Source organism: Moschus berezovskii, chromosome 23 (genome assembly GCF_049115385.1).
Source record: "Moschus berezovskii isolate FMDL1 chromosome 23, NW_MosBer_1.0, whole genome shotgun sequence".
Classification (NCBI taxonomy): Eukaryota; Metazoa; Chordata; class Mammalia; order Artiodactyla; family Moschidae; genus Moschus; species Moschus berezovskii.
Window position 1 is genome coordinate 22,236,317 of NC_142482.1, and position 57,870 is coordinate 22,294,186.

The 57,870-nt window shown below is 47.3% G+C and overlaps 1 protein-coding gene across 1 annotated transcript; it reads left to right on the plus strand.

The window, feature by feature from the left end:
* The first annotated feature begins 2,433 nt into the window (after positions 1 to 2,433).
* Positions 2,434 to 56,160, plus strand: PNPLA1 (patatin like domain 1, omega-hydroxyceramide transacylase). The gene is made up of 9 exons (XM_055407110.2): positions 2,434 to 3,276; positions 29,074 to 29,306; positions 31,091 to 31,156; positions 32,220 to 32,429; positions 33,349 to 33,409; positions 44,428 to 44,994; positions 48,412 to 48,490; positions 49,623 to 49,748; positions 53,497 to 56,160. The coding sequence occupies exons 1-9, from the start codon at positions 3,072 to 3,074 to the stop codon at positions 53,675 to 53,677; spliced, it is 1,728 nt and encodes a 575-aa protein (XP_055263085.2). The 5' UTR covers positions 2,434 to 3,071; the 3' UTR covers positions 53,678 to 56,160.
* The last annotated feature ends 1,710 nt before the right edge of the window (positions 56,161 to 57,870 follow it).

Consider the following 57,870-nt stretch of genomic DNA (forward strand, 5'->3'; position numbering starts at 1 on the left):
TGGTGGGGTCCGAGCCTTCTGGAGCCCCCGCAGTCCATGTACAACAGGTGGCTCTGCCTTCTCTTTCACTGCGAAGAGCAAGATGATCAGGAAGAATACTTGTCCAAGGCTGTCTTCCTTCAACATGACACCATGCCCGCCTCCAGCTGCTCATCCTTCTCTGCTGCTCAAAGGCAGGGGTCTCTCTCCCCCTCTCTGGAGCCTTCCCTGCCCCTCCTCCAAAGTTCCAATGTCCTGCTATCATCTCAGACAAGTCATAAACTCACCCTCCACCCAGTTTCCCCAGCTCTGTCCTAGTTTTCCCAAGACTGCCAAAGGCAACCCCACCCCTCCCAGCACCCAGGCTAAAAATGGGCATCAGCCATGACTCATCCTGCCTATCCAACCGGTCCCCAGGTCCTCTGAATCTCTGATGCAATGGCATCATTAACTTATCTTTCTTCAGCCGCCTCTGTAACCTGGCCGCCAACATCCATAGGAGGATGTAGCTCTATCCTCCTTCCTCCTTCCTCATCCTCCACTGCCTTTCCAAGACTCTCCCCCTAGAGAATTCTTCTAGCTCCTCCTACACATTGCAAGTGCATCCCACCTTCTTCTGTTGACCCCATCTTTCTATTCCACCTTGGCTCCCAGCTCCACCTGTTCTAGAAATCTTGGCCCTTACTGCCCTTTGATAATAAGAGACACACCACATGCCAGGCATTTTATAACCATATCTTATGTTTTACAGTTCCCGTACAGTATATGTCCCCATTATTGTCCCCATTTTACAGATGAGGAAAACCGAGGCCTGGAGAGGTTACCACATGTCACACTGCCTATAAATAATAGAACTGGACTTCAACCCACATCTGTCTAATCCTTCATCCTGTGTAACTGCCTGCCATCACACCCCTTCACCCTCTGTAAGGACTGCACTCTGCTTCTTGCCATAGTACACTCCCTCCTCCTGCTAGCATCTTTAAAGCCCCAACCCACAACTCTGAAGGTTCCAGCCCATGCTGCTCACTCTCATCTCTGAGCTTTTCTGGCAGGAGTCTCAGCCCTGCACAGTTCAGTACTTAATTATAGACCGCCTTGTATGGTTCTCTGGTTCTTTCTCATTTGTCTGTCTTGTTCCCAAGGGTAGGTGCCAGTGTTAGGGGACGGGGTTTCCACTCCCTACCACCTCCCAGAGGCAGGGTCTCAATGTGCCAAAAGCCGATTGGATTCCACCCAGCCTCACCCTACTCTTCACCCCAGCCTGTCGGTGGCCTCAGATCTGTGTGTGTGTGAGTCTGCACACATACACACAAGCGCAGACACGGGTGCGCACAGAAAATCTCTGTTGCAGACACATTTAGTCAGGAGTTCCCTTCTCAAATAGAGGTAATCATATACCTGGAACTACCTACCCAAGACAGAAAACCCCTTCCTGACCGAACACTGGGCACTGCTCCCCAGTGTGAAGTTCCACTAGATTAGTAAGGCGAGCAGAGTTGGCGGGAGGTCCCCTGGTGGGTTTTGGGCTTCCCCGGTGGCTCAAATGGTAAAGAATCTACCTGTGGTGTGGGAGACCTGGGTTCGATCCCTGGGTTGGGAAGATGCCCTGGAGAAGGGAATGGCTACCCACACCAGGATTCTGGTCTGGAGAATTCCATGGACAGAGAAGCCTGGCAGGCTACAGTCCATGGGGTTGCAAAGAGTCAGACACGACTCAACGACTTCCACTTCATTTCACTTCACTTTCCCTCATGGGTTCAGTGTGGCTATCACATCCCAGCAGAGTATGGAGCTGGACTGAGCGTTGACCAGAAGACTCTGTGTCTCCATTCCAATTCTGATCCAGCTTCTGTGTGCCCTGGAGGGGCAGAGAAGGGGGACACCTGCCACTTCGCTGTCTTGCAACATCCTTGGGCGGTGACATTTGCTGGGAGTGAGGAAGACTCTCCTTGCCAGCGCCATGTGGCACCGCTCCAGACTGGCATGACCAGGGCTTCCTGGAGCTACCCTTGGTCCGCCCACCACCTGCCTTTCCCTTTGGGCTCCAAATCATCCCTCTGCCCTGACCCAGATGGCCCTCCACCTGGGGTCCCAAGCTGTTCATCCTTGGTGTTACTGACATCTCAAACATGAGAAGTCATGACATGAGATTCATGAATACTGGCATCTCAAACGTCTCATTTCAAAGTGAGGATAGCTTACAGTATGATGCCCTAGCACAGAGTGATGGAGATTCCAGATTGATTTCTTGCAGGACACTTAGGATGCAGCGCAGAGATTCAGGGCTTGGACAGAGCGTGCTAAGAGTTGGTGTGCTGGCAGGGCAGAGGAGAGAAGGTGAGAGATGGAGAGGCGGTGGGTGGGGGCCCTGAAGCCCAGACTCTTTTCCTTTACAATTTTGCTGGTGGCCAGTCCTAACATGTGAATAAACAGATGAGTAAGCAAAGGGGCGCTTATGCAAGAACAAATAAAAATAATTATGTCACACCTCACACACGCCACCCGGAGCCCAGAGCAGGATCCCAGGGAGGGGCGTCACTGTGGGGGCATGGGTGCTGTGAGCCGAGTCTCCCTCAGAAACCAGAGCCAACTTGGCAGCCCTGTCACTGTGGGAAAGGAATACCCTCTCCTGGAGGGAGGCCAGCGTTTACTCCCTTTACAGCTGCGGCGTGCGGGGGAGGGAGGTGCCATCCCATACCCATTCTCGGAGGTTTTGCAACCCGATGAGTGAACCCTTCGGGACTTAGGGCTGAGCAGCACCTCTTCCTGGGTCCGGCCCTGTGTGGTGGCCACCTGTGATCCAAGGGGTACCAAGCAAGTGCAGAGGAGGGCGCTCACAGGGCCAGTACGCAGCCCGCCGGGGCCTTTACCAGGCTTTGGGGCTGCCTCCTGACCGAGCTCAACAGGCCCAGGCAGCTGCTGCCTGAGCCACCGTGGGTGTCCCAGCCGCCTGGGGAGCGAGAGCCACATTCCAGGCTCTGGGCTGTCAGGGAAGCTTGGCTGCAAGTTTCGACAGGAGGGTGGCTGGCGTTCAGGCACATCGGCGCTGAGAGGTTGCTCCCTTCCCTGGGAGGCCCCAGGTTGAGGAGATGGAAGAACAGGTGTTCAAGGGGGACCCGGACACCCCTCATTCCATCTCCTTCTCGGGCAGCGGGTTCCTCTCCTTCTACCAGGCCGGGGCGGTGGATGCCCTTCGGGACCTGGCCCCCCGGATGCTGGAAACAGCCCATCGCTTCGCTGGGACATCGGCAGGTGCGGTGGTGGCAGCCTTGGTCATCTGCGGGATTGAAATGGGTAAGGCTTTTGTTCTGGGTTCCCTGGGGAACCTCTGGAGGGGTTCCACAAAGCAAAGCCTGAAGGATGACTGGGGGATGCTTTGGGGAACAAAGCCAGGTCTTCTGGGTGGTGGGAAGGGAAGATGTATGTTGAGTGGGATAGCATTTGAGGTCAGGGTTTGCTGGGTCCCAGTCTCTGACCCACTGGCTGAGCTTGGAACTCTGTCTCCATCTCCTTCAGCACCCTGATCTGTGACACTGTCTCCCAGGGTCTGGGAGAGGGAAAGGTGGTATCTCTCTGAAACATCCTGTCTTGGGAGTTACACCATGACACAGTACGCTGGGTGAAGAGCTGCTCCAGCCTGGCCTCGTTTAAAAATGCAACTATCCTTGGGAAGGACAAATTGACATCTTCATCATCTTTGTGGGGGTGGATTCATCAGACCAGCTTCCAAGCGGCTGGAAATGAAAGCCCTGGACTTGGAGGGATGGACAGAGGGGTTGGCGGAGGGAAACTGGGAAGGAATATGGGAGGCCTCACTTTGCCTTCTGCCCCACTTGTCCAGGGGGCCCATGGGAAGGATGGGACGACACACAGAGAGGCAGGAGCATCATCCCGCGAAAGGGGAGTGGACTGTTCCGAGCAGCCCACGCGGCAGGCCCAGACCTGGTCCCGGAGCAGACTGACATCCACGTGGGCTGCCTCACCCGGGTGACAGGGAGCGGGGAGGCGGAGCATGTATTCATTTGCTGCACTACCATTCTGTGCGAGCCTGTGTTCCGGGCACTGGGGACAAAGTCCCTGCCCTCACGGAACAGAAATTCTAGACAGAGTGGAGACACAGGATAAGCCTCCAAACAAGTAGTCTCATAATGTCAGATCAGGAAGTGATAAGAACTATGAATAAAATCACAGCAGGAAAGGGTCAGAGAATAAAGTGAGGACTGTTTGAGAAAGGGTGGTCAGGGAGGCCCTTTTGGAGGAGGTGACATTCAAGCAGAAATCCGAATGAAGCGAGAGAGCAAGCCATTTGATGATTGGGAAAAAAGACTGTTCTGGGTGCAGGACCAGCTGGGGAGCCCGTGGCATTGGGGAGTGAGGAGCGGGGTGGGGGGTGAGGCTGCAGGAGCAGGCAGGGGCCAGGTCGCGTGGACCACTCCTGGGGAGTGGGGAGGAAGGCGGGAGGCAAAGGGGACAGGTGGCCGAGAGCGGGGGCGGGGGGTTGGCGCCCGGCGCCGGCGCTTCACGGTGTGGGCCTGGGGCACACGGCTGGATGCTGTGTGCTGCACTTTCTGCGTCTGTCCTGCTGAGAGTCTACTCGCGGCTCATTCTCAGGTTCCGTTAGAGGGTTAATGGCGTGAGCTAGTGAGCTGGTTGGTATGTGTCAAGCCCCGGCTGTGCGGAGTGAGGGGGGAGGGCAGAAACAAGGAGAGCGAAGCTGGGGGCGGGGAGGGAGGGGTGAAATGAAGCGGGGCGGGGGGGTAGCCTGGAGCGTATACACTAACGCATGTAAATAGACAGCCGGTGGGGATTTGCTGTACGACTCAGTTCAGTTCAGTTCAGTCACTCAGTCGTGTCCGACTCTTCATAACACGCCAGGCCTCCCTGTCCATCACCAACTCCCGGAGTACACTCAAACTCATGTCCACAGAGTCGGTGATGCCATCCAGCCATCTCATCCTCTGTCGTCCCCTTCTCCTCCTGCCCCTAATCCTTCCCAGCATTAGGGTCTTTTCCAATGAGTCAGCTCTTCGCATGAGGTGGCCAAAGTATTGGAGTTTCAGCTTCAACATCAGTCCTTCCAATAAACACCCAGGACTGATCTCCTTTAGGATGGACTGGCTGGATCCTTGCAGTCCAAGGGACTCTGACTCAGGGAACTCAAACTGGGGCTCTGTAACAACCTAGAGGGATGGGAATGGGTGGGAGGAAGGATGGAGATTCAAGAGAGAGGGGGCGTATGTACACCAATGGTTAATCGATGTTGATATATGACAAAAACCAATATTGTAAAGCAATCATCAATCCATTAAAAATAAATAAATATAAAAATTATAAAGTTGACAATTATAAATAAATATAAAAAATAAAGTCAAAAGAGCAATAAAAAAAGGGGGGAGGAAAAAAAGAAACAGGGAGAGCAGTAGGAGGCTTTTGTTCGGGGCAGGTGGCGGGGGCGGGCGGTGAGAGCAGTGACAGCGTCTGCCTTAGGGTACACGCTGAAGGAAGGGCCAGGGACGAAGGACCGCTGCAGAGGAAGGAGGGAAGTGAGAAGGGCCTCTTCCTGCCTGGGGAGCTGTGCTGGGTGAGATGTCTTTCTCTCTGTTTTAAAGAATAATTGTAATACCCATTCCCTGAGTACCCCTTCCGTGCAAAATAAATTCTTTTTTCTCATAACTCACAAGTAATCACTTCTTTCTCAATTCAAACAATGCAAAAGTATTTAGAGTATAAAGGGAAAAAGAAGCCTTCACTTACCTCCCCTCTTGTCCCAATCCCACTTCCCCTCCTGGAGCCCATGGAATAACTCTGCTGGGATCCTTCTAGATGTTTTTTTTTTAACGACAAGTCCTCTGTGAATCCTTCAGTCACCCAGTGGACTCTAGGACAGGCCTTCAGAAAGGGGCTGGGGTGAGCATCCCCTACCCCCTGGTCTTGGAGTCACAGACACCCTCCCCTTGGAGATGCCCCCTTTTCTGGATTTCTCTCTCTTTCCAGGCACTCGGGTCACTCGCCAGTTCCATCGCCCCCTCCTCCTCATGTCTTTAGTTCAACTTCTTAAAACGCACCAGCCAGAAGGGTCAGTGGTGTCTCTGTCTTTGGGCATTTGAGGACTTTCAGAATTAATCCAGTTCAATCAATAAACACTGCCCAGATGGTTGGATGGCATCACCGACTCAATGAATATGAGTTTGAGTAAACTCCGGGAGTTGGTGATGGACAGGGAGGCCTGGCCTGCTGCAGTCCACGGGGTCACAGAGTCGGACACGACTGAGCGACTGAACTGAACTGAACTGAAAACTGACTTGGCCAGGCTGTGAGGGATGTGGATGCCAGGGGACAGGGACAGACCCATGAGAAGGACACCTGACGGCGGTGTGGCCGAGGGCTGGTCTGCGTGCCGGCCACGTGCCTGTGATTGGGAGGGAAGTTAGGGGAAGGGTGAGGGGTGTGCTCTTTTCATTCAGCAGCATGTTTATGAGATCGAGCCACCGTCACTCAAGTGTACTTCATTCATTTTAACTGCCATGCAATTCACTATTAACCAGCCCTCCCTCGTATCAGGCACTGTTCTCTTTGGCGTATTAACTCATTCAGTCCTCACAATAACCCTCTGAGGTGAAAACTACTATTATCTCCATTTTACAGAGGAGGAAATTGAGTCACAGAAAGCTTAAATCACTTGCCTGAGGTCATCATGCAAACAGTAGTTGATAAAGCTGGTGTTTTAACCTAGCCTGACCTTTAAGCCACTTTGCTGCTGCTTTTTTTTTTAAATAAATATCTATTTACTTGACTGCACCAAGGTCTTAGTTGTGGCACTCAGGATCTTCATTGTGGCATGAGGGATATTTAGTTGTGGGATCTAGTTCCCTGACCAGGAATCAAACTCCGGGTCCCCTGTATTGGAAGCTCAGAGTCTTAGTCACTGGACCATTAGGGAAATCCCGCCACTCTGCTTCTTGACAAAGCAGTGTCAGGGGGCATGGATACCGGTTGTATGGACACCAGGGTCAGGGAAGCCTCTCTGAGTAGGTGGAATTTGCACAAAGACCTGAAGGAGGGGAGGGAGTGAGCCATGAGAACATCTGGGCAGAACACTCAGCGAAGACAGACGCGTGACTTGTCCCATCCTGTCATCAGTTAGAAGCAGGGCAAGAACCAGGACTCGGGCTCCTGCTTTTCTTTAATCCTCTTCACCTCTTTCCGTATCTATTCCATTAAAACTGTATTGTGATTCATTTAGCCATTCTGTTGATGGACATGGCCAAGTTTTTGTTGTTATAAACAACACTGCAATGAGCATCCTTGCCTGGGTCTCTCAGTCCACATGTAATGTTTCCCTAGGATACATACACATGAACTCTACCGGACTTGGCTAAATTATTCGCCAAAGTGGTTGTACCAATTTAACCACTCAGTTCAGTTCAGTCGCTCAGTCTTGTCCAACTCTTTGCGACCCCATGAACCACAGCACGCCAGCCCTCCCTGACCATCACCAACTCCCAGAGTTAACCAAACTCATGTCCATTGAGTCAGTGACGCCATTCAACTATCTCATCCTCTGTCATCCCCTTCTCCTCCTGCCCTCAATCTTTCCCAGCATCAGGGTCTTTTCCAGTGAATCAGCTCTTTGCATCAGGTGGCCAAAGTATTGCAGTATCAGCTTCAACATCAGTCCTTCCAATGAACACCCAGGACTGATTTCCTTTAGGATGGACTGGTTGGATCTCCTTGCAGTCCAAGGGACTCTCAAGAGTCTTCTCCAACACCACAGTTCAAAAGCATCAATTCTTCTGTGCTCAGCTTTCTTTATAGTCCAACTCTCACATCCATATATTTAACCACTAGCAGTTCCTGATTTCCCCACAATGTTATCATCAACACTTGGGACTATCAGACTGTAGAGTTTTTAAAATTTTTTTGGCCACACCAGGTGGCTGGCGGGATCTCAGTTCCCTGATTAGGGATTAAACCCGGGCCACTGCAGTGGAAGTGCAGAATCCTAACCAGTAGGCCACCAGGGAACTCCCAAGACTGAAGATTTTTAAGTCAATCTGATGAATGTGAAGTTATAGCTCATTTTATTTTGCTTATTTAATCTGCACACCCTGATTACTAGTGCTGTTAAGCATCTCTATGTATTTATCAACCACTTGTGTTTTCTCTTAAAAAACAAAGCATTTTACTTGGCTGTGCTGGGTCTTAGTTCACGGGAGATCTTTAGTTGTGACACGTGGGATCTAGTTCACTGCCCAGGGATCGAACCCAGGACCCTGCTTTGGGAGCATAGAATCTTAGCCACTGGACCACCAGGGAAGTCCCCACTTGTGTTTCCTCTTCTGTAACTTACCTGCTCATGACCCTTTCCCGGTAACCTTTTTCTCTTCAACATGTAGGTGTTCTTTAAACAGGCTGTACATGAATCGTTTGTCAGTTAATGGACATTGTAGCTATCTTACCTCATTCCATAGCTTGCCTTTTTATCTGACAATGTCTTTTGTTACTCAGAAAATTCCAGTTTTGATGCAGTCAGGGATATCAAATCTTTTCCGCCTACAATTTGTGTTTTTTAATATCTTTACTGTGTTACAGTGATTACTTCTATATTTTCTTCCAAGAGTTTGGAAATTTTGCTCTTTCATATTTAAGTTCATCCATCTGAAATTTATTTTGTAGCTCTTTTGAGGTAGAAATAGAAGGTTTTGACTGTGGTAACCAAATACCCCACACTATTTATAGGCAGCCCTTTCCACACTTGTTTGAAATGCTGCCTCGGGTTTATTCAAGTTCCTGGAATCCCTGGAGTCTCTCTCCTCTTCTATTGGTGAATTTGTCTATTTCTGCACTGTATCACAGTATTTTGATCATGATAGTCTTATAACAAGGGGTACAGCATATATGGCAGCCCTCTCCTTCTTTTTCCAATTTCTTCTTCAAATATTGACTCTCTTACTTCATTTGTCTGTGTTGTCATTGCACTAGGTCCTTGGTGCCGTGCCCGGCTTTCCCTCTAGTGCGGTGAGCAGGGGCTACTCTCTCTTGCGGTCTGCAGACTTCTCATGGCGGTGGCCTCTTTAGTTGTGGAGCGTGGGCTCCAGGCGTCCAGGCTTCAGTCAGTGCAGTGCTCGGGCTCAGTAACTGTAGCGCGCAGGCTTAGTTGCTCTGTGGCACGTGGAATCTTCCTAGACCAGGGATCAAAACCGTGTCCCCTGCATTGGCAGACAGATTCTTATCCACTGTCACCACCAGGGAAATCCCTTGACTCTTATTCTTGACTCCCTTTTCCCCCCATGTGAAAGAGCTCTATTAGGATTTTGATTGAAATTAGAGCTTCTCATTTATAATATATTAATAGCCTACCCAGCTCTCTATTTCTTCTGACCTTTTTTGTCCTTCAGCAAAGACTTCTTGTGTCTTTTATGAGATTTAATAGCTTTTGTTGCTATAGGAAACAAGATCTTTTTTCTATGGCCTTTTCTAATCTAATTGCTTTTTGCTGATATAAAGTAATGTTGATGACTTTTGTTTGTTGATATTGTCTTGGGCAACCTTATGAACATCCTCAAATATTTCTAAAAGTTCCTTGGTAGATTATCTTATACTTTATGTGTAACTAATCGTACTATCTGCATACAAATAACAGGCTTGTCTCTTTTAAAAAGACTACTTCAACACACACCCCCCCTCAACCTCTCTCCTCCAGGCCATGTCCATCCTCTTGTTCCCAGCCTGGGCTTTTCTGTCCTCAGATTGTGTTCTGTTCATTGGAAGCGGAGGCAGCAGTGGCTCCATCTTCTGCTAAGGTGTGCCTAGTTCTGCAGTAGGGGCAATTTGGGGGCACCTGAAAATGTTTGCAAAACACTTAACACAAGAGCCTGATTTTCATTAGAATTGCATTAGAGAATGAATGTTCATTCATTTACCCATCTGAGGAGAGATGGTTTCCTTGACAACCAGTGGGGGGGATTCAGGATTTCCAACCTGAGGCTAGAAACTACTCCTCGACCTGTCTCTCCCTGTCAAATTCCAACTTACCTTTCAAGCACTAGCTCAAATGCCAAAGCTATGCATTTTTTTTCTTATCAAAGAATGAGGATTTGGTGAACTTAAACTCCCACCCCCACTTAAGCTGCTACTTGGTACCTTCCTCCCTATAAAAACTTCATGGCAAGCCAATTGTTCATTCATTCATTCAGTGATTGTGTGTGGAGCATATACTGGGCCCTGCAGAAGATACAGAGATATAACACAAGATGAAGCTCCACCCATGCCCTCAAGGAGCTTACAGTTTACTCAAACTCAAAGGCAGTAACCAACTAGTTATAGTACAAGTTCCAACCGTATATTAGAAAATTAAAAGGCAGAAGAGTGCAGAGGGAGAGAGCAAACAGATCCCATAGTGGAAGACCTCATGGAAGGGGCATTCGAGATAGGGCTTGAAAAGTAAAGTGAAGTTGCTCAGTCGAGTCTGACTCTTTTCGACCCCATGGACTGTAGTCTACCAGGCTCTTGCGTCCATGGGATTTTCCAGGCAAGAATACTGGAGTGGGTTGCCATTTCCTTCTCCAGGGGATCTTTCTGATCCAGGGATTGAACCCGGGTCTCCCTTATTGTAGGCAGGTGATTTACCATCTGAGCCACCAGGGAAGTCCAGAGTCTTGAAAGATGAGTAGAAATCTGACATGTAGAGATAGGTTGGGCAGGAGCCTCAGCAGAGCCATGCTCTGCTTGACAACAGGGCAAAGTCACGTGATTGGGACACATAATGCCTTCAGGGGGTGGTGAAGATCTCAGTCCTCTGGTGTCAGGGTTTGAAGTGAGAGTTTCAGAAAGGCAGCTTTTGACTCAGGTCCAACGTGGGAAAGGGCTATTTGGAAGCAGGGGAGCATCTGTCCTTGGAGAGGCCCATGCAGAGGCTGGGGGGCACCTGATTGCCACTGGTGGGTCCCCTTCATTTAGCTCGGTGACTGACAGGACCCGTCAACCTGGGGTCTCCCAACTAACTCCCAGGCTGAAAGTTACAGTAAGAAGTACTTTTCATATTGTGGCCCAGTGTGAACACGAATCTGGAAGAGAAGTGTCATGGCCGGATATCTACCATACTCCGTGCCACACTCTTGGTATTTTTTCCTAGTCGTTAAAAAATTCTTCACTTAGTCAATGATTCTCAATCTTGCACATTTGAATCACCTGGGAGCTTTTAAAACATCCACTGCCCAGGCTTCTCCCCCACACTAATTAAATGAGGATCTCTTGGGGCAGAAGCTGGCACCGGTGTTTATTCAACTCCCGGGTGATCCTGGTGTGCAACCTCAGTTAAACCCCAGCGCACTTGGCAGAAACTAAGATGTACTACCCCTTGAGAGTCTGGGATTGTACAGCCGGGCAGTGGAAATGGGTCAAGCATTTGAGGACTAACAAAATTCCATATTTATTAATGGGGCATGGATTTTCCAGAATAGAGAAAAACAGTGTTACTCCAGAGGCTTCAGACTGGACTAGATTCTGTGAATTCCTCTGGCTGAGCCATAAACGAGGAAGACAGACCTTGTTTCAGGGGCTGGTCCATACCTTAGCCTTTGCCCAAGTTCACATCAAAGCCGATGAAAACCCATGCCTCAGAGCCTCTACTGGCTGTTTTTCTTTTTCTATGGCTTTTTGTATATTTGCAAAGTTGTAGCTCCAACATCACAATCAATCATACAACATTTTAATTATCTGTCAAAGAAACCCCAAACCCCTTAGCTGTTCCCTCTCAATTCCTCCATTCAGTTGCCTGGCAGCCACTAACCTACTTCTTGTCTCTATAGATTTGCCTATTCTGGATATTTAATATAAATAGAGTCTATACAATGCAATATCTGTCCTTTTGTGTCTGGCTTCTTTCACTTAGCGTAGTGTTTTCTAAACTCATCCATTATAGCACATGTCAGTACTTCACTGCTTTTTATTGTTGAATAATATTTCCTTATGTGGATATAACACATTTTTAAAATCCACTTGTCGGGAATGTTTGGGTTGTTTTTAGTTTGAGCTATTATAAATGATGTTGTTATGAACATTCAGGTACATTTCTTAAACTTTCAAATAACCTCTTTTTCTTTTTTGGCCACACTGTTTGGCATGTGGTTAGTTAACAGGGATCAAACCCATGCTGGGAGTGTGGAGTCTTAACCACTGAACTGCCAGGGAAGTCCTTAAATAACTTAAAAAATATACATTTATTTATTATTGGCCATGCTGGGTCTTCGCTGCTGCCTGGGCTTTTCTCCAGTTGTGGCGAGCAGGGGCTACTCTCTAACTGTTGTGCATGGGCTTCTCACTGCCATGGTGGAGCACAGAGAACTAGACTACGACTCAACCAACTAAACTAGCTCCTCAGCTTCTACCGCTCGGTGTTTACTAGTTGCAGCACATGCGCTCAGGAGTTGTGGCTCCCAAGCTCTGGATCGCAGGCCCAACTGTGACGCACAGGCTTAGCTGCTCAGTCGCATGTGAGATCCTCCTGGCCCGGGGATCAAACCTGTGTCTCCTGCACTGGCAGGCAGATCTTTACCACTGAGCCACCAGAGAAGCTCTTAAATAACTTTTTTAAGTGGAAAATTTTCAAGTGTCTTGGAGAGCATAATATAATGCACCCTCAAGAACCCAGCCATCATCTAACTTCAACACTTATCAATATTTACCAGTGGGGCTTCATCTGCATATTCCCAACCCTGCTTTGTTCTGTTTCTTTTAACATCATTTTGAAACTGCATAGAAGTTGCACGTAGCCTCCCTAGAATTTGTTTTCTGTGGGAACATTTCACAACAGGCATCTCTCCAGATAAGGACTGTGAGTCTGAAAAGCCCAGGGAGAGTGAGGCTGGTTGGTCTCCTGGCATAGAATGGTGCTGGGTGGGTACCAGCCTCAGTGGCTGTTCCTCTGCTGGGTAGGGGACAGGGGCAGGGGACTTTTAGCTGCCTTTTAGCTGACCTCATCAGGTGACTTTGTTTTGTCCTCTAGAAGTAATTATTTTCCAAGATCTCTTCCCCTGCCGTCTCACAGTGACAACCCACTAAACACCCAAACCACTAAGTAAAATATTAAAAGGAGGGAGCTGAGGATGAGGGTTGGAATTGAGAGTTCTCCTCTTTGAGTGCATAGCAGTCTCGGGATATGTCCTGTCTCTGTGCTTTGCTCAAGCTGTCTCCTCTCCCAGGGGCGCCGGCCCCTTTCTTGTCTCCCTGTGTCCCGTCTCCCCATCCTCCAAGGCCCACCGCAGACATCACCCCTCTGAGAGTCTCCTCACTCCTGTTGGTCCCTTGGTGCTCCCACGGCTGGCTCTCGGAGGGTGCTCGTCTCAGAGATGGGAATCCCCATGGGAAAGAGCACTTGTCTAGGAAGCAGGCTCTCTGGATTCTGAGAACAAAAGCGTCTACAGTCACATTGTGAGTCTAGTTTGCCACTCACCTTATTTTCACATGGTTTTTCAGAACAGGGTTTAGGAAGCAGGGAGGTAGGCTTCAAACTAGAGCTAGTCTGAACCCAAAGTCTGAACTCTGTCCACCTTCCCTTTTCTCTGGTCCCAGCAATCCACTCAGCAGCAAGTGACCTTGGCCAGGCCACCCTGAGACTTAGCTCAGCTACCGAGCAGTGGGAGGGAATATGCCTGCCGATCCCTCCCCACAGCTGGCTCTGGGATCAGCAGTGGTCCTTGGAAATGAGCTTTGCAAACTCGGATTGACACTGCAGTTGCACTGGTTGGAGGGGCAGACCTTCAACAAAACACAAGAGCATTGCTTTCTCTTTTGGTCTTTGCACCCCAGCCCCGCAAGGCTGGTGTGGTGGCTTCAGGTTAGGACCCAGGTTCCTTCTACCATGTTGGTCACAGTCCAAGAGGGCTCCTCACCACATCTGCATTCCGGCTAGTTGCAGAAGGGAAAGGGGGGCACACCTCTTCCCTCTGAGGGCAGGCCTTGAAAATGATGCACATCTGTCACCTCGCATCCCACGGATCAGAGCTCATTTTCATGACCACACCTGACTGCAAAGGAGCCTGGGAAATTTTGACTCTATTCTGGAATGCCATGTGTCCAGCTAAAAACTGAAGGCTCAACTACTAAGGAAGAAGGGGAGAATGGATATTGGGGACAACTAGCAGTCATTGTCACAGTAGTTATAATTTGATATATGAGACATATGATGATGATGATGGGGAAAGTCTGTCCTTCCTGGGACCAAGATCTGGATTTAATAAACACCAGGTCAAGTCCAGTGTGTTGGATTAGGAGGGGCTCAGCACTGAACTGTCAGCAGGCTGCCCTCCTGGCAGCTGGCATGTGAGTGCCCCCAGTCCTTCTGTGTCCCCTGCCTAGACCTTCTGGTGTCCTATCCAGAGAAAACACCTCTTCCCAACACACCCTCCCATTTTACCCCACTGGATCTCTTTCCAGGATCTCAAGTCCATCCATAAAATCTGTCCACTTGATGGTATCCTGTCTCAATTGTTTCAGACATTGCGTCTCATCCCATCAACTAGTTTGGTTGAGCAATCTGAGATCTTATTGGTCCCGTGGCTCCCACAAACTACTGGTCCAACAAGTACTGCTTGATGGACTCCTGACAATTGCCAGCCTTTGGGAGGCGTGACACTGACTGTGTCTGTAATTTCTGCTTTGGGCTTTACCTAATATGACTTATAATACTAGAATGCCATAGAAGGAAGGTCAGCAACTCCAGCTCCTCAACTTCATGGATGATTGTATTTATACTTTGGAAGTGGTAGTGACTGATTGAAGGTGGACCTCACTCAGGCTAGTGATTTCCAAACTGTGTTCTAAGGAACCCCAGGATTCTGGGGAGGGGGTGGCGGCGAGGTGGGGCTAGGAAGAAAAGAGCAGGGAGAGGATACACACTGAAGCCCTGTGGACTTCCCCCAGCTTCAATGAGTACAACCCTGCTATTTTCCATTCTTCATAAAATTTCATTTAAAGAAAGTGTTCCAGTGATTTTTTTTCTGTGCCTCCCCTGATCCCCAATGATTTTATTTTATTTTTTTAATTTTGAAAGTCACTGCTCTTGTCTAACCTACTTAATGTGCAGACAAAAAGGTGGAGGACCAGTTTCTGGCTGAATGTATGATGATAAGACAGGCCATTTGCCCTGTTGCTCATCCTAGGTCCTAGGGATCCAGCCTTGAACAAAACAGCCCTCTGCCCTCATGAAGCTGGCACTCCCTAGGTGAACTAAAGCCATAAATAACTCCATATAGAAAAACATCAACAGACATGCTCAAAGGAGAAAATAAAGCTGGCAAAGGGTGTGGTGAATGATCAGAGGGTGAGGTTTCAGGTGGGCTGGGCGGGGAGGCTTCTCGGAGGTAGAAGGAAGGGAGGGAGAACCGTGTTTTCTGAGAGAAGAGCCTTCCAGGCTGTGAGATTTGCAGGTGCAACAGACAGGCTTGCATTGTCGGGAAGGAAGGCAAGCTGTCCTTCCGGACAGGATATGGGTTCCAAAAGGAGCCTGCAGAGCCCCTGGGAGGCCCAGGGGAGTAGTTGGGGCCCCACCCTACATGCGAGGGCACAGCAGGACCCGGCTTGGCTCCTGCAGTGGAGACGGGTGTTTTGGTCTGCCTCCCATGCCTGGTGGCTGCTGCCTCAGGCAGCCCCAGCCACCCCTCCTGAGGCCCTGGAGCCACGGGCGGCTGAAGCTATTGCCATTGGCAGGTGACTCGGGTGTAGTTCTGTTAGTGGACCCGCTGGGGCCTCAGGGGCGGGTGCTGGGAGGACAACAGTGCCTCTGTGAGAAACTTGGCTCTGGTGACTTCTTTCCTCAGTCACCCACGTGCCTGTCTTTGTGGCTCAGTCAAGGGACAAGACACGGCAGGGCTGATGGAGAACGCAGCTCCCAGGAATGAGGGGCTAGGCTGGGCTGGTCCTCAGCCCACCAGCGACCTACCGCCTCCTTAGTTTTCCCGTCTGGAACTTGGGGGTGGGAACACATCCCTAGGACGTTATGATGAGAGACAAAAGAAATCCTGAATGTGCTGGGCAAATAGTCATCACAAAATAAGTCTTTGATGAATGAATGTTGAATGAATGGATGAACAAGGGAAAAGAAAATGATCTTGAAGTGGAAAAGCATAGGTCATGCGGCAGTTTTCAAACTTAACTAAAAGAACACCCTAGAGATATTGTTAAATTTATGAAAACAGAGAACTGGACTCCAACCTGGTCTGGTTAATATTTTTTAATACTTTAATTGTGAACTCGTCTGCACAAGGACTTGGTTTTTCTATGGGAATTCCGTGTGGCCTGGCAGTGGAAGGACTGACTGTCTGAGCTGGTTTGCCTTGGCCCTGGCCAGGCACCCAGGGTGATCAGCAACTCAGGACCAGTGTTTATGGTGATTACCCTGTAGACTGTGTCAATTCAAGCTCTATGCCACAGGTAATGCCAGCTTGGGGGCTTTGCACATTTACGGGAGACTTTGTGTTGTTTCACTCAGAGCCCTACACAGAGGCAAGCCATTGCCATGTTTCATTGGCCCAGCAGCTGTCGGATGACCCTGGCTTTAAACAGGGTCTCGGTTCAACTGACCCTCACACAGCCCAGAACCAAAACCCTGTTGCTGCCAGTTTCTGGTCCAATAACCACAGCAACAGCTTTCTCTCACCCGGCACTGGCTTTCAGTTCCTTTTTCATTTCTGTTTTCTTTCTTCCTTGTGACGTCAACCACAGTTCTGTTGTGGTCACTGATGATGAACACAATGCTGTCACTAAAGCTGGAGAGTTTTCTTCTCAGTTCAGCGCTCTATTAGTGGAACTAGAAGCCTCTCCGAAGTTCTTTAAACCACTCTTTCCCCCTCTTGCCAGCAAGCGTGAGTATGTGTGTGTTGTTGCCCAGATACAACCTGAAGTTCAGCCCTGGCTGCTGGGTGCACTTTTCAGAATCAAAATGTCCTCATCAAAAATCATCCCCAGAGTTCTTTATCTGCCTGAGATGGCAGTGTTTTCTGTAACATGAACTCTGCTCTGACTCACACTAATAAATAATACTATTTATCAGGCCCTTGGAATGTGCCAGGTATTATGCCTAAAGCTTTGCATGAATCATTTACTTTTATCTTCTCACCGTCCTATATTTATACCCATTTTACCAAGTGGGAAACAGGTGTTCAGAGAGATTAGCTACCACAATGAGCCAAGACTGGGACTCTCTTCATTCCTACATTTCTTTATCTTCTCTAATGATTTCAGAAGTTGCTTTGCAAGCAACACATCAGCTCTCCTACCAAACTCCATGGGCCAAGCAATCATTTGCACATTGGTTAAGAAAGTGAGATCAAATGACATGATGTATGCAAAAAAAAAAAAAACCTTTTTGTAAAATGTACAGAAATGACATCACTGGGTGGAGGTGGTTGTAACTCCCCCTATAGTGTTGGAATCAGTATCTTTCAATTCACTGAAAGTAATTTGTATTTTACATGTTGAATCTCTCCAACCAAATAGACAAAAAATTATTTTCCCCAAATAACCCTTTGGACTAAAGTAGAAGACAGTTGAATGGAAAATTGGGTAAAATTCTGACTGTGTTGGTTATGCAGTGGAAACATCTATTTGGAAAGCAACTCATGCAGGTGTCCTATATTAATTCAGTCCCCTCAATATTAGCAGATGTTAACTGAGCCCCTGCTGGGTGGCAGGCACTGTGTGTCTAATAGCCTAGGTCAACCTTTGTCCATTATTTTTTTTTACTTTAATAATAATAAACTTGCTATTCTGAAATAATGATAGATATACAGAAAAGTTGCGAAGGTAGTACAGACAGTTCCATATATCCTTCGCCAACGTGTGCGTGCCAAGTCGCTTCAGTCCTTTCCGATGCTCTGCGACCCTAGGGACTGTAGTCCACCAGGCTCCTCTGTCCACGGGATTCTCCAGACAAGAATACTAGAGTGGGTTGCCATGCCCTACTCCAAGGGATTTCCCAACCCAGGGATCAAACCTGCATCTTTTGTGTCTCCTGCATTGGCAGGTAGGTTCTTCACCACTAGCACCACCTGGGAAGCCCCCATCCTTCCCCTAATGTTACCCTCTCATATAACCACAGTCCATTTGCCAACCCTCAGACATTAACGTTGAGACATTACCATCAACTATAGATTGCGCCAGTTTTTCTATTGATGTCCTTTTTCTGTCCCAGGATCCAATCCAGGATCCTACACTACATTTGGTGGATCCATTTTTAGGCCCGCTCACTTAGAGAGTATTAAAATAGCGATGTTTTCTTTGCCTCTCTTTGGGATCAAATTTGGTTTGAGTTCTATTTCCAATTCTACAGGGAAAAAGAGGCAGACAAATGATAAACAAATACCTAGACTGGTTTGACTCGCATTTGAATTGGGAATTGACTCATCAGTCCTGAGGGTAACCCACCTCTATCCTCCTGAGATCACAATGTAAAGAAGACTCTCCTCTTCAGTCACAGCTCAGGCTCCTGTGTCTATGGATATAGGGGCAAGAGTTAGGACCAGGCTTGACAGATCAAATTGCTCTGTGGTTTGCCCCCTTGAAACCCCAAGTCCAGCTGAGTCACTGAAGAATTCCACCTTCCTGGCCGGCAGTCAGGAAGAGTCCCAACAGTCCAATGGAGAAGATACTCTTTGATCGCCTCCTTCAGTTCATTCATTCATTTTTCATCATTCTTTATTTTAAAAAATTGAATGGTTTATGGCTTCCCTGGGTCTTCGTTGCTGTGTCAGTTTCCTCTAGTTGCAGTGAGCAGGGGCTGCTGTCTAGTTGCAGAACAAGGGCTTCTCATTGCGGGGGCTTCTCTTGTTGTGGAACACGGGCTCTAGGTGCAGGCTTCAGTGGTTGCACCACACAAGCTCTATAATGCCGCCTCAGTAGTTGCGGAGCACAGGCTTAGTTGCCCCACAGCACGTGGAATCTTCCTGGACAGGGGACCGAACCCATGTCCCCTGCATTGGCAGGTGGATTCTTATCCACCGGACCACCAGGGGAGTCCTTCACCATTCATTATTGATTTATTCCACATTTATTAAGTCCCCAGAGTGTGCCAGGTACTGAATTAAGTGCTGGGGATATAAGGAGGAGCAAAACAGAAATAAGGGAACATTAGATGGTGCTTTTTGTGGTGATTGCAGCCATGAAATTAAAAGACGCTTACTCCTTGGAAGGAAAGTTATGATCAACCTTGATAATATATTAAAAAGCAGAGACATCACTTTGCCAACAAAGGTCCGTCTAGTCAAGGCTATGGTTTTTCCCGTGGTCATGTATGGATGTGAGAGTTGGACTGTGAAGAAAGCTGATCGCCGAAGAATTGACGCTTTTGAACTGTGGTGTTGGAGAAGACTCTTGAGAGTCCCTTGTACCACAAGGAGATCCAACCAGTCCATTCTAAGGGAGATCGATCCTGGGTGTTCATTGGAAGGACTGATGCTAAAGCTGAAACTGCAATACTTTGGCCACCTCATGCGACGAGTTGACTCACTGGAAAAGACTCTGATGCTGGGAAGGGTTGGGGGCGGGAGGAGAAGGGGACGACTGAGAATGAGATGGCTGGATGGCATCACCGACTCTGTGGACATGAGTTTGAGTGAACTCCGGGAGTTGGTGATGGACAGGGAGGCCTGGCGTGCTGTGATTCATGGGGTCGCGGAAAGTCGGACACGAATGAGCAACTGAACTGAACTGAGATGGTGCTTTCATTTCATTCTTGAATACCTACTAAGTGTTCAGCACTGAGCTAGGCAACAGTGGGGGAGGAGTGTGTTCTTGATACAGGTCCTGTCCTAAAGGAATGTGCCAGCCACAGAAACAGGATGGGCTACTCAAGGCAGCCTGAGACAAATGGTGCAGACGGTAACAGGGGAGAGAGCTAACAGCAGGGGTGATCGGGAAGGGGCCCAGATCTTCAGCTGGGCTTTAGGGTGAAGTCTGCAGAGATAGTCAAAAGTCAGTAAATAAATAGAAGTCTGTGCTTCGGGAAGAAAAGCAGGATTTTGCACTCTGTTTACTGGTGAGAGGAGAGATGGACTTGAGAAAGGACTCAGTCTGCAGATAAGGGAGCATATGTTTGAAGATGTGATCCGAGTTCTGTTGCTCTTCCTGTCTCCCAGGGATATCTGAGCCCTTAGGAGCTATACCTAAACTAAACCCTAGCAAGTTGGATCCCAAGAGCTTCTGTGGAACCAGCCACCCCCGCACACCACCCCCCACCCCCAACCCTCCCGCCTCATTGTGGGAACCGGAGGCTCTGGAGATGAAGGGCATGTCCCTGGTGGAGACAGTGGCTGTGCTGGAAAGAACACTGGCTTTGGGGCCCTCAAGACTTCAGGGCCTAGCTCTGCTGTTTTTCAGCGCGTGACTTTAGCCAAGCTACTGGTTGAGCTTCTATTTCCTAATCTAAAGAGGAGATAACCATAGTACCTACCTCAAAGGGGTGTCATGAAGATTCAATGAAACTATGAAGCCTCAGAGCTTGGCACAGGGTGTGGCACCAAGAGGTACCAAAGAGTGGTCGCCAGTTGTTGTTTGGTCTCTCAGTCATGTCTGACTTTGTGACTCCATGGACTGCAGCACACCAGACTCCTGTCCTTCACTATCTACCTGAGTTCGCTCAAACTCATGTCCATTGAGTCAGTGATGCCATCCAACCATCTCATCCTCTGTCATCCCCTTCTCCTCCTGCCCTCAATCTTTCCCAGTATCGGGTCTTTTCCAATGAGTCAGCTCTTCTCATCGGGTGGCCAAAGTATCAGAGCTTTGGTTTCAGTCCTTCCAATGAATATTCAGGATTGATTTCCTTTAGGATTGACTGGTTTGCTCTCCTTGCAGTCCAAGGAACTCTCAAGAGTCTTCTCCAGCACCACAGTTCAAAATCATCAATTCTTCGACACAACCTTTTTTATGGTTCAACTCTCACATCCGTACATGACTACTGGAAAAATCATAGCTTTGACTATACAGATGTTGGTCGGCTAAGAGATATCTCTGCTTTTTAATATATTGTCTAGGTTTGTCATAGGTTTTCTTTCAATGAGCAAGCATCTTTTAATTTTGTGGCTGCAGTCACCATCTGCAGTGAATTTGGAGCCCATGAAAATAAAATCTGTCACTGTTTCCACTTTTTCCCCATCTATTTCAATGAAGTGATGGGACTGGCTGCCATGATCTTTGTTTTTTGAATGTTGAGTTTTAAGTCAGCTTTTTCACTTTCCTCTTTCACTGTCATCAAGAGGCTGTTTAGTTCCTCTTTGCTTTCTGCCATTAGAGTGGTATCATCTGAATATCTGAGGTTGTTGATATTTCTCCCAGAAATCTTGATTCCAGATTGTGAGTCATCTGATGCACTCTGCATATTTGTTAAATAAGCAGGGTGACAATATACAACCTTGATGTACTCCTTTCCCAGTTTTGAACCAGTCCATTGTCCCATGTCCAGATCTAACTGTTGCTTCTTGATCTGCATACAGGTTTCTCAGGAGTCAGGTAAGGTGGTCTGGTATTCCCATTTCTTTAAGAATTTTCCAGTTTTTTGTGATCCACACAGTCAAAGGCTTTGGCATGGTCAATGAAACAGAAGTAGATGTTTTTCTGGAATCCCCTTGCTTTTTCTATGATTCAACAGATGCTGGCAGTTTGATATCTGGTTCCTCCATAAACAGCAGAGTGGGACTGAATGAACCCTGCAGTTTCATGAGAACCTGAAGACTCACATAACATAATGGTGGTCTATGTAGGTAGGTAAGAGACCCAACTAAGTGAAGTCTTGGATAGCTAGGGCAGTGAATACTGCCAGTCAGCAGAAATGAACTTCAATTATCATGGTTTTGAAAGAGGGAGGTATGGGCATTCCTCTGCAGTGGTGCCTTAATTTGGGCAAATCTCAAATGAGAAGATGCTCTGAGATGATCTTTTCTCTTTATAGCAGAGGTTCACCTGGAAGTCCCCTGACCATACCCGCACACACAAAGACTGGAGGTTGACTAGTTCACAACTCTTGCATTATCCCAGTGTCCCCACAGTAGTGAAGGGAGAGTCTGTAGGGTAGGACGGGCCACAGCTTGGAAGGAGGGCAGTATTTGTTTCTACCTTGGAACAGAATTCCAAATAGACTTCTGGGTCCACCAAAGAAAACAGAAAGAATAGAGCTAGGACACATCCTCTTTGCCTGTTCCATCTCAAGGTAATCAGTAGATACTTCAGTGGAAATTTGTGGAGATCATGCCTGCATTCTGGGCAAGAAGCACACAGGGGCTGTGTGAGGCCCCAGGCCCCGGGAAAAAGCACCACAGGCAACTTGATAGGAATCCACATGATGCACCAGTGGCAGGCACTGCTGTTTCCATGGCAATCTGATATAGGATGATTTGAACTTCTTAATGCCAATTCTTTGGTAAACCCTTAGGGTCAGAAAAAAGGTCTGTGTGTAAAATTGTCATTATCCTTAAGAAGTATTGTGTTTTTTGAGGAGGGGGTGTTGTTTATTTAAGTGCTTACTAGGTCAGAGTTGTTTTGCTCTTGCCTAAAGCCAATAATGCATTCAGAACAGAGAAGGAAAATGTGAGTTTTTTCATAGATTCTAGTTCCAGTTTCTGCTAACATAGACAGTATGACCTAGGGTATATCCATTCTTTATTCATTTCTCCATTTAGCCCGCCAGCCAGCCAGCCAGCCATTCAGCCATATGTATTGAGCTCAGCCTTTGTCCTGCTGGATTTCTTAACTGTAAAATGAGAGAATGAGTCTGGTTTAGCATTTTTGACCTAAGCGCCTAGATCCTTAGGAGTTTCAGGATTGTGCTTTCAGGATCTTTCTTCTCAGGATAGGCTAGGGAGATTGGGCAGGGCCTGAGACCCCACTTGCCTTCAGCCCAGAACAGCCCTGTTTTTAGTTGTTTTACATATTGAGATTTCTTTTCTTTTTTTTTCTCATTAACTTATTTGTTTTTAATTGGGAGTATAGTTGCTTTACCATGTTGTGTTCATTTCTGTTGCACAGCAAAGTGAATCAGCCATACATATACATGTATCCCCCCTTTGGTGTATTTCCTCCCCATATTCGTTTTGAACAAAGACTCCTTGACTGAAAAATCACTGCCTCTGAGGGTCTCCATGGACCTTCCAGTGGCGACTCTGCAGCTTCAGGCCAACTGTTTTTCAATCAGTGCCCCTGCAGTGCAGGATACAGAAATAAGATGGAGAATAAACCCGTCTCCCCCACATCCCCTGCCCTGGGGGCTTGCTGTCTCTGTGAGGATAAACTGAGATTACAGTGTGAAAACCTGCTTGGGTAAACGACTGTTGTTAAGATAATACAAATAATAATTATTACAGTGGAGTCGGGCAGTCAAGATAAACCCACAGGGAAATACAGCCTATAATTCAGCCTACAATTAGGGATCAGGTAAAAGCAGTAGACTCCCAGGGTCTCCACTCAGGGACTCGGGGAATTGCATGGCTTTCCTGGGAACGCGAGTCTGCTCGCCAATGCCTCCCCGGGGTGGGGGTGGGGGGGCTGCTGCGTCCCCTACTTCAGCCCCCACCCCCACACCCTTGCCCACCGCTCCCGCAGCTGCAGGGAGCCTCACGGTGATTGGCTGAGCTGGAAGTTGTTGCTAGGCTACCAGTCCGCGGGAGGCTGGGGCCTCTAGTCCCATCCTCCACCTCAAATTCATCCCGCACAGCCGAGTTAATTCGGGCACCCTGTGAATGGGATCCCCAGCAGTTTAAATTGTCAGCTGCCAAGTGCCCATCTTTCTAGGATTTAACACTCCGCATGAAGGCTATGTGAAGGAGGGGAAGAGAAGCCCTCTGTTTTTATACTCTGGGTCACCTTAAATAGCTGTTTCTTTGAGCCTCAGTGTCCTCCCTTGAATTCTGGGTTTACTCATTTATTCATTATTCATGGATGCATCTGTGTTTATTAAGTGCCTACCTCGTTCCATGCACTATGGGCCAAAGGGATGAATGATGTGGAGACCATCATTGCCCACATGAAGGGGGAAACATTAGGCACTTAAGCAAATAAGTAAGATAAACATGTATCTAATTCTTTCTTTCCTCTTCATGATTTTACTAAGACCCCCTTTCCCCTGCTAAATCTGTAGGGTCCCCCAAGTTGGCAGGGGAAGGAGTGCTACTGCCAGCTGTGCCTAAACTACGTTACCCCAACCCATGCCCTCAGCATGCCCTGAAACTGGGGTACACCCTCTCACCTCCACAGTGCTTGTATTTTGCTCTCTTGAACCCGTAAGTGAGCCTGAGTGCACCCTGATGAAGACGTGGGTTGGAATCATTGTCCATGTTCAGGTGAGAAAGTTGAAAGCCAGAGACATCCGGAAACACTGTCTGTGGTCACATGGAGAATTACTAGCATAACCAGTACTGAGCACTTCTATGTGTGGGCTCTTTAAAAAAAAAAAAAACTGTCTTCCTAAAAAGAATGAAAAAAAGAAAGATCTTCCTCATAACAACCCAGTAAGGTATAATTATTATTATACCCATTTTATAGGTGGCAAAATTGAGGCTGGAAGAAGTTATTTGACTTGCCAAGGTGACTCAGGTAGTGTGTGGCAAAGCGGGAATTTGAACCAAATCTCCCTGGCTCCAAAGCCTAACCTCTTTTTAAGAACTGGACCTGGTCACAGAAAAGAGTCTCTGAGTGGCTAAGTCTTGGAGTGGTTTCCAAATGCTCTTCAAAACCTGCCAGTGCCAGGATCTTGTTTATTTTTTAAGTTTTTGGTTCAAGACACTCATAAAACCTGGTGAATTGGCCATACTTATCAACATGACTGACTCTGTTATCTATCCATCTGTGATGATCTTGCCTTCAAATTTTTATTGGGTAATTAAGTCAAGTAACTCTTTCCTGTAAGCATTTCCACTGCTTGCTCTGTTAGCATTTTATTTTCCTTTGTTCATGTACTGAACAAACACCGAGCACCCACCAAGTATTATGGGAGGCTTGGTGGGTGTAGGTGAGCATGGCCTATCCCTTCCTTGAGGAGTTCCCAACGAAGAGCAAAGTTCCTGAAGGGTCTTCCATGGGCAAAGTGCAGTGGGAGGACCACAGAGACCTGCCCTCAGAGAATCTCCTTGATTTTGGAGACAGACCCACAGTTAGCTTAAAGACAAAGGTGGGAAAGGAGGTGGGAAGGAACAGAAGTGGTTGTGGCAGGTGTGGGCTGGGGGTGGGAGCAGCCCACCTTGAGTTTCCCACAGAGCTGCTTTTAAATCCTATCATGCTGTGGTCCCTGTGGGACACTATGTTTCAGAGCCCAGCAGCCTGCAGCTTGGAAAGAGGCCTTTAAATGGGAGAAGGTGCTGGAAAGAACAGAGATGCATAAAGAAGCCAGCTAAATTTATCCCTCCTCGCAGCACCCAGCAATTGCTATGCTTAACACTTGATTTTCTACCAATAGAGACTAGTTTAACCAGAAGATTAGGTGTTTTTCTCTGAGAAGACAGAGGGAGAAAGAGATGCAGAGAGAGAGCTGAAGAGAAGCAAGGTGAGACAGAGATAACTGCACACTTTGGATGCCATCCTAGCGAGCAGTAGGAAAAAATATTCAACTGGGCACCTGAGTGGGAGCAATCAGACAATCTCTTGCCCCCTTTCAGCCTGGCTAACCTCCTAATTTCCAGATAGCACCAGTTTTCATATGTGAGTATATAGGAGATATCTATGTTATCCCGGCCACTGCCTTGTCCCTGTCACCCACCACCATCCCTATACAACTGAGAGTCGACTGTAAATGGGTAATATACCAAAGCAATGATTTAAGTATCACAAGACTAATATGCATGCCTTTGACCTAGCATTCCCATGTACAGGAATTTATCCTGACGACAATAATTAAGGACATGGCAAATAATTTAGCAAGAGATGATTCATTGCAGAATTGTTTAGAAAAAGCAAGGAAACTAAGTAGCCAACCCCTGTTGGGGACCTGCTCAATAAATAATGGTATATCTTTACAAATAGCTGTCCATGATGCTCGTGAATTAGGTTATACATGGGTACTTACTGATGCGGAAAGACATGATTAGGTAAAAAAAGCAAGTTACAAAATAGTGTATGTAGTATAACTCTATATAGGTATTCTTGTAAGTAAGAAAAAGTATATAAAATAGTCTGAAAGTGAAGTCGTTCAGTTGTGTCCGACTTTTTGTGACCCCATGGACGGTGGCCTACCAGGCTCTGCGATCCATGGGATTTTCCAGGCAAGAATACTGGAGTGGGCTGCCATTTCCTTCTCCAGGGGATCTTCCCAACCCTGGGATCGAACCCAGGTCTCCTGCATTGCAGACAGACACTTTACCATCTGAGCCACTAGGGAAGCCCATAAAATAGTCTAGGAAGACACAAATCAAATGTTAACCTCTGGGTGGAGGAATTCCAAGACATTAATTTTACTTTCTTTTTGTTCATCTGCATTAAAAAAAAATTCTTTTTTTCCACAATGAATATGCATTTCCTGTGCAGTGAAAACAAATTTCCTCCCAGCAGTCCTAGTGCACACCTCCTGCTGGGAGTCCAGGAGTGGGGCGGCAAGCTGAGCCACCCAGGAACTCCTGACTCTGAGGTTTGGGAGAAAGGCCACCAACCCTGTGAGGCCACTTCAAGCTGCTCTTTAAGAATTGCCAAAAAGCGAGTCCCCACCCTAACTTGACTCTCCAACCTGATTGGTCTTATGACCAAGAACTCAAATGACCCAAAAACACCTTGGTATCAAAATGCTCGGTTGCCTCATAACCTACTGGTGGATTGGCTGCCGCTGCTCCCTGCCCCTGAGGGAAAACAGTCTGTACAAATTGGTACTTGGTAAAGGCTAACCTTGCTAAAATTGCAGGGCCTTCCCAGCTCTCCAGGAGCATCCTCCCCTGTAAAGGGGTGACGGCTAAGATGCTGCATTGATCAGGTCAGCCCCTACTACACCCAGGCAGCTGTGATTCTGAATGCTGGAGAGAAAAGGCCGTCACCATGGCAACCCCGGCTGGCTCAGCCTCTGGGATCAGTCCAACACCCAGAGAAAGGAGGTAGGGTCTGGAGTCAGAACAAACAACAGTGCCTGGTTGTCTGACCTCAGGCAGTACTCTTCGCTTTTCTCTGCCTCAGTTTCTACATCTGTAAAGTGATATGGAAGCTCCTTATCTTCCCTGCTTCCAGGATTAATGAGGAATAATCTGTGAATGGTAAAATGTGAGAGGAGTAGAGCGCCCCTAGCTTTGGTTTGTCCCCAAATCGCTGTGTATGACCTTGGACAAATCACTTAACCTTTCTGTGCCTCAGATGCTCTGTTTGTAAATAGGATAGTAATGTCCCCTGTGATGGCTTCTCAGATTTACTGTCAGGCGGCCATGAGAGTCCCAGAAGTTGGAAGGAATCTTGGCCCTTACCACCCATGCAGGAATCCCTTTGATGAGTTCTTTGGCTGAGGTACTTGTCCTACCTCTGCTTGAGGACCTAAAGTGGCAGAGAGCTTACGACTGCAAAGCTTTCCAAGTAGCCATTGCTGCTGCTGCTGCTGCTAAGTCACTTCAGTCGTGTCCGACTCTGTGTGACCCCACAGACAGAAGCCCACCAGGCTCCCCCATTCCTGGGATTCTCCAGGCAAGAACACTGGAGTGACGCTAATTGTAAGAAAGTTCTTTTGTATAGGATGTTTGGGTTGTGCTTTAAAAAAAAACATTCAATTAATTAATTAATTGATTTTTGGCTGTGCTGGGTCTTCATTGTGGTGTACAGGCTGTTCATTGCTACTCATGGGCTTTCTCTAGTTGCTGCAAGAGGGGCTGCTCTCTGGCTGCAGTGTGCCGGCTCTAGGGCACACAGACTTCAGTAGGTGCTACAGACAAACTCCGAGTTGTGGCTCATGGACTTAGTCGCCTGCGGCATGTGGAACCTTAGTTCCTGGACCAGGGAGCGAATTCCTGTCCCCTACATTGGCAGGCAGATTCTTAACTACTGGGCCACCAGGGAAGTCCCAGTATAGGATGTTTTACAATTAAATGTTTGCTGTAAAAATTAGCAGTCCTTTTCAGATCTGTTTTCACTCCTGATTTTCCCAGCAGGTTTGCACAAGATAAAAATTAGCAATTGGCAAGAAGCAGGTACAGACCCAGATCTGAAAGCTGTTAGCTTAATGTAGTGAAGGAGCATGAGTTCCTGGGTCACACACTCTAGGTTAAAATCCCACTTTGTTCACTTACCAGATGGTTGCCCTCGGGCAACTTATATTATTGGAGCCTCAGTCTCCTGATTGGTAAAATGAGGCCGGAACTACCTACCTCACAGTATTATTGCTGTGACAGCACTTCTTATTCAGTGCACAACTCTAACTTCCCTGGTGGAATTCTGGGGGTGGCGGGGGGGGGGGTGCAGGGCGGGTCACACCTTCCTCTGCCAACCCCTGGACAACACATCTGACCTCTGAGCGCCCCCCCCATCTGGCACTTGTAGGCTCTTATGTGCCCAGGCTGTGCCCCTCTCAGAAGCAGGCAGAAGGTTCACCTCGCTCGCCCTCCTGGGAACCCCTGCCTTGTGTGCACATTTCAGGGCCTTCTCCCTCTCAGGCCTATGCCAGGGGCCATAGAAGGAAGATGATGCAATGGCTTCAAGACAAAGTTTACCCTCCCTGTAATTCCCCTGCCTCAAGGTTAGCACCCCCTCCTGCCCACAGATGCAGCAGGCACTAAGCATGCGTCCCAGGGTATCACTGGGTGAAGTCTTTCAACTATATCGCTGTTTTAATGGGACTCTCATAGAGGGCAAAAAGCCTCTAAGGCTCAAAAGAATGCAGTCTGGTGGTGGGGTAGAAACGTGGTCCTTCGCCCTCAGTTGAAGGAGTCAGGACGCCTGACTAGCGGTGGGCTCTCGGGAGCCTGTGATTTCATTCCTCCGTGCCTCGCTTTCCTCACGTGCAGAATGACAGGTTGATGCCTGAGACCTCTCCTGTGTCAGAATTACAGGTTTTTCTATTTATTGGATGCAGGATCAGATGGCATAATCCCCCCTGACCTCTTTATGCCATAGGGGCTGCTGAGCACCCGCTCCTCTCTGCTTCCTCCGCAGATGAATATCTTCGAGTCCTCAATGTGGGTGTGGCCGAGGTGAAGAAGTCCTTCTTGGGTCCCTTATCGCCGTCCTGTAAGATGGTGCAGATGATGAGGCAGTTTCTGTACCGGGTCCTGCCTGAGGACTCCTACAAGGTCACCACCGGGAAGCTCCACGTGGCCCTCACCCGGTTCACGGATGGAGAGAGTGTGGTGGTTTCAGAGTATACGTCCAAGGAAGAGCTCATTGAGGCAAGGGGGCGGGACTTGAGTGTGTGGGCGGGACCGGGTGGGCGGGACCTTGGTGTGAGGGCGGGGCAGGGTGGGCGGGGCTCGGGGATAAGGGCGGGGCCAGGGAGCTGGGGCCGAAAAGGAGAGGCTGGTCTTGGTTTTTTGACAGGCCTCTGGGACGGTCCACCTGTCTGCCTCACTTCCTTCTGTTTTCTGCTTCCCAAGTTCTTCCCTCCCTTCGCCCTCCTGCCATCCGTCTTTCTGTGTCAGGCACGCTGTTAAACGAGATGGGCTCAGAGAGACGCCAAAAACGAATCAGACTTGGTCACCATCCTGCACTTCAGCGCTCAGAGTCCCGGCCATTTTGCCTCTGCCTTGCGCTCTGCTCTGATCTTGCTGTGGCTCCTGTCGGCCTGGGCTGCAGTGTTTCCCCGCTGAATTACTCCCAATTTGTGGGAACGGCCTCCCTTCGCCCTTTCTCTTCCTTTGGTCCTTGATAAAAAGGATTGCGTTATTATGAAATGGAAAGGGGGCTCTGATAGTGCACTTTTCTAAACTCATTAATATAATTAAAAAAAATTTTTTTTAATTTACTTTTTTATTGGCTGCGCGCCTCTTTGTTGCTGCACGGGCTTTTCTCTAGTTGCAGAGAGTGGGGGCTACTCTCTAGTTGAGGTGCGAGGGCTTCTCTTGTTGCTGAGCCCTGGCTCTAGGGTGCTCAGGCTTCAGTAGTTGCTGCTTCTGGGTTCCAGAGCACAGACTCAGTAGCTGTGGTGTGCGGGCTTAGTTGCTCCGAGGCATGTAGGACCTTTTTGGAAACCAGGGATGGAACTCATGTCTCCTATATTGGCAGGTGGATTCTTTACCACTGAGCCACCAGGGAAGCCCCCATTAATGTGAACTTTAGTTAAGAATTGTTAGTGAAGAGTGCTGTGGATGTGCCCAATTTTCTTTCAGGACAAAGGGGTTGAGCACATGCCCCTCCACCCTTATTTCCACTCCCCTTCCCTCCTCTGAATGCAAGGCCCTTGCCACCCACCCGCACTTCCCCACACTGGCATGGCTTTGATCCCGGTGAGGGGGAGGAATAGACAGTGGGCATGGATACTTCCTCCAGCTGCCTCATGTCCCTTGGGTTTATTAGCACCCAGTTCTTTAAGACTTTTCTCTCCCCAGTCCTCTTCCACCACTTCCCCCTCCTACCCATACCAGCCAGAGCAGGTCACACAAAGCAGGCTTCTGTGCCTTTGCACCTGCTGTTCCTTCTGCCTGGGATGCCATTCCCCCTTCCCCACCCCACTTTACCTGCTCAATCAGACTCCAGTCACTCCTGCCAGGGAACTTTCCTTCATTACCTGCTGGCCTCGCACCCGCTGGGTTGGGTGCTTCTTTGGGGCCACGTTACCCATGCCCACCTCCATCACAGCACCGGTCACCCCCCTCTTTGAACATTCCCAAGGGTGGGCATATCCTTTGCTTCCAAAGGATCAGATTCCAAAGGCCCAGGCCAGATACATAACAATGGTTGTTGAATCCCATTGGATTCATGGAAATTTGGTGCCAGAAGGAAGCCTGGAGATCACTGAGGCCACTTTCACTCTTTAAAGCTGGGACACCCCGCCCAGACCAACCAAGGAGGTTACCAAGGACCCAGCCAGGTACTGACTTGGGGCTCCACTTCCCTGGGCAAGGCCTCCACCTTGGTGTAAGGAGGGCCAGGCTGGTGGTGGCCCAGAGTCTGCAGGTGAGTCGTCCCCACTCAGCCCCCAGCCTTCGGGCGTCTCAGCCCTCTTCTCTCCCCACAGGCCCTGTACTGCAGCTGCTTTGTCCCTGTGTACTGCGGCCTTATTCCTCCAACTTACCGTGGTGTGGTATGTGCTTCAGTGTGGGAGGGGGCGAGCTGGGTTCCAGGGGGGCCCCTGTGACCCACATCTGTGAGGGATGGTTTCAGAAATCAGTGGGAAGACCACAAGAATTGAAAAGGTCCTTGCATTTTCCTACTCAGAATTCCCAGTGTAGGTGGGTTTCTGGGGTTTTAAGATGGCCTTTTCCCCACTGGGTTGGGCTTCTCTCTGCACCCACCAACCCATTACTGAGCCTGGCAAGTCAAGGCTCCACAAGTTTGCTGGATTTTCCCAGTAGGAAAATGCAGTCAGGGTGAGACTTCGCCTCTAACCAGCTTCAGCTGATGCAGATGCTGCTGGTCCACGGACCACACTCTGAGCAGGTTGATTTAACCTGCATCCCCTCCTCATTTTACATCTAGAAAAAATGAGATCCAGAGACTAGGAGTCAGCTAGCAGATGGACCCTTATTTCATGTCATCTATGTAATTCTCAGGCGCCCAGAGAGTTGGAGCCTCTGTGTCTGTGATCCTTTGTTCATAGTTGAGGGAACAGAAGCCCCAAGAGGGGAAGGGACTTGAGGGTGGACACTTGGTGATGAGGAGGGTTCTGAAGGGTTTGTGGGGGGAGGTCTGACCTCAGCAGAGGAAGGCAACTGGGCCTTGTGGCAGCTTAGAGGGAGAATATCTCACAACCTGCTCAGACTCACCGCATGTACACCTTGTCATAAGGCCCAGGGGACGGACGGGCTCCATCCCCCAGCCCTGCCCTCAGCCGTTGAGGGACTGTGACAACTTTGTCCAGAGCATGGATGCCCCCAAACCTTTTCCAAGGTTCAGAGCTCCTCCCGAGGGACCCACTTCCTTTGCTTTTTTGGACTTACCATGTGGCCTTTGAGATCTTAGTTCCCAGACTAGGGATCAAGCCCATGCCCACACCCCCACACCCCCTCCCCTCCCACTGGGATGGCAGAGTCTTAACCTCTGGACCATTAGTTAAGTCCCAAGACCCATTTCTTTGATGACCTGTGTGTGGGGGAGGGTCTCTGACCCCAGATGAGCATTTCTCATGGGCATCCCCTGCCCCACAGCGGTACATCGATGGGGGCTTCACCGGCATGCAGCCCTGCTCCTTCTGGACCGACTCCATCACCATCTCCACCTTCAGCGGGCAGCAGGACATCTGCCCGCGGGACTGCCCCGCCATCTTCCACGATTTCCGCCTATTCAACTGCTCCTTCCAATTCTCCCTGGAGAACATTGCCAGGATGACCCATGCCCTGTTCCCCCCAGACCTGATGGTGAGAGACACGAGAGATCTGAGAGTGGGCGCAGGGAGAGCCAGGGAGGGTGGTGGAGTGTGGAGGAGGACTGGGGTGGGGGAGTCAGTGCAGCCCACTCAGTCCATCTGTGTTTTTCCCCTTCGCAAGTCCCTTCAACTTCCTTGTAAACCTGTATCCTGGCCTTGCTGCTGCCCAGGAATGAACAAGTGCCCAAGGTGCTCCCAGCCTCAATTCTTTCCCCCTGACTATGTCAGAACTGCTGATAGGAATGTTGGCTGGACTCTTGCACTCTGACATGCAGTGTGGGGTCAGCAAACGATGGCTCAGGAGCCAAATCCAGCCCATCTCTTGTGAGCTAAGAATGGACTTTCTATTTTTAAGGCATTGTTAAAAATAAAAATAAAAAAAGAAATGACAGAGACTATGTGTGACCTGCAAAGCCCCAAATATTTGCTATTTGGCCCTTTACAGAAGATGTGTTATGGGCAATGTCTCGGGTAATCTGCCAGCATCCTCCATAATACATACAGTTATTATTCCCATTTGACAAGTGAAGAAACTGAGGCTTTGAGCGGTCACATTCACACAGCCACCAAGCCTATAGGTGGCTGTGCTGGGATTTGAGCCCAGTCTCCTAATTCTGCTCTTGCTACTGTCCGAATGCACCTTCTCTGGTTCTACTAGAGACCTCTGACACTCTGCGGCCCAGGGGAAACTGATGATCAGCTGTGAATGGTTTAACAGCTTCATGCAGCATCACTGTGTACACATGGTCAGGAACTGCACCCCACTTCTTAGCAGATAGCCAGGGAGGAGTGCATTCTGAAAAGCCCATCCAGTGACGCTGAAGAGGAGTGGAGGCAGCTGTGTTGGGCGGGGGCCGCCAGGCTCTGCGTTGCTGCGCCCTTACTCATTTTCCTGCTGCTCCACCCTGCAGGTCCTCCACGATTATTACTACCGAGGGTACGAAGATGCTGTTTCGTACCTGAGGAGGCTGAGTGAGTACCCTGTAGGGTCAGGAGGAACTGGGGTGGAGGGGGGAGGGTAGGTGGGGCAAAGACAGAAAGTGGAAGAGCTGAGTAAAGGCGCCTTTCACCCAGTTTGTGAACTGGAGGTGCCCTTCAGCCAGGAGAGCCGGGAATGGGTACAAGAACCCGACTGTCTTCATTGTCCAGGACAGGCCGCCGTGGCCAGAAATTATGGTCTCTGTGGAAAGGGGGCTTGCTGATTACACTGTGTCTGCAGTTTTTGTATGGATAAATTTTCTGAATTTAAAAACTCTGTTTAGGTTGGGACTTTACAGGCAGTCCGCTAGTTAAAACTTCACCTTCCAAAGCAGGGGATGTGGGTTAGACCCCTGGTCTGGGAGCTAAGATACCACATGCCTCATGACCAAAAAACCAAAACGTAAAACAGAGGAGATATTGTAACAGATTCAATAAAGGCTTTAAAAATGGTCCACATTAAAAAAAAAATCTTTTAAAAAGTCAATATATTAAAAATAAATAAAGTAAAAGCTAGGAAATACAAACCTCGTGTCTCCTTGGAGAATCCCATTTTTCACGTCATTACATCTTGTATTTTATTCTTTTTCCAATGAAATAGTAGTGTTAACACAGAACTAAATATGACTAGTTTGTGTTTGTGTGAGACTTTGAGTGACATATTGATCAACAAATAAGAGAGAAGAGCCCTCACCCTGTGTTGGCTTGGAAAGCAGGGTCCCACCCCTGTCTATCCTCTGTGCATTACCTGATTTCAGTGGTGTCTATTACACAACTCCACGCAAACTTATTTGTTAAAATGAAAGGAAAATGCTTTTCTATATCTAGAATTAATTCCATGGGGCACATTTCCAGAAAAAAAATGATTCCTGGATCAAAGGATGTTTACCAAATATTCACTTCAGTTCAGTTGTTCAGTTGTGTCTGACTCTTTGCGACCCCATGGACTGCAGCACGCCAGGCCTCCCTGTCCATCACCAACTCCCTGAGCTTGCTCAAACTCATGTCCGTCGAGTCGATGATGCCATCCAACCATCTCATCCTCTGTCATCCCTTTCTCCTGCCTTCAATCTTTTCCAGGATCAGGGTCTCTTCCAAGGAGTCAGCTCTTCGCATCAGGTAGTCAAAGTATTGGAGCTGCAGTTTTAGCATCAGTCTATTCCAATGAATATTTAAGACTGATTTCCTTTAGGATGGACTGGTTGGGTCTCCTTGCAGTCCAAGGGACTCTCAAGAGTCTTCTCCAACACCACAGTTCAAAAGCATCAATTCTTTGGACTCAACTTCCTTTATGGTCCAACTCTCACATCCATATGTGACTACTGGAAAAACCACAGCTTTAACTAGATGGACCTTTGTTGGCAAAGTAATGTCTCTGCTTTTTAATATGCTGTCTAGGTTGGTCATTGCTTTTCTTCCAAAGGACAAGCATCTTTTAATTTCATGGCTGCAGTCACCATCTGCAGAGATTTTGGAGCCCCCCAAAATAAAGTGTGTCACTGTTTCCACTGTTTCCCCATCTATTCGCCATGAAGTGATGGGACTGGATGCCATGATTTTAGTTTTTTGAATGTTGAGTTTTAAGCCAATTTTTTCATTCTCCTCTTTCACTTTCATCAAGAGGCTCTTTAGTTCTTTGCTTTCTGCCATAAGGGTGGTGTCATCTGCATATCTGAGGTTATTGATATTTCTCCCAGCAATCTTGATTCCAGCTTTTGCTTCATCCAGCCCAGAATTCACATGATGTACTCTGCATAGAAGTTAAATAAGCAGGGTGACAATATACAGCCTTGACATACTCCTTTCCCAATTCGGAACTGGTCTGTTGTTCCATGTCTGATTCTAACTGTTGCTTCTTGCCCTGCATACAGATTTCTCAGGAGGCAGGTAAGGTCTGGTAGTCCCATCTTTTTAAGAATTTTCCACAGTTTGCTGTGATCCCCACAGTCAAAGGCTTTAGTGTAAGTCAATGAAGAAGAAATAGATGGTTTTCTGGAACTCTCTTGCTTTTTCTATGATCCAACTGATGTTGGCAATTTGATCTTTGGTTCCTCTGCCTTTTCTAAATCCAGCTTGAACATCTGGAAGTTCTCAATTCATGTACCGTTGAAGCCTAGGTTGGAGAATTTTGAGCATTACTTTGCTAGCGTGTGAGATGAGTGTAATTGTGTGGTAGTTTGAACATTCTTTGGCATTGCCTTGGGATTGGAATAAAAACTGACCTTTTCCAGTCCTGTGGCCACTGCTGAGTTTTCCAAATTTGCTGGCATATTGAGTGCAGCAGTTTCACAGCCTCATCTTTTAGGATTTGAAATAGCTCAGCTGGAATTCTATCACCTCCACTAACTTTGTTCGTAGTGATGTTTCCTAAGACCATTTGACTTCACACTCCAGAATGTCTGGCTCTAGGTGAATGATCACACCATCGTGGTTATCTGGGTCATTAAGACCTTTTCTGTATGGTTCTGTGTATTCTTGTCACCTCTTCTCAATATCTTCTGCTTCTGTTAGGTCCATACCATTTCTGTCCTTTCTTGTGCCCATCTTTGCATGAAATTTTCCTTTGGTAGCTCTAAGTTTTTTTAAGAGATCTCTAGTCTTTCTCATTCTATTATTTTCCTCTATTTCTTTGCACTAATCACTGAGGAAGGCTTTCTTATCTCTCCTTGCTATTCTCTGGAACTCTGCATCCAGAGGGATATTTCTTTCCTTTTCTCCTTTACCTTTCACTTCTCTTCTTTTCTCAGCTATTTGTAAGGCCTCCTCAGACGGCCATTTTGCCTTTGTGCATTTCTTTTTTGCGGGGATGGTCTTGATCACCGCCTGCTGTACAATGTTTCGAACTTCCATCCATGGTTCTTCAGGTACTCTGTCTATCAGATCTAATCCCTTGAATCTATTTGTCACTTCCACTGTATAATTGTAAGGGATTTGACTTAGGTCATACCTGAATGGTCTAGTGCTTTTCTCTATTTTCTTCATTTTAAGTCTGAATTTTGCAGTAAGGAGTTCATGATCTGAACCACAGTCAGCTCCTGGTCTTGTTTTTTCTGACTCTATAGAGCTTCTCCATCTTTGGCTGCAAAGAATATAATCAATCTGATTTCAGTACTGACCATCTGGTAATGTCCATGTATACAGTCGTCTCTTGTGTTGCTGGAAGAGGGTGTTTGCTATGACCAATGAGTTCTCTTGGCAAAACTCTGTTAGCCTTTGCCCTGCTTCATTTTGTGCTCCAAGGCCAAACTTGCCTGTTACTCCAGGTGTTTCTTGACTTCCTACTTTTGCATTCCATTCCCCTATGATGAAAAGGACATCTTTTTTTGGTGTTAGTTCTAGAAGGTCTTGTAGGTCTTCATAGAACCATTCAACTTCATCTTCTTCATCAAGGCAAACCATTCAAGTCTATGCCCCAACCATTAATGCCGAAGAAGCTGAACGGTTCTGCAGATATCTGCAGAATATCTCAAAGATATTTTTGTGTGTATCCTTTGATGGGAAACATGACCTTGCCCCAAGGCTGCTCTTGGCTGTTTCTCCTTGGTCTCTCATTCCCTCCCTTCCCTAATTAACAACTGCTTGAACCTGCCCATTTGAACTCAGGGAAGGTTGAGGAGGCTGAATGAAGGCTGTTTCCTATAATCAAAGAAATGGGGGACACAGCAAGACTTTGTGCCTAGGAGCCTGTAGGACCCTGTGGAATCATGGTGAACTTTCTCTGTATGTAGTTTAAAAAATATGTGTTTTAGGAGTGAGATTAAAAGATTGAATGTAGTTTTTCTCCCCCCTAGGTTATATGCATTTTTAAAACTTTTTCCCTCCAAAATTGCCTCCTGCCTTCCCAAGCTTCCCTTGAATCTACTTTCTCCTGGGTCCTTTCTCTCAGCTAGGAGGATGGAGGGCAAGATGAAGGGAATGTGGACTCTGGAAGCAAACGACCCTGGGCCAGGACCCCCATCCCCGAGCTGCGTGAGCTCCAGGAAATCACTCCACCTCTCTGAGTCTTGGTTCCTAATCTGTACGAAGGGTTTATTTAGATCCTGGTTCTCGACACACCAACTATGTGACCTTGAGTAAGTAATTCACCACCTGGGGCCTATTTCTCATCTGTACAAGTTGGCTGGTGGTGGACCGCATCTCCACTCCTGGCCACGGTCAGTCCATCCACTGCCTGCTCTGACCTCAGAGACAGGCCCCTCCTCTCACCTCTCTGCAGACAGACGCCTCCTACTCCTGACTGTCCTCTGACAGCTCCTCCATCCTCCGCATTTGCACAGGAGACAGCTGGGAAATTGAACCGCAAGCATCCAAAAGGAGGGCCACCTGAAGGGTGTGTGTTGGTGGAGGTGAAGTCTCACCTCCAGAGCCCCAGGAATAGGAGGGTCTGGCTGGGGCCTGGGCTCCTTCCCACAACCAGCTGGGGAGTCCCTCCATTCTTTCCTCAGTGATGGTGTATACTGAGGAATTGGGCTCTGGGGATTCCCTGTTTGGTTCTTGGATCTTGGAGCAGACGCCAGTTGCCTGCTGCAGGCAATCCCTCTACAGCTCAGATTCCAGCCTGGCTACCTGGCTGCCTCCATACCTGTCTCTCCCTTAGAATTTTCCTTTATCTCCCTCTCAGGGCAAGCCCCAGAGAGAGATACAAAGTGGGTTTTTAAGCATCTCTCATCTCCCCTGTTTCTCAGGAGACCCATATTTCACCCTCTGAAGGAACCCAGTGACTTCTCCCCCTTCCCCCTTCCACCCTTAGCTGGTTGGGACATTCTCACAGGTGTGAATGGCTGTCTTAAACCCAAGGATGAAACTCTAACAGTAGCTTTGCAGCCATCCACTCCTGAATTGGGGACAGTATATGGAGGATGGCAGATTTCCCCCAATGGCCCTGGAATCTCTCCAAGTAGGAACAGACACAACTCATAAGGGAGAAAATGTCTCATGCTGGCTGCCAGCTGTTTTTGCTTCCTCTTCCAATTTGCCAGTGTGTGCATGGCTTTCTCAGTGCAAGCCTCAGCTCCAGCACCTAAACCCTCTTGGGTTTGATGGGCCTGGAGTTTTCTCCTGGCACCAGATGCAGGCAGGAAATAGTGACATATCCTGAGAAACTGTGGTTGGTGCCCAGAGCTGCACTCTCTTAATCCCCACCTACCATCTGGGAGCAGAAATCGGAAGTCTGATCCAGCCTCCTGCCTGTTTTCTGAAAGGGGGTCAGCTCCGGCAGGAAGCCACACCTGCAAAGTGTCACCCTCAACTACTCAGTTCACATCCTGGCATCCTCAGTCTCTCCCCTCCTAAAGGCTCACATTGACTTAATTATTTCTGCCACCAGGTGAGCCTCCCTCTCCACCCTTGGCCATCGCCTTCTGCCAAAACAAAGGGCACTGCTTGCTGGCATCCTTGAAAATCCGCCTTCCCTACACAGATGCATGGACATGGGTGCTGAGTGAGCCTGGAGCTCAGTAGTTGCCACATTTGAAATATCCATCCCACATCCAAGCATGCCTGGCCAGACTGATCTTCCTGCCTCCCTTCCTCCTGCTCACAATTGGATAGGTTTTCACACAGACACACACACACACACACACATACACCTGTGAAACCAGCACCACAGTCAAGATTGGGAACAATCCATCAAGCCCCAAGTTTCCTCATGCCCTTTTGGGATCTCTCCCACCTTCCCTCATTCCCCCACCCTCAAGCAAACCTTGATGTCTCTCTGTCATTATATATCAATTTTCATTTTTAGATTTTTTTTTGATAGATGGAGTCTTATAGTATGAATTCTTTTTTGTCTGCTTTTTTTCACTCAGCATGATTTTTCTGAGATTCATCTGTGTCATTGCTTGGTATAAATAGTTCATTCCCATTTGCATTCCAATCAACTGTGTGAATATACCACAGTTCATTTATCCATTCACCCTTTAATGGGCATAGAGGTTGTACCCAAATTGGGGCTGTTATGAATAAAGTTGCTCTGTACATTTCCTGTGTTTCCTAGGCAGTGCTAGTGGTAAAGAACCTGCCTGCCAATATGGGAGAATATAAGAGACGTGGGTTAAATCCCTGGGTCAGGAAGATCACCTGGAGGAGGGCATGGCAACCCACTCCAGGATTCTTGCCTAGAGAATCCCCTGGACAGAGGAGCCTGGCAGGCTATGGTCCATAGGGTTGCAAAGAGTCGGACATGACTGAAGCAACTTAGCATGCATGCATGTACATTTCATGCTTAAGTTTCTGTATGGACAAAAGCTTTTATTTCTCTTGGGTAAAGACACAGGAGTGGAATGACCAGATCATATGGTGGATGTATGTTTAGTATATAATGTATGTATGCAAATATATGTATAATATATACTATTTTAATATAATATATAATGTATATAATAGTAGTAAAACACACATCAAATTTATCATCTTAACCAGTATAAATGTACAGTTCAGTAATTTTAAACATAGTTGTGCAACCAGTCTCCTGAAGTTTTCCATCTTGAAAAACTAAATGTCTATCCCCATTAACCAACTCCCCATTTCCCTCTTCCCCTAGGCCCTGACAACCACCATTCTATTTCTATGAGTTTAAATTCTTTAGGTACCTCATGTCAGTGGAATCATAACAGTATTTGTCTTTTTGTGACTGGTTGATTTCATGTATAATGTCCTCAAGATTCAGGCATGTTGTGGCATGTGACAGGATTTCCTTCCTTAAGGCTGGATAATATAGACCGTGAATATAGACCAAATTTTCTTTATCTATTTATCAGTGGACATCTGGGTTGCTTCCACCTCTTGACTATTATGAATAATACTGCAAGGAACATGGGTGTGCAGACATCTCTTCGAGATTCTGTTTTCAATTCTTTTAGATATGTATAGGCTGAGACACATACCGAGAGTGTACGTTTGACTTTTTAAGAAGTTGCCAAATTATCTTCCAAAGTGATTGCATCGTTTTACATTCCCTACAGTGTATGAGGATTCCAGTTTCTCCACATGCTCACCAACACTTGGTATGGTCAGTCTCTTTTATTGTTTGTGTTTTTTATAAAGTATTTGTTTGGCTGCACTGGATCTTCGTTGCAGCATGTAGACTCTCCTAGCTGTGGCCTTTGAACTCAGCTCTGGTGTGTGGGCTCTAGCTCCCTGGCCATAGGCTGAACCCGGGCCCCCTGCATTGGGAGTGTGGAATCTTAGCCACTGGATTCCCAGCCACTGGAAGTTCCCTGGTCAGTCTTTTTAATATTACCCATGATAATAGGTGTGTTGTGGTATCTAATTGTGATTTTAATCTGCATTTCCTTAATGACTAATAACGTTGAACATCTTTTCATTTGCTAATTAGTTGTTCAGATATATTCTTTGGTGAAGTGTCTGTTCAACTCTTTTGCCCAGTTTCCCCCTAGACCTTTATATGTTAAGCTTTATTTTTTCGAATTGCTTTAGGTTTACAGGAAAAACGTGAAAATAGTACAGAGAATTTCCATATACCCCACATCTAGGTTTCCCTATTATTTTATGTCTCACACGTGCTAGATACTATAGCGTGGTACATAAATCATTTGGTACATGCTGTGGTGTACTGTTTATAATTAATGAACCAGCATGGATAAATTGTTACTAACTGCAGCCCATTCTTGTTTTTGCCTGATGTCTGGATCCCATGCCACATCTAATTGTACTGTCCCCTCAAGCTCCTCTTGTCTGCCACAGTTGCCCAGACTCTCCTTGTTTTTAATGACCTGTGTACTTTGGCCACCTGATGCAAAGAGCTGACTCACTGGAAAAGACCCTGATGCTGGGAAAAATTGAAGGCAGGAGGAGAAGGAGACGGCAGAGGATGAGACGGTTGGATGGCATCACCGACTCAACGGACATGGTTTGAGTAAACTCTGGGAGTTGGTGATGGACAGGGAGGCCTGGCGTGCTGCAGTCCATGGGGTCGCAAAGAGTCGGACTCGACTGAGCGACTGGACTGAACTGTGCTGTACTTAGTTGCTCAGTCATGTCTGACACTGTAACCCCACGGACTGTAGCCCACCAGGCTCCTCCATCCATGGGGATTCTCCACACAAGAATACTGGAGTGGGTTGCCATGCCTTCCTCCAGGGGATCTTCCCAACCCAGGGTTCGAAACCAGGTCTCCCTCATGGCAGGTGGATTCTTTACCATCTGAACCACCAGGGAAGCCCAAGAATACTGAAGTGGGTAGCCTATCCCTTCTCCAGTGGATCTTCCTGACCCAGAAATTGAATCAGGGTCTCCTGCATTGCAGGCAGATTCTTTACCAGCTGAGCTACCAGGGAAGCCCTTTTAATGAACTACTGGCCAGATATTTTGTAGGATGTCCCTCAGTTGGGGTTTGCTTGATGTTTTTCCTCATGGTTAGACTGGGGTTATGGATTTGGGGGAGGAAGACAACTGATGCAAAATGCCATTCTCATCACATTGTATCGAGGATACGTGCTGCCTACATGACATATCACTGATGACATTGACCCTGGTCACCTGGCAGAGGTCGTATTTCTGGTGTCTCCACTCTAAAGTTACTCTTTCTCCTTTCCATACTGTGCTCTTCGGAAGGAAGTCACTATGCAAAGCCCACATGGAAGGAGTAGATTATTTTCCACTTCTTTAAGGGCTGAAGTATCCACTGAAATTATTGGGAATTCTGCATGAGAGATTTGTCTCTTTCTTCCCCATTGACTTACCTATTCAATCATCTGTTTATATCACTATGGACTCTTGAGTACTTATTTTTTACTGTGAGTTATTATTCGGTCCTACTTTATTTATTTTGTTAGTCAAATTGTTCCAGTTTTGACTACTGGGAGCTCTTTCAATTGGCTCTTTGCCCATTTACAAAATGGAATTGGTTGTTTTCTTATTAAGAGCTTTTATGTGTTCTCTATAAATGCCCTTTTTCAGAAATACCATTTGCAAATACTTTCTCCCAGCCCGTGATTTCTCTACCCAACTCCTTAAAAGTGTCATCTGAAAAGGAGAAAATTTTTATTTCAGTAGGGTCCATATTAATTTTTATCCTTTGTGGATCTTGCTTTTGGTGTCTTTATCTAGGAAATCTTTGCTTCATTCAAGATTACAAAAAATCTTTCTCCTTTGTTTTCTTCTAGAGGATTTTTAATGTTTTAAAATACAAAGGTTTTATTATTAAAAATTGAATAACTGAGTCACGGTGAACTCAGTTCAATTATTTTAGGCAATTACAGTGTACAAGGAGATTAACATTTACCAGTAAGAAAAACAGGTATAGGCATTTAATTTCTTAGAGACATTAGTGATTGGAAGGAGTCTGGGGAAAAGGAAATGTTCAGTCTATAAAACAAAACAAACAAACATGACCCCCAAATTAAATAGAGCTATTTTTGCAATTTTATTAAAAATTCAGTGTTTTAATAATTAGGTGAAAAAGGATATGTGCCCTCCAAAGAGTCATTCCACTTGCACCAAAAGACTTGGTTCTTTTTTTTCCTAGTAGAGCAATATTTCTTTTTATTTTTTAATTGAAATATAATTAGAGATATAATTGACACAGAGCATTATATTCGTGTCAGATGTTCAGATGATGATTAAAAATTTGTGTATGTAGTAAAACAACCCTCACAAAAAGTCTAGTTACTTCCATCACTACACAGAGTTATAAAAAACTTTTTTTTCTTTTGATGGGAACTTTTAAGATCTACTCTCCAGTCCATTTCAGTTCAGTCGCTCAGTCGTGTCTGACTCTTTGCGACCCCATGAATCACAGCATGCCAGGCCTCCCTGTCCATCTACTCTCTTAGCAACTTTCAAATATTCGATAGAGTATTGTTAATACTAACTCTAGTCACCAGACTGTACATTCCATCCTGTGACTTATTTATTTTATAACTGGAAGTTTGTACCTTTTGACCCCTTCACCCATTTCACTCACTCCCCACCATTCTTCCAGAGGCTTTACATTTTTTTAGGTTTTCATTTATGTCTATGATCTATCTTGAGTTAATTTTTTATAAGGTATAAGATATAAATCAAAGTTCTTTATAAAAAATGGATATCATGTTATTCCAGTGTTGTCTGTCGAAAAGACTTTGCTTTCTCCATTGAAATAACTTTGCATCTTGGGCTAAAATCGGTTGTCTATGTATGCCATGGGTCTATTTTTGGACCTTCTGTTTTGTACCATTGATAGACTTACCCATCTTTATGTCAATACCATACTGTCTTGATCACTATAGCTTTATAATAAATCTTGAAACCAGGTAGTCTTAGCTCTCCAGCTTTTGTTCTATTTTCAAAGTTGTTTTTGTTATTCTAGGTCCTTTGTATTTTCATATGAATTTTAAAAATGGCTTGTGAGTTTCTACACTGAAAGCAATCACATTATATTTTTCTTGTCAACTTGCTCTCTCATCCTCTGCAATTACCACCTCAAACCTTCTGCTCCTGACCTCCAGTCTTCTACTCTCCCTGACTTCCTACTTCACAGAGAAAACCAAAGCCATCAGAGGGGAGTTCTCTCGACTTTGCGCTACCAAATATATAGACTCACTTTTCCCTGACCCTTCTTAGCATATATCTAGAGCCCACCCACCCACCTGGGCTCAGACCCCATTCCTGTCTCAGAATTCTCCAATTTTTCATCATTCCCCCTCTCTCTCCACCCTCCATCTCTCAACTGGATCCTTACCAGCAATGTTTAAGTCTACCCCAGCCTTCTATCAATACACAATCATGCCATATAAATTCAAGTAAGTAAAGAAAGGCTATTGAAAAGCACTAATCCAGGAATTCCCTGGTGACCCAGGGTTAGAATTCTGGGCTTTCTCCACCATGGCCGGATTCAATCCTTGGGCAGGGAACTGAGATCCCTCTAGACACATGACAAAAGCAAAACAAAAACAATGACAAGCACTCATCCTGTTTATGAAAATAATTTGGGAAACCATTTTTTGCAAATACCATGCTGATGTCAGGGGTTAGAAATGCCACCTGTGACCCCATGCTGTTGTTTTTCCTAGATGCTGCTTATCTTAATTCTCCTTCCAAGAGAGTGATTTTCCCCCGGGTAGAGGTGTACTGCCAAATAGAACTCGCCCTTGGCAACCAGTGTCCTGAACGCTGTCAACCAAGCCTCCAAAGAGAGCCAGCCAGTCCAGAAGAATCCAGACAACTTCACACCCAGTGGGCTCCCAAAGGGGATGGAAGGGGTGGCCGCAGTCCACCTCTATCCCCACCCATGCAGGCACCCGAATCCACATGTGACTGGCCTGTGGAGTCACCTGTTTCATCACCTGCATCGCCACCAGCCTCATCACCATCACGTTCTCCAACTGACTTGCCAGCTGCGTCACTCCCAGCTGTGCCCTTACTCCCCAGCTCAACACCTGGGCTGTCACCTGTATCACCATCACTGCAGATACAACCGACTGGATCGCCACCCAAGTCCCCACCCCCCCAGGCATCTGCGTCACCCAGGCCATCCCTGGGGCCTTCCCCTGTGGGGGCACCTCCAACGTTGCCCCGATATTCTTCAGCATCACCTGCACAGCCACCTGTGGAGGAACTGGGCCCAGAACAGCCCCAAGGTATGGACCCTTCTGGCCTCTCTCAGCTGCCTCACATCCGGAGCCCATTGGCAAGTGTGTAATGATGTAGTAGCTATAGCCATTGCTTTAGAGGTGTGCACTGGTGAAGTTAGTTAGCCCTTAGCTTTAGTGGCTCTACTGGCTATGAGGAGGGGCCACCACGAGAGGACAGTGTACTTGACTTTTTGGTTTTTCCTTTAGTTTGTGCATGCGTCACTTCATTCGTGTCCGACTCTTTGCGGCCCTATGCACCATAACCTGCCAGGCTCCTCTGTCCATGGGATTCTCCATTCAAGAATATTGGAATGGGTTGCCATTCCCTCCTCTAGGGGATCTTCCCGACCCAGGGATCAAACCTGTGTCTCTTACATCTCCTGCATTGGCAGGCAGGTTCTTTACCACTAGTTCCTGTCTAGTGATTCTCAAAGTGTGGTCCCCAACCAGCAGCAATAGCATCACCTGAGAGCTTGTTAGAAATAAAACTCTTGAGAGTCCCTTATACTGCAAGGAGATCCAACCAGTTCATTCTAAAGGAGATCAATCCTGGGTGTTCATTGGAGGGACTGCTGCTAAAGCTGAAACTCCAATACTTTGGCCACCTCATGCGAAGAGTTAACTCACTGGAAAAGACCCTGATGCTAGGAGGGATTGGGGGCGGGAGGAGAAGGGGACAACAGAGAATGAGATGGCTGGATGGCATCACTGACTCGATGGACGTGAGTTTGAGTGAACTCCAGGAGTTGGTGATGGACAGGGAGGCCTGGCGTGCTGTGATTCATGGGGTCGCAAAGAGTCGGACACGACTGAGTGACTGAACTGACTGACCACATACCTACTAAATCAACAATTCTAGGGGTGGGATCCAGCTGTCTGCATTTTTTACCAGCCCTCCAAGTTCTTTGGCCCTCTCACGTTTAAGAACTGCAATTCTGGTAGATTTTTATTGTGAAAGCCACTGTGCCAGGGCAGTGGTACTTGAAGAGCGTCTGTGGGCCAGTGCCAGTCTCTGAATTATTTGTTACTTGTGCACAATGAAACGAGTGCGGAAAGTGAGAGCAGGCATTTCGAAATGTTTGTAGCAATAAGATAGAGCTGTGACATCCAAGCGTTTCATCATTTTCCTACTAGTTCATTTGTAATGCATTTTACCAAAGTACTAGTCCATTATGGATTGTAAGTATGATTTTTAGAAATTGGTTCTTCAGTACATGTAGTTTGAGAAGCACCTCTCTGGGGGCTTCAAAGATGAACTGTTCTCAATTCCTCACTCTCAGGAAATCTCCCTTCTGACAGAGGGAATGGCATGGATGCTAACTTCAAAAATACAAGAAGAAATTCTTAAGTACTGTGTAACCAACAAAAACAGTGTTGAGGGTACTTACAGAGAATAAGATCACCTCTCTCTGGGGGGAAATAAGGAAGGCTTCTCGGAGGTGGCTCAGAGAAGCGTCTGCCTGCAGTGCAGGAGACCTGGGTTCGATCCCTGGGTCAGGAAGATCCCCTGGAGAAGGAAATGGCAACCCACTCCAGTACTCTTGCCTGGAAAATCCCATGGACAGAGAAGCCTGGTAGACTACAGTCCATGGGATCGCAAAGAGTCGGACACAACTGAGCGACTTCACTTCACTCTCAGAGGTGAAGGGAAATTTGAAAGGGGCAGGATTTTGACAACTGTGGTTCATGGGGTCTGACCAAGTAGAAAGAACATTTCAGATTTTGCTTATTCTAGAGGTCCAGGTGCAGAGAAGGAAGATACAAGGCACATTCAGCGTGAAGAGGACCCCTGTTTGGCCACTGTAGGTGGTCTGGGTGGGGACCAAGGGAGAGAGGTCCAAATGATGGAATGAGGCCAGGCTGCAGGGTCTTCATGGTCCATCGGTCGGGCTTTCATAGTTGTTGTGATAAATAGTAGCACAGGTTAGCAAGGCTCCCTTCTCTGTGATTCTGCCACAGGTCGGGTGTGGCCCCCTCCTTTCTCTGGAGTAAGTTCGCTGTGTCTGTTTTGTTTTCCTTTTCTTCCCTTATTTTTCTCTGTCTCTTTGGGAATAGGTTCACTTTGCCTTTTATTTTGTTTTTGTTTTTCTTTTGTTGTCTTCCTTTCTTTTTCCTTTTTTTTTTTTTTTTGGAATAGGTTCACTTTGATTCTTTTAATCACAAGACAAAAATACCAGAACATTAAGAGTCAGAAAGTTGTTCAAAGTGTTTCACTTGCTCTCTTATTCCCAGTTAAATGAAATGCATTTATTTTATGTTATCACACCAGTGCTTAAAGCCAGCCATCTTCTGGGGCCTGAACAATCGTGGGCCCAGAGTTGGCATTCCTGACTTGTGTCGGGGGTGGGCAGAGGGTACAGATAACCCGATGGTTTTCCACTACAGACAATATTACCCCCGGGAGACATTTGGCAGTCCCTGGAGACATTTTTGGTCGTCACCTGGTGGGAAATATAGTCGGAAGAAGCCAGGGATGCTGCTAAACATCCTATAGCACTCAACCCTTACACCAAAGACTTGCCTGGCCGGTGGCGTCAGTAGTGCTCAGGTCGAGAAGTCCTGCTGGGTCTCAGCGGTGACATCTGAGGCCATCAGGGGGAGTTGGACAGAGTGCTGCCCCCAGGGGTTCATGTTATTTGTTGTTTTGCCATGTTATTGTTGGGGGTGGGAGTGTTGCAGAAAGTCCTGGGAAAAATCCATAAACAAAGGAACCACAAATAGATCTGGGGAAGTGAGGGGCAGCCAGCAGGTCCCCAGATGAAAGGTCTCCAAGTTCCTCAGATAGACGAACATGCTAATTTATTCCATATTATTATTATTTACATGTGTTACATAATTACACCTTGATATTCATGTATTATATATCCCCATACTCATCGGAAACATGCAAAGAGCTTACTTAAGAATAGTGGCCATGATGGGACTTCCCTGGTGGTCCAGTGGTTAAGACTCCACACTTCCAATGCATGGGGAGTGGATTTGATCCCTGGTCAAGGGAACTAAGATCCCACATGGCCGCAGCATGGCCAAAAAATTTTGAAAAGAACACTGGTCATGAAATGATTTGTATTTCCTATTCCAGTAAAGAAAACAAAAAGGCATTAAAGAAAGCAGATGATGGAAGGTTCAGGCCCCTGTGGGGGATTTTCTTGAAAACTTTCCCTAACACAACTGGCTGCTTTTCAGAGGGGATTGTTGACAATACTATATCAAGTGTTAGCTTCAGGCCTTCTTGCAGATGCCGCTGCCCTGGATCTCAGTCAAATCCCCAGATATGATTCTGGTCCCAAATATGAGAATTTAAGAAAAAGAGTTTCTAAATATTCTCACTTTCTTCTTATTGTTATTTCAGAAATGACTAAGTACTCCTCCTCCCCGTCCCCATCTCACTCACATCTTCTATATTTTTATTTTTGTCTGTAGCTCCCTTTGCCTCTTCAAATTCGAAAAGCACCATGCCTCTGGCTAATGTGAAGGAAACCACCAGCAAACCTTACACAGTGTGAGTGTCTCCTTGATTGGGGACAGTTTCTTTCCTTCGGTCAGGGAGGGGACCCAGCTAAATGATACTTTCCATCTCTAGCTGCCTGGGAATCCTCTTCTGGAAGTGATAACAGACCACCGCCTCCCTCTCTCTCCTTCAGTGGGGGGACATGGGGACATGAGTCTGTTCCTGCCAACAGTGTCATCCCCCAGTCCCCGCTGTGTGCACTGGGGGGTGTACCTCCTCTGGATGCAGTGGGGGAGTGTGCGCCTTCCTCATACCTGACTCTCTGGGATGTCTCAGGTCAAGAGAGCTGGCAGGCCTGCTGCATCCTAGCCTTGGGTGGGTCTTGCACAGTATAAATGAAAGGAACTCTACCCCAAATCTCCCTTAATCCAAATTATTTTCTAACATCATAAGAAGGGGGCTAATACTGCTATGTTGCAGATTTTCTCCAGAAAATCTTCTTTCATAATGCACATCAACTGTCTGGGTTGTGTGCTTGGGGTCTGTTGTTATCCTTGCAGCTATTACAAGAGGGCCGGGGGAGCTTTTTTTTTTTTTTTAACTTCTCTGGGAATCACAATACCCAGACTCCCTTGCTGACTGAATGCCAGTGGGATTGGCCAGTGGAAGGCACCAGCAGGAGATCAGAGAGCAAATCAGGGTGTTTCTATTCACAAACCTCATCCCTCCCCTCCCTGGGGTAGCTCTGGCAGTGGCTGAGTTTTCCTATGGCCACAGTCAGAGAAACGGGTGCAAGGCACTTTTATTTTTTATATTCTCACTCAGTATCATACCCAGGATAATAAAACATGCCTGCTTCTCACATTGAGTATAGTTTTAATTATAAAATTTGGGGGAAAAGTTTACATACATAATTTTGTGCTTGGACATAAATTATGTGTTTTGTTCACATAATAACTTACTTTATTGCATTGATGTGTAACTGTATAAAAGTTTGAGTTTCATTTGACTAGTGGGTATGATGTTACTTAGATAAACATTCATTGATTACAAAGTAAAAGTTCACTGGATAACTCTGATGTTCAGCCAGGGTTGAGAATCATAACATTGGTGTGTCTGTCTACCTTCTGAGCTGGAGTGGAGCCCTGTCATTAACCAACAATCACTTCATCTCTTTGTCCAGGGAGAGCCCTGCTGAAGAGTCCAACTGGGTGAGCAACGTATTCAAGAAGAACAGACAAAAGACAAGTGGTACCAGAAAAGGCTACTTAAGACATCCACGAACCAAGAAAACAGGCAGCAAAGTGCAGTGAGCATGATTAATGTTTCTAATTCCACAGAAAGGGAACAATCTGCAGGAAGATTATAGGGGTAGTGAGGGGGGTCAGTAAGGATCAGGATGAGGAGCTGGGCTTCGGAATTGGATGCACCCAACATAAAATCCCTGCTCAGCCACAGTCTTACCCAGGGAGCGTGCTTAGGAATCTTGGTCTTTCTGAGCCTTTATCTCCTGATCTGTAAAACAGGGCTAATACCAACTTGTAAGGCTGTTGTGAGGGTTTAACTAGGTCAACTGTGTAACTTGCTTCGCAGAGTGCAAGATGTGTAATAACAGTCAATAATTAATGGATATTATGGTTATAACTCCTAGAAGTTAACTAGCTACTTCTCAGCTTCTGAATAGAACTCTACTTAAAGAAGATGGTTCTTTGGGACACTAGTCCACCTGCTTGTCCAGGTGTAACTAGTCCACAAGTCCACTAGTCCATTTGCTATCTTCTGGAATAAAGTTGCTACTCCTTGTCCCGTGCTAAAGTCACTTCAGTTGTGACTGACTCTTTGTGATCCTATGGACTCTAGCCTGCCAGACTCCTCTGTCCGTGTAATTCTCTAGGCAAGAATGCTGGAGTGGGTTGCCATGCCCTTCTCCAGGGGATCTTCCCAAGCCAAGAATCAAACCCATGTCTCTTCTATCTCCTACTTTAGCAGACAGGTTCTTTACCACTGGCACCACCTAGGAAGCCCATTCCTTATCCCAGAGAGGGGAAAAAAAGAACTGTTCTTAAAAACCCAACCGGTGGGGGCTCATGTGACTCACAGTGTAGGGTTCCTAACTCTTGCCAAGCAGCTAAAAGTCCTGATCAATGTAGGCCTGCTTCTAATTGTTTTTGACTCTATGAGATCGTTTTGGTTTAATTAGTCAAACTTTATTGAGCACCTACTAAGTGCCATGGGGTCACAAAGAGTCAGACACAACTGAGCAACTAAGCCCAGCACAAATGCCAAGCACTCTTCCAGGTTCTGGGGATATTAAAGATGAATTCAGGGACTTCCTTGGTAGTCCAGTGGTTAAGACTCCACAGTCCCAAAGCAGGGGCCACGGGTTCAATCCCTTGTCAGGGAAGTTCTGCATGCTACAGGACATAGCCAAAAAAAGAGAAGATATTGGCTGATACAGACAATAATGTTTGCCATGGCAGTATAAGGGCCTTCTCTGGTGATCCAGTGGTAACTCTGTGCTCTCAATGCAGGGGGCACAGGTTCAATCCTTGGTCAGGGAACTAGGCTCCTGCATGCCTTATGGTGTGGGCCCAAAAAGCAAGATAAATTCAACTTGATCCCCAACTTTGAAGATTTACCCCAAAGTTTGATTTACATGGTTTTGATCCTTGGGTTGGGAAGAGCCCCTGGAGAAGGAAATGGCAACCCACTCCAGTATTCTTGCCTGGAAAATTCCATGGATAGAGGAGCCTGGTGGGTTACAGTCCATGAGACTGCAAAAGAGTTGGACATGACTGAACAACTGCATGCATAGTGAGGGTATAGGACCCATAGGGCAGTCACTGGTTTCTGGAACTTATGGGTGGGATCAGTGCAGCCTGGAATTAGTCACTCTGTTCCTTGGTCTCCATCCTCAACGCTTCCCTGACCTTTGAGTCTGTCTCTAGGAGCTCAGGGTCAGGTGCGGTCATGAGGATATAGGAAGGTCTGCCTTGGGTGTGGGGAGCTTCCCCGCAGCTGGGGTGCTCTCTGGGAGCCAGGTCCAGACTTGGCCCTTTGACTCCAGAGCCATCCCTCTTCCTGTGCTCAGAAGAGTGGGAACCGTGCGCTTCAGCTAGAGCTACCTTGGTTGATAAACTTCTAGGAATCAAGGTGCTGTACAAAGAAGCAGGATGTGATAAAAACAAACTAAGCGATTTTCATAAGCTGCGGGAAACCTTGTTGTCAGTGAGTCACACACCCTGTGTGCAGTGTTCCTTTATAGAGCAAGCTAATGAAACTACTGGGAGGCAATATACCAATTGATCTTAAGTAATTCCTTGTAGATTTATTACTTTGAGTTTCAAAGACAAGGTTAGGGTACAGGGCAGAGGGGAATATATATGTATATATAAGGCATAGAAAAATAGAAGTGATCCAGGAAGAAGACAGACCTGTTCCGAGACTACAGTCACAGGAGACACTGTCACATCCACTGGCTAGTCCTGGGGAAACTCCTGGTCTCCTGGCAGAGGACAGAGTCTAGGATAAAAGCTCAGGATAGATGTTCTATGTATTACTCTGGGTGTGTCTGTGTCTGTGTATGTTTTAAATCAAATGTTCAATCTACACTCTGGCACGGGTTGTATTAGTCAGTTATTGCTGCTTTGATAATGCTGTATAACAAACATCACTCTCTCCTGCACCGCCCCGGCCAAGACCTCAGTGGAATACAAAACAAACATTTGACTTTTCTCTTTCGTAGGTCTGTGAACTGGCTACGATAGCTCTGCCTAGGCTTACAGCTTGGGGTCAAGTCTGTCCCTGTCCCTTTTATTCAGGACCAGCAGTAATGCCAGATATGCTCTTCTCCTGGAGCACGGCTAGACAGATGTATCACCTGGGTTTCCTCTGCTGGCCTTATCTCTCCTCTAGTAAAAGTTCAGTGGTCATCTGACTCAGGATGTGTAACTGGCCTCAAAGTAGAAAGATGGATTGAGAAACTGAAACATTGCCTACAGGCTACAGGTGGAAAAGAAGGAGATCCGTCTTGCTGATTGCTACTCACATCCTTCTTTTTTCATTAATGTTTATTTATTTTGACTGTACTGGGTCTTTGTTGCTGTGTGTGGGCTTTCTCTACTTGCAGCAAGCGGGGGCAACTCTCTAGTTGCAGTGCACGGGCTTCTCTTGTGGAGCATGGGCTCAAGGCACTCAGACTTCAGTTGTCGCGGCTCACGAGCTCTAGAGCTTGGGCTCGGTTCTTGCGGTACACCGATTTCGTTGCTCCGCATCATGTGGGATCTTCCCAGACCAGGGATCAAACCTGTGTCCTCTGCACAGGCAAGCAGGTTCTTAACCACAGACCAAGTCTGTCAGACTCCCCAAATTGCCCCTATTAGAGAACCTTTCCTTTGAATTACTATGGAACCTCCCCCTATTCAAAGGTAAATTTATACAACCTTGGAAATCAACTATAATCCGATGAAAAAAATTTAATAGGTGAATTTAATAATAGCTAAAACTTACATAGCAGTTATTATATTCCAAGCACTGTGGCACCGACAGGTTAAGTAACAAGCCCAAAGCTACAAAGTTGGTAGATGGCAGAGCCAGGATCTGAATCCAGAACATCTGTCACCAGGATTTTGATGTTGACCATTAAGTGGTCCAGCCTCCAGGGCGGAAGGAGTGCTGGAGTGAGAGTCCGAAGTCACAGGGTCTAGTGTAGTCCCTCCATTTGGGCAGGGAGAGGCCTGTAGAGGCACTCGGACACATGGCAAGGGGTAGGTCAGTCTGGCTTGGGTGCCGTGCTAAAGAGATTGAACTTTGTCTGTGTGGCTGGGGAGTCATGAGAGGATTTAAACAACAGAATGACACAGTCAGATTTGAAAATTATCCACGAATACCCCAAATCCACATCCCAGCATTTCTCCAAGATGAGTTCTGCAGGTGTCTCCCTGCCGTTTCCCAGAGAGGGCAAATGACTGGCTCAGGGTCACACAGCAAGTGGAGGAGGGCTTGGAAATCAGGTCTCATTTCCCCTCACGTGTGCTTCCTCGGCTTCTCACATCCAGGTCTGCCCCGTGCCCACTTGACTTCTCTCTGATCTCCACCTCCGAGACAGTTTGGGTCGCCTACAAGCCTCATCCCAGCCGGATCCAGGAATACAGCTGCCCTGAGGTGTGGAACTCCCCAGGGTGTCCCTGGGGGCCAGACACTGCCGGTCCTGTGCCAGGATGCTGTGGTGACCTCTGAGCCCCATCAGCCCATCTTTCTTTCTGCCCCCACCTGCCTCTTCCTGGTCACCGTCAAGGCCAACACTAGCCTGTAGAATGCCTTGTGCACCAAGAAAAGAGCACCCTTTCCTTGAGAACTTGACTGCCACCTGCTGGACAGCTGTCATATGTGCTGATTTTTTTTAACAATTGATTACCGACTTGAAATTGCTTCAAAGCTGTATGAATGACATACAACATGAGTATGTCTGTGAAGTGCCTGCCCTTCTGTACTGGCAATGTACCCTTGAGCAGTGTGCAGTCCACACAACTGTATCAGCATACTGGAGACCACTCCACCTCTTCCTGAAAAACCAAGTATCAACCAGAATTTTGTAAGTCAAAAAATATGGCAAACACGCTTTCACCAACTCCTGCTTTGCAAATGGAACTGTGCTTTTGCAGAAGACCATTTGAATAACAAAGTAAACCCTCGAACTGGCTTTTGATACAAATTGAGATTTCCTATTTCCACACATGAGTGTGGCTATTTGCTCAGGATGCCCAAAGCATATGAAGCTGTGAGCAGTGGTCTCGGTGGATATAAGGTGAGGGAAGTACTAGATTTGGGACTTGGAGATGGTGAATTTGTGTCCTTTTTCTAGGAAACTGTGAGCCAAGAGAGGAAACTTGAGCTGCAATGGGAGAGAACCTGACACCCACGAGGCTGAACCTTCTCCTAACTGTTCTCAGACGCCCTCCTTTCACCCCAGGCCTTGTAAGACCAGGGTCCCACCCACTACCAAGCCTGTTGGGGTAGAGGGTCCTGCTTCCCCCAGGCAAGAGCCTCCTTGTCTAAACATCCTTCCAGCTTCCTTCAGGTCCTTCCACTACTCTGCTCTGGACAGACAGATGGACGTCAGAACAGACAGACGCTAAGAGTGGGCAGCACAGCCTCCTCCCAGGCAGCTGGGCTCTGAGTCCTCCTCCCAGCCCAGCCTGAGTTTGTTTCTTCAAGATTCTCGTCCTCCCCCAGGAGTTCATCTGTGGGGCAAAACTGCTGGGGGTCAGGCAGAGCTGAGCCATGGACACCCTTCCCTGTTTCCTGTGGTGTCAAGAGACCACATCTTCTTTTGCTGTTTGTTTTTTTGTTCACACAATACACAAAAGGCTTGACCTGGAACCAGCGGACTCCATCTCGGCCACTCATGGGAATCCCCTGGAGGCGCTGACCTGGCAAGAAGCCTTTACCAACTTTTACCCCGGGGATTATTGGTGCAGCTGGGGGAGCGGGCGGCCCTGGCCTTCCCCAAGTCCTGCTGTGCTGACAGAGGAAATGGGAGACCATGTGTGCCCTCCCCTCCCCTTTCCCGACCCACATGAGGGCAGACTTTGTCTGCTGTTCACACCTCAGTGAAAACGGTCCACAAGAAAGAGGCCTTTAACTTCAATTTTTGCAGCCTGTCCAGAAAAAAGAAAAAATTAACTCACTGCTTGTGGATAACCTCTGACTCCAGCCAGACCCAGTAAGGAAAAACAGGCTGTCCAAAGGCCTCAGATGCATTTGCTGAACAAATCCTAGAATGCAAATCCTAGAAGACTAGGTGGAAGACAGCCCTGCACTGTGACCCCTGAGAAGGACACATGCAAATTTAAGCCCAGGTGGGTGGGAGGCTATGGCATGGAGGCGGGTAGAACCTACACTGAACAGGACCATGTGAGGAAACAAGAGTCCACACACGTCTTCTTCAGACGGATCTACCTGGAGGAATCCAAATACCTCTGAGAGGCCTGAGAAGAACCAGATCTCAGGTGTTCTGGCATCTGTTGCCTTGTTCAGTTATGTGACCCAGACCAGTCAAGAGAGGAGTCCTGGGAGTCAGGTGGAGCAGCCCTGCTGCCTTCAGTCCTTTTCCTAAGAAGGTCTTGCTGTTTGCAAGTGACTGTGTGCCCAGAGGCCCTGAGACATGTGAGCCAGGGAAGGGAGGTTTTCAATCTTGCACAACTCAGGAATGCTTATTCCCTGGTGTGGAAAGGAGAACTGAATATAATATTAACTATTGCTGTAACTCAAAGCCTGTATTTGAGCCCAGATGCTCTGAGGTAGTTAGAGAATTGTTCTTGCCTAAATTCCAAGGTGGCTAGGAAAAAATAAAAGATACAGGACTCCTTGTTAAATTTTAATGTCAGATAAACAATGAATAATTACCTCATGTAAGGGTACCCCCAGCATTGTAATTATTTGTTGTCTATCTGAGGTTCAGATTTAACTGGGCCACCCATATTTTTCTTTGCTAATTTTGGCAGCCCTAATAGTTCCTCTCTCCTTTTTATGCCTTGGGAAAAAAAAAAAAGAAAAAACAGCGAAAGGAATGAGTTGTATTTTGAAATCAGAAGGTGTCACTGGTGCCAAGGCCAGAACACTAGCTAGTTTTCCAAACAAGCGTATCTGAGTGACGCCTACAGCGCAGCACACCCTGCAGCCCAGCTAACACCCAAACTCAGCCAGTTCTCTGCTGACCCCTTTACCCCTTTATCTCTGGGTTTGTTTTTTGTGGCGTTGTTTTTTGTTTTTTTTGCCACCCAGGTTGCACAGGATCTTAGTTCCCTGACCAGAGATTGAACCTGCGCCCTTGGCAGTGAAGTTGGAGTCCTAACCATTGAACTACCAGAGAATTCCCGCCGTCATCTCTGACCCACCCAGTTAGCCTCCTGACTTGTCAGGACACTAAGAGCTTAGTTAATTATGTCCTGTTATCACTTGCCCACCTTTCAAAAGTCTTTCAAAGCCTCAGGGTCTGCCATGCACCTCAGTGCTCGTGAGGCCTCCAAGGTGAGTGGCGGGAACCCCACTGTCACACCGTGTCTCACGGTCCTGTCTTCCTCTTGGCACAAGACTAGCACCGCAGCCAGTGAGCGCTGTGCGTGTCCCGAGGGCAGGGGTTGTATCTTGCATCTGTCGATCCCACAGAGCTAGCATTAGACCTGACACAGGGTAAGTGCTCGATAAATATTGGCTGACGGCGGGCGGGCACTGCAGTGGCTCTCAGAACAGCGTCCTTGGTGGTCCTGTCTGTAGCTGGCTGTGTGACCTGGAACACTCCCAGCCTCAGCGTCCTCGTCTGTGAGACAAGAGTAGTGGTGCCCTCTCCTGCCCTTCTCAGAGCATAAGGCTCACCTTCAAGAGCTGGGGAAAGGAAGCTTACTTTTGAAAGAAGACAAGCTATGCATACAAGTTCCCTTTCCTCAGGTTGCCGCTGGAAGAACTCACGTGTTATCTGAGACAGGGGAAAGGAGGCTTTAGATGACTTTCAATGGAGACCACATTTTCTGGACCAAAAAGCAGGCGCTGTATTGTCCGTTTTTATCCTGGTTTGAGTGACCGAGTTTGGGTACCAGAGTTTAGGGATCAATGGGACAGATGCAGCATTAGGACTGGCCCAGATTTTCCTGGACGTACAATTCACTGTCACGTTAAGAATCACAGAGTTGTAGAATGGCAGGTCTGGAAGGCAAGTATCTTGTCTCCAAGGTCATCAGCCTAAAGGCAGCTGGATTAAAACCCAGCTCACTCAATGCTCAAGACAGGGCACCGTTGGTACCACAAGGATGGGACACCTGAATAGCACCTGGACAGGGCACCCAGGCAGGGAAAAGGAGGCAGACCCCCACAACCTTGCAGGCTCTGGACTGGCCTAGACGTGGCAGGTGGCTTCATCTTGCTTCCATGGTGAATAATCCAATCCAAGTCAGACTTCTGTGCAAATCGGTTTCTTTATTTGCTCAAATAACACAGTACAAAAATGAGACTCAGATGCCAGCATCGAAAACTCATACCAAATACTTACATAACTTAAAGAACATCATTCCAAATAAGAAACTCTGTGCAGAAGGTGCCTGACCTTCTTCTCAAAACTGATTCTGATCTTTCACATTTTAGTGCTGTGTTCCTGAACACTGCCTAAAATGAATCCATGAAATAAATAAACCTCCCCCACTTCTTGGGAGCAGCAATAACACTAAATGACTTTCAGAATCTAAAACTTTGCCTCAAGTTTGAGGCCAGTCCCTGCTAAGCGCCCAAGTCTCTCTGCCCTTGGCTTCTCCCCCTCCTCAGCTCTACCCTATGGGGCTCATCACAACAGCAAGCCAGTGTCCGTCAAGGATAACAGGGATGGGTTGGCCATCCAGGTGTTAACACCCTCTCCCCAATGGCCATGTGTTGTAGACAGT

Excerpts from the sequence above, each read along its gene's own strand:
- PNPLA1 (XM_055407110.2), top strand. The coding sequence starts at position 3,072 with ATGGAAGAACAGGTGTTCAAGGGGGACCCGGACACCCCTCATTCCATC. Across the intron at positions 3,277-29,073 it reads CATCTGCGGGATTGAAATGG|ATGAATATCTTCGAGTCCTC; the intron begins GTAAGGCTTTTG and ends CTTCCTCCGCAG. Across the intron at positions 33,410-44,427 it reads TTCGTACCTGAGGAGGCTGA|ATGCTGCTTATCTTAATTCT; the intron begins GTGAGTACCCTG and ends TGTTTTTCCTAG.